General features: G+C 36.2%; 1 protein-coding gene across 1 annotated transcript; it reads right to left on the reverse strand.

Moving 5' to 3' along the window:
• Positions 1–20,238: 20,238 nt before the first annotated feature.
• LOC125840880 (twinkle homolog protein, chloroplastic/mitochondrial) lies at positions 20,239–59,988 on the reverse strand. Its single transcript, XM_049519854.1, has 21 exons — positions 59,693–59,988; positions 59,283–59,425; positions 57,576–57,631; positions 57,429–57,486; positions 57,221–57,334; positions 53,569–53,652; positions 51,253–51,333; positions 40,687–40,752; positions 40,485–40,601; positions 39,551–39,598; positions 39,374–39,459; positions 39,218–39,278; positions 38,292–38,474; positions 37,307–37,438; positions 33,651–33,712; positions 30,804–30,887; positions 28,828–28,959; positions 22,403–22,499; positions 22,173–22,307; positions 22,034–22,101; positions 20,239–20,810 (listed from the first exon to the last, which is right to left on the reverse strand). The coding sequence occupies exons 1-21, from the start codon at positions 59,922–59,924 to the stop codon at positions 20,762–20,764; spliced, it is 2,088 nt and encodes a 695-aa protein (XP_049375811.1). The 5' UTR covers positions 59,925–59,988; the 3' UTR covers positions 20,239–20,761.
• Between the last annotated feature and the right edge of the window lie 8,588 nt (positions 59,989–68,576).

Genomic DNA, 68,576 nt, shown 5'->3' on the forward strand with positions numbered 1-68,576 from the left:
AGTTCCCATAAACTCTGAAGGTTTAAACAAAATAACTAACATAATCACTGCGGAAGTTCAACCCTTAGAACTGAAAGTCATTGTACCAAAACTCGGTTTAACCAACAAGTCTAAGACAAGGGGGTGCAACCCCAGAAACTAAACATGACAATTCTAAACATATAGTCTGAGTCCGAAAAGAATGGACTAAACAAAAGCAGGATCCATGACAGCCTGAAAGAACTGGCTCACCCTTGAATCCGGTCGCGATCAATAATCTCCAACTGAGGTTTGTCAGTAGCCGCCTGAAGATACCATGTACTCAACAAAGAAAGAGCAAGTACATTATTAGTGCACAAAACCACGGTGTACTGGTAGGATCATGGTTACTCCCGTAAGCACAATATACACAAGCAATTACAACATAGTAAACACACATATACATAATGCATAATTTAGTTATCATTTTAGGAGCAACATACAATTTCCCAATTTCAATAACAATTAGATATGAACGCAATCATCACAAGTGGTCCTCTCATGGAACCCACACCCAAATTGTTAGTGTGTCGAAACGTGACACCCGATCCAATATACATGTGTCAGAACGTGACACCTGGTCCAATATATGTGTCGAAACGTGAAACCCGATTTAATATATATGTCGAAACGTGACACCCAATCCAATCAGCATAACCACAGTCACAATCATACACACAATGAACCCTGCTCATACTCATACAATCAAGTAATAGGTTCATGGCATGTAATTCTTCACACACAATCATTTCATTAGATTCGATTCACATTTCCCTATTGACATACATGCATGCATACAGTGAAGCAATTAACTGGCATATACCGCACAACAGGAAATCGAACCATCACCTACCTCGAAACCAAGCCTGAATACTCCTAAGTCACTTGAGCCTTCCCTTTCCGAAGTCTTTCAGCTTGTTCTTGGTCTATAAATAAGTAAGTAACGCAAGAATCAATATACAAGGTTTAATTTACCTGAATTATAACAAACTTAATAACCCAAGACCAAACCCATGATCCTAATGTTCAACTAGGATTTTCCGACCATTAACTTCAGGCCAAAACCCTCCCCCAACGATAATTAAGATTCTAAGGTTTAGGAATCAAAATACGGACTAGGGGAGTAATTTCCTTACCTTTAGCATAGAAGTCATGGAAATATTCAAGAATTCACCCTGGGTCGTCCCTTAGCTATCAAGAACGAAGTTTTGCACAAAATAACAAAATTGGGGTTTTTCCCCGACTTAAGTCGCGACTGGCCCACCATGGCGGACCCCATCCCGCCATAGCAGCCCTGCCTTTGCGGGATTAATCCCGCCCCGGTGGCTTTCACGGAGACAGAATCTTGGAATTTGAGTTTCAAGCTCCTATTTCACAACACACCTTCAAATCGAGACGTTCTGAAACTACCCTTTCACGCCAAGATCAGTTTCGATTGTTCTACTCGCCCGAATTCGATTTCGTAAAGCCGTACAGGCTCCTTAAAGTCTTGGCTATCCACTCATTTGATCAAATTCAGAATTAAATTCCCCATTCGTTACTAGATATCTCTAGACCTCATCTAACTCAGAATTCGTCCAAATCTGGCCTACGCTAGAAATTTCCAAGTTACTACTCAAAAGTTTTCTGGCCCAAATTCCTTCCCCATTGGCTTTTTCATAATGACGGGAACAGGTCGTTACATATTGTTTGACTATATGTTGATGATTTATTGATCTTTGGCTCTAATATGAATGTTATTGATGAAGCTAAAAATATTCTGAGAAGCAAATTTGACATGAGATCTTTGTGAGATAAATTTTATTCTTGGAATAAAAATAACAACTTGTGATGAAATTTTACTTTGCTAGTCACACTATGTTGAGAAAAATTTTAAAAAATATAAACTTTCTTGATTGCAAGCATGTAGTAACTTCCTTTGATTCAAGTGTTTACTTATTTCCTATTGAAAGTGAAAATGATGTAATAAATCAAAAGGAATATGCTAACTTAATTGGAAGTTTGAGATATGTGATTGATTGCAGTAGGCCTGATATTGCATATGTGGTAGGAATACTTAGTAGGTTTACAAACAATCCAGGTAATGAACATTGACATGCTATAACAAGAGTTATGAGATATTTAGTTGGAAAAAAAACTTGTGGTTTGTTCTATAAAAATATCATGTTGTATTTGAAGGCTTTTCTAATGCAGATTGGAACACTTTATCAGGTGATTCCTGTTCTACCATTGGTTACATTTTTACTTTGGACGTGGTGCTATTTGTTGGAAGTAAAAAAACATACAATAATTGCTAACTCTACCATGAAGACTGAACTAATTGATTTAGCTTCAATTATTGAGGAAGCGAATTGGTTGAGAGATTTATTATTTCAAATACCTTATTTTGAAAAACCAATTCCTCCTATTTTAATTCATTGTGATAGCACTGCTACATTAGGTAGAGTTCAAAATTGTTATTAAAACAGTAAAATCCAGACATGTAAGGAGGAAACACAGTAATGTAAGATTGCATTTGACAAGTGGTACCATTTATGTTGATTATTTCAAATCTTGTGATAATCTTGCAGATCCTCTTACTAAGGCCTTAACAAGAGAAGAGGTCTGGAGCAGATTGAGAGGGATGGGATTGAAGCTTATAAATCCTTGAGTTATATATGAGGAAATCCAACTTGGGGGCTAGAGATCCTATAACCAAGTTCAATGGAAAAAATGAATCATATGATGACTTCTTGTGAAAGATGCACTATTTTTTTTATTCCCTCCCTATGATGTGAGTGCATTGTTTTCTGTAGTAAATTGTGGAGGTTGAGTTTAAAAAACTCTTAATGAAAAAATTGTAGCCCGTATGGATGGAGTGTTGAACTTACAGGTTCACTCTCGACAGATTTCACCTATGTGAGTGTGGAAGTACGTCGTTTCCAATGAGAATTGAGCTTATTTTCAAAAGCACTCATGAAACCGGGATAGCACAAGGCCGTAACGTGTTGAATTTTAAAGCTCATGTCAACACCTTGATTATAGTGTGTGAGCAGTGAATTTTTATTTCCCTTAATCAGTCATAGTTCAAGTCTGAGACCAGTATGACTCTAGAGTAAAAGTTATTGTTTCACTAAATGGAGGTTCAATGTAGAGCACACCTTCATTATGCATAATATTATTCCTTCAGATGATACTCTCTTAGTTAATATTTAAAATGAGTGGGGGATTGTTGGTCCTTACATTTTAATATTAATATTTTATCTATTAATTTGTGTTACTATGGGGGTACAAAAATATTACACTTTTGGTGCTGCACTTTCCTATACGTTGGTGGGCATTCATTGTGCCTAATTCCTATCCGTTGCTTCATGGAGAATTTCCAAAGGTTTTGAGTTGTTTTAATTCTTTTTGTCCGTTGAGGCTCTAGAGCACTTCATTGCTGCTCATTACTGGTGTGTTTCAACCATCAAATGTTAGTGGCCATTGATGCATGGTTGGTTGAGAGTGGTTTTATTTTCTATTAAAACCATTGTAACTCATCTTAACCTCACCATTTATCTTCACTATTTACTACCTCATTATCTTCCTATTCATTGCTAGAAAGACATCCTTAACTATAGACAGTGGTGGTCTTCATTTGGTTTGTACACACAAGAAATATAGAGTGCATACAAGTTAGTCAAAATAGAGAATTCTTATAAGTTGAAGGGAGGTGTTCTTTTTGTGGAGCTTTGGACTCAACTCTTGTCCAGAGTTTGTTGAGGTATACTTTGTGTTTAGGCTATTGTATCCTAGAGGGGACAAGCCAAGAGGGCTATTGCTGGACCAGTGAAAACATTTATTGTAATGGACTTGAATCTCCTTAAAAAGAGCGAGATATCTGCGCCTCAGCAGATGAGATTTTCACTAACACAACCTAACAAAGGAGCCATTTTATATGTAGGACTTGCATCTTAGAATATGTTGCTCATATCTTTCAAATTTTATGTCGCAATCATGTGTCAGATCTAAAAATACATAAATTTTAAAGAATTTAACACCCGATTATAACTTTAAAATATATAAAGGTAATTATAGACATGTATTTATCTTTCGATAAAGCAAATTCCACACCATCATCAGATCTTTACTACATACTTCATTATCCAATAAAACAAATATAATTAGAAAATAGAAACACTCAAGAAAAAACACATTTATACTAAGTGAATTAGACCTCCCCCATCTCTCTCTTGTACCCAAAAACAAATCTTTAAGAGATCTCAAGTTAACTCAAGCCTTATCCATTAAAACCCACAAGCAAAATGATATATTTTTTTTATCAGTAAGCTCATAAATGTTTGCACAACTAATCCAACAACTGTCTTTATGCACCATGCCCATCTTGTATGATCAAATTCCAGTCGGGTGTGCATCAGTCGGTTCGGTTTATCGATTTTTGGTTTTTAAATACGTTAAATCAATAACCAAACCAATAAGAGATTTTTTATCGGTTTTGGTCCTAACGGTTCGATTTCCGGTTTAACCAATAAGAAAATACTTATAAAATAAATATATGACTTCTCTAATAAATTTGACGCGACAACACAATAGTATAAGTGTAACACAAAGAGAAATTAAGAGGAATATGATTCTTACTTTAGATTTTAATGTTTTGTATAATGTGAAATTGTGAACTAAAATTCACTTTGAAGTGTGAATTGAAGATAAAGGATAAAGACAGTAACTAGTAAGGTATTGGGACTAATATATAGTATTTATGTACAAGTAAATGTAGTAAATTACTAGTCTTAATGGGTTATCGGTTTACCTAATATTAAAAATCAATACTGAACCGATAACCTGATAATTTTTTTTTATAAAACCATTAAAAAATCGTTAATCCAATAACCCATAACAATAAACCAATAATAATTTTTTCGATTCGATTTTTGCACACCCTTAGATTCCACAACCAAATATAGTTCTTGAAACTTCTAATATTGGGTGTTGTCCTTGATTTTTATTCATTTTCTTCTTTGTTGAAGGCTTGTGCATGTGTAGAAGTTTTGGGAAGAAGGTAAAGCAATTGCATTGCCTTAAAGATGATATGTATGTTTGTCCTGCACTTGTGAATATGTACATTGAGTGTAATGACAAGTAAAATATTTATTTGAGGATTATGTGTTAGGATATACTATTAACCATACGTTTTGATATAGTATTATTATTGAACAATTGTTTATTCATTTATTCAATTCAATAAAGTGTTACATTAAATAGATCAATTGTCATATATGTGTCCTTAACTTATATAGTAAATGATTTGGTGTATAGAGTTTAAGCTTATACACAGAAGATTAAATCATCGGTTCTTATAAGTTAAAAGTTATAGTTCACAATCGTAGATGGAAATTTTGGACAAAACCATCAGAAAGATTGTAGCACGAGATTAAATGTAATTTATCTTGATTATGAGAATGGTATAGTTCTAACTTCTCGTGCTAGTACATTTTGTATGTATTGAACGGGACCAAGCAGAGATAAATGTTTTAGACTGACTGATAAAAACATATTCTCTAAACTGTTAAATGTACTTATATTCTTAATCTTGATATAACGATTATGATCTGTATATATTAATTATTGTTTTGATTTATTAAAAGGTGAGATTCTGAGATGGGTCAATATGCCTGGTAGATTGGATGATAATAATATATATTGGTGAAATAATTAGTTAGTTGATGGAATCCATGTCTCAGTATAGAGATTGATGATATACCTTTTTATGAGAAACTTATAAGTTTTCATGTGTAAACCCGGCTGGTAGATTTATGAATCTGGCACATGAAATAAGTTAAGTGTTGCTCTAAAGGAAATTAATCATTGAATTAAATTCGTCAGTAATTTAATTTATTGATTAGTATCTGGAATCTTAACATGGGGAATTACATAAGTGTTTAATGGTGAATTTCGAAATATAAATAGAGGAGTGCAATTACGAATTTTTAATGGAATGATTTGTAATTTATTATGGTAAGAATAATTCAAATTAATTATTTGGAATTATTTCCATAATAGGAAGCCTCAGTAATAAATTCTGTGGTCCCTCCAGTGCCCAATTTAACTAGAACTCAGAATCCTATTTTCTAGTAGAAGAAGGAAAAGTAACGTGTATATTTTCCTCCAAGAAAGAAACGTGAGTTTTGGGGTTTTCTTGAAGAATAAGGATTTATACTTTCTTCTCCTTTTTGGACTAGGAAGACATCTCTATAAGTAGGGATTCTTCTAACCTAGAAAGTCAATTCAAGATTCTATACGATACTTGCCCACCCAAGTATTGAGAGAGTTCAATTGTTATTTGGGATCACTGTAGAAGACTGTAGAGCTGGAGTTGGATTTGCTTCAAGATATCTGCACACGCTTCAAGAGGTAATCCTGAGTTAATTTTCAGCATACCTTGTATGTGATACGTATTTGTGATTGTTGTCTATACTCATGCAAGATGTATGATTCTGGAATGCTTCCGCTGTGTATGCTATTTTCTAACAATTGGCATCAAGAGCCATACTTGCATCTTTATAGATAACCTAAAATATGCGTATGTGAAATTGTATGCATGAATCGTGGTTAGTGAATTTTATTTTATCACGAAAAAGAACAAGATTGATAAAACTTGAACTGGTTTGTTTTTGTTGGGTACATACGGTAATAATGGCTTACGGATGTAATTTTTCGTGAGTGGCGGCAGTTTTGACGTGAGGAAATTTTTTATTTTTGATCTCATGTATTGTATCGCCTGGAATATTTTTCTCATAATGATACTGCTGGTTGTTTCTTATTGATTATTCAAGAGAAAAAAAAAAAAAAAAAAAAAGAATTGAATATGAGGTTGAGGCGGCAGTAAACAAGATGCACTGGAATACTGTTTATGCTATATGTCATTGTATGGTATATTTAAACAAATTGAACTGGTCATGTTTATGCTTTATTTTCTGGAAATTTTTGTATAAAATTTGAAGAAACAAAATGGTGATGAGGATTCTTTCTTTAATTACCAAGATTAAATAGTAATGAAGTATTAAATTTATGTGTTGGCTTAGACCTTCCTCCCCATCGGATGAATTTAATACAAGTCACTATGTATTTAATCGCTAGTTTTGATAATCTTTATTAACTCTCCTAAACTGAGTAATATATGATTGGATCAATGTAACTAGAGGATTTTCACTCGACTTAAACTAACAGTAGACTCTCCATCTGAGTTAGGTCTGAATAAGTTTATGGAGTGAATAATCGGTCATTATATATTTATATTGTATGAGTAGTTCTCCAATCCCATCGATTGACTATTCAAGATGCATGAATGTATATGTATATGATGAGTTTGAATGTAAATATTCAATGTTTATATGACAGTTTTGATTGATCTATTGTAAATTTTTTCTTCAATCTAAGATTCAACATGTCTCCTTTTAATCCTATTAGTACTATTTTGGGTCAGAATAAACTAGAGGGTTCTAACTATGTTGACTGGAGGAGAAATCTCGACATCGTGTTAACTGCTGAAGAATATAAGTTTGTACTTCATGAGGAATGTCCATTGAAACCAAATGAACAGTCTAGTGATGAGGATAAGCTAGCTTATCAGAAATGGCGCAAAGCTGATGAGATGGCGCGATGTTACATTATGGCTTCAATGTCAAATGTGTTGCAGCATCAACATCAAGCTATGTTGTCTGCTTTTGAAATTCTGGAGAATCTCAAACAAATGTTTGGAGACCAGGGTCGATCAGCTAAGCAGACTACCATGAGAACTCTCATGAACACTAAGATGGTTGAAGGCACTTCTGTAAGAGACCATGTTCTAAAGATGATAGGTCTTCTGAATGAACTAGAGGTCTTGGGGGCTGAAATTGACAATGACTCTCAAGTTGAGATGATATTGCAATCTCTGCCAGACAGTTTTCAACAATTTTGCCTAAATTATAATATGAATAAGATGAGTCTATCTTTGGCACAATTGTTGAATGAGCTGCAGGCGGCAGAGACACTTGTAAAAAAGGCACCATCCATGGCACTAAATGTTGAGAAAGGTTCTACTTCTAAACCGCAAGGTGGACAGAAGAAGAAAAAGGCTCACAAAGCTAAGGCATTTGCACCTCCAACTGGGGGCGTGAAAAAGTCTAAGGGCAAGTGTTTTCATTGCAAGATGTCAGGCCATTGGAAGGCACATTGTCCAGATTTCTTGGCCAAGAAGAAAAACAATCTAGGTAACTCACTTTCACTTGTCGTTGAAACATTTTTAGCGGCTGTTTCTACCACTTCATGGTGTGTAGATTCAGGAGCCACTGATCATATCTGCACGACCAGGGGTTTCAAGAAACGCGCAAGCTGATTAGAGGTGAAGTTAGTGTTTTTCAAGCAGATGGTTCAGCAGCTCCAGTTTTAGCATTAGGAAATATTACTTTTTTGTTTGATAGTGGTAGAGTTTTAATTTTAAAAGACGTTCTATATGCACCTGCTGTTAGAAGAAATTTAATTTCAGTTTCTAAAGTTTTGAGAGATGGTTATGATGTTAATTTTTCTGATAACGGTTGTGTTATTAGCTATAATAAACATCTTGTCTCTGCTGGTACATTGATTGATGGTCTTTTTATTATTAATGTCTCTCCAGAATTACAACAAACCGTAGAACTGAATAATGTTAACCTTTCAAGTAAAAGAAAGCGTTCTTCTGATTTTAATGAGACTTATCTATGGCACTTGCGTCTATGTCATATAAATCTAGATAGGATTTCAAGGTTGGTTCAAAATGGACCTTTAGGTTCATTAAAAGTGGAGGCACTACCAACATGTGAATCTTGTTTAGAAGGAAAAATGACTAAGAGACCTTTCCCCTCAAAAGGAAACAGAGTCAATGATAAACTAGAGTTAATTCATTCTGATTTGTGTGGCCCGATGAACATTCAAGCGAGAGGTGGGTATGAGTACTTCGTGACTTTCATTGATGACTACTCAAAATATGGATATATTTATTTGTTGCGCCGTAAGTCTGAATGTTTTGAGAAATTCAAAGAATTTAAGGCTGAAACGGAGAAACGACATGGAATATATATCAAGTCATTGCGATCTGATCGTGGTGGCGAATACCTCTCTAATGAGTTCATTAGTTACTTATCAGAACAAGGAATTACATCTCAAATGTCTGCACCTAGAACGCCACAACAGAATGGTGTAGCAGAAAGAAGAAACAGAACTCTTTTAGAAATGGTTAGATCAATGATGAGTTACTCTGATTTGCCTTATTCGTTTTGGGGATATGCCTTAGAAACTGCAAATTACATTCTGAACTTAGTTCCTTCTAAATCTGTTCCTTTGACACCTATTGAATTGTGGACTGGGCACAAACCTAGTTTGAAACATATTCGAGTTTGGGGATGTCCAGCACATGTGCTGAAAGGGAAGGCAGATAAATTAGAACCTAAAACAGAAGTATGTGTTTTTATTGGATACCCTAAAGGAACGAAAGGTGGTATGTTTTATAATCCTAAAGAAAAGAAGGTCATTGTGACTACCAATGCCAAGTTTCTGGAAAAGGCTTTTTTAGCAAACCATATTCCTAGAAGTAAACTAGTTTTACTGGAATTAAGCAAAGAGATAACAAATCAATCTACTGAAAATAATGGAAACCAAATTCAAACCCCATATGTTGGAGTTAACATACCATTGCATTGTAGTAGTGGGAGAGATGTTAATAAACGTATAATTCCACAAGTACAAGTTCCTGAAAATTCATTGCATCAAGGTAGTGAGAGTAATAATGAGCAGATTGTATTAGAGAAAGAAGTTGTTGATATCTCTGCACCACAAGGTGCTGAAGATAACATGAATACTCAAGATCCTACATATGATGTTGTTCCACCACAAGATCATAATAATGTAAATCTCTCTGAACCTACTCCTGCAACTGTAGTGTCTCGTCGTAGTGGGAGAGTGATAAGAAAACCACTTCGGTATGCACTCTTGGGAGAGTCTTTTGACAGAATCCCTGAAGAGTCAAATACTGAACCTGTGAATTACGACGAAGCACTACAAGATGAAGATGCAGAAAAATGGATTGTTGCTATGAAATTAGAAATGGAGTCCATGTACTCTAATAAAGTATGGGATCTTGTAGAACCACCTGTAGATGGAGTCAAACCCATTGGATGCAAGTGGATCTATAAGAAAAAGAGAGGAGTAGATGGAAAAGTGCAAACTTACAAAGCTAGACTTGTTGCAAAAGGGTTTACTCAAAAAGAAGGGATCGATTATGAGGAAACTTTTTCGCCAGTAGTCATGCTTAAGTCTATTAGAATTCTCTTATCCATTGCTGCTCATTATGATTATGAAATTTGGCAAATGGATGTCAAGACAGCTTTTCTTAATGGAAGTCTTGATGAAAGCATATTTATGCGACAACCAGATGGTTTCATAGAAAAAGGAAAAGAACACATGTTGTGCAAGCTTAAAAGATCCATTTATGGATTAAAGCAAGCTTCTAGGGCATGGAACACTTGCTTTGACAATGCAGTCAAGACTTTTGGTTTTGAGCAATGTCTTAATGAGTCTTGTGTGTACAAAAAGTGGAATGGGGATAAAGTGGTGTTTTTGGTATTATATGTAGATGATATCTTGCTCATAGGAAACAATGTGGGCTTGATGAATTCAGTTAAGGAATGGTTGTCCACTAATTTTGATATGAAAGATTTGGGAGAAGCTGCTCACATCATTGGGATTAAGGTTCTACGTGATCGCAAGAAAAGGATGTTAGGTTTATCTCAAGCTCTTTATATTGATACAATTCTTACCAGGTTTAGCATGCATGATTCCAAGAAAGGATTTCTTCCTTTCAGACATGGAATTTCTCTTTCTAAGGATCAATGTCCTAAGACAGATGAGGAAACAGAAAGCATGAAGACAATTCCTTATGCGTCAGCTGTAGGAAGTCTCATGTATGCGATGTTGTGCACTAGACCTGATATCTGTTTTGCCGTAGGCATGGTTAGCAGATATCAGTCTAATCCTGGACGAGAACACTGGACAGCAGTTAAGCATATAATCAAGTACCTGAAAAGGACTAGGGATTACATGTTAGTCTATCATTCAGATGAGTTGGTGCCCATAGGGTACACAGACTCAGATTTTCAGTCTGATATGGACTCTAGAAAGTCGACCTCAGGAAATGTGTTTACTTTGGGAGGTGGAGCCATTGTTTGGAGAAGCATCAAGCAAACCTGTGTTGCTGATTCTACCATGGAAGCCGAATATGTAGCAGCCTCTGAGGCAGCTAAGGAGGCAGTGTGGCTCAGAAACTTTCTGAAAGACTAGGCGGTTGTTCCTGCGATAGAAACGCCACTCACAATGTTTTGTGATAATAGTGGAGCGGTTGCAAATTCAAAGGAACCACAAAGTCATAAGAAGGCAAATCACATTGAGCGAAAGTACCATTTGATTCGAGACATAGTACAGAGAGGAGATGTGATGGTTGCGAAGATTGCATCAGAGAACAACCTGGCAGACCCTTTAACAAAAGCTTTACCACAAAAGTCTTTTGATAGACATGTTGAAGGAATGGGTGTTAGAGTTGTAGGTGCATGGTTATGAGTCTAAGTGGGAGATTGTTAGGATATACTATTAACCATACGTTTTGATATAGTATTATTATTGAACAATTGTTTATTCATTTATTCAATTCAATAAAGTGTTACATTAAATAGATCAATTGTCATATATGTGTCCTTAACTTATATAGTAAATGATTTGGTGTATAGAGTTTAAGCTTATACACAGAAGATTAAATCATCGGTTCTTATAAGTTAAAAGTTATAGTTCACAATCGTAGATGGAAATTTTGGACAAAACCATCAGAAAGATTGTAGCACGAGATTAAATGTAATTTATCTTGATTATGAGAATGGTATAGTTCTAACTTCTCGTGCTAGTACATTTTGTATGTATTGAACGGGACCAAGCAGAGATAGATGTTTTAGACTGACTGATAAAAACATATTCTCTAAACTGTTAAATGTACTTATATTCTTAATCTTGATATAACGATTATGATCTGTATATATTAATTATTGTTTTGATTTATTAAAAGGTGAGATTCTGAGATGGATCAATATGCCTGGTAGATTGGATGATAATAATATATATTGGTGAAATAATTAGTTAGTTGATGGAATCCATGTCTCAGTATAGAGATTGATGATACACCTTTTTATGAGAAACTTATAAGTTTTCATGTGTAAACCCGGCCGGTAGATTTATGAATCTGGCACATGAAATAAGTTAAGTGTTGCTCTAAAGAAAATTAATCATTGAATTAAATTCGTCAGTAATTTAATTTATTGATTAGTATCTGGAATCTTAACATGGGGAATTACATAAGTGTTTAATGGTGAATTTCGAAATATAAATAGAGGAGTGCAATTACGAATTTTTAATGGAATGATTTGTAATTTATTATGGTAAGAATAATTCAAATTAATTATTTGGAATTATTTCCATAATAGGAAGCCTCAGTAATAAATTTTGTGGTCCCTCCAGTGCCCAATTTAACTAGAACTCAGAATCCTATTTTCTAGTAGAAGAAGGAAAAGTAACGTGTATATTTTCCTCCAAGAAAGAAACGTGAGTTTTGGGGTTTTCTTGAAGAATAAGGATTTATACTTTCTTCTCCTTTTTGGACTAGGAAGACATCTCTATAAGTAGGGATTCTTCTAACCTAGAAAGTCAATTCAAGATTCTATACGATACTTGCCCACCCAAGTATTGAGAGAGTTCAATTGTTATTTGGGATCACTGTAGAAGACTGTAGAGCTGGAGTTGGATTTGCTTCAAGATATCTGCACACGCTTCAAGAGGTAATCCTGAGTTAATTTTCAGCATACCTTGTATGTGATACGTATTTGTGATTGTTGTCTATACTCATGCAAGATGTATGGTTCTGGAATGCTTCCGCTGTGTATGCTATTTTCTAACATTATGGACTTGAAATATATAGGAATAATGAAAATTAATTACTATAGAGTAGGAGTTATGAAAAAAATTAAATGTATTAGTTAAAAGTACGACTTAAATGGATATTATTAGAATAGAAGTTATAAAAATAAAGTGGTGTGAGTCATTATAAAAAATGATTTTTTAAATAAAATATATAAGAAAAATAAAAATAATTTTAAGTAGATTCATGAAATAGAGAGAAATATCAAAAAGGGAATAAAATGATAAATGTAATTGGAGGTCATGGAGAGGTGTTACATTATCTTGGCTACACCTAGCTTTATTGATAAGTGAACGTGTTTTGCTCGGGTATATCACAGTATTTAATACTCTATCCGGTTCATTGTATGTAGCACCGTTTTACTTGACATGATGTTTGAGAAAAAAAGGAAGACTTTTGAAACTTGTGTTCTAAAATAATTCTTAGATATTTGTGTGATTGTAAATTGTTTCATTAATGGTAAAAAAATATTTAAAAGTTGAAATTACTTTTAATTATAATACGGTGACATTCTTTTTGGGACATACTAATAAGGAAAGGGTGTCACATAAATTGGGACATAAGAAAGTAATAAATGTATATTAATTCTTATATCAATAAGAACATATTTTCAAAAATAGCAAAAATAATATTTAAAAGAATAATATAATAATTTAGAATTTTTTTTAGAATTTTTAAATTGATAAATAATTATGTTAGTTTGATCTAATCTAGTAGTTCTTCCTTCAATTCATTCTAATACTTTCATCATTGAAAAAAATGTCATAAAAACAAATTTTTATGACACTTGATCAAAGATTCTTCTATAGCAAAAACCATCTTGAAGAGGTATATATAGAAAATAACGGACAAATACACACAATAATCTTTATAACAACATACACAATCTTCTATTTTCATGAAGTAACAAATAAGATGATTTTTAAAAAAAATAGATGCTCAAATTGTCAAGAATTTTATTTAACTGTTAATTATATGTTACAGTTGTTAGTGGAGACATTTATTTTCTACATGTTTCTCACGTCTTTAGCAGGTCCTAGCTTTTAGGTTTCAATTATTGTTTGTGGTTAAGTTATTTTTTTTTTCTTTAGGAGTCCTAGAAGGTTAGTTTGTTGCTTGGTTATCTATTTAAGAATTCTACTGTAAGTTGATTTAAATCTCTCCAGCTGTATGAAGTTTTATTTTCCTTCAATATATTTCTCTATTCTACTCGTTACTTTCTTAACATTTGGTATCAGAGCCAGGTTAAGAGTTCCTCAAATCGAGTGTGACTGTTGGGCACTACTTATTGAAGTTTTTTTTTCTTTAAGTACTATTGTAGACATCTAAAAGTTTTGTTCAATCCATTATTCCATGCATGCTTCGATGGTCATTACGACCATTGGAGCATGTGGATGGAGAATTTCCTTAGATCCAAGGAGTTTTGGTCAGTTGTCAATATTGGCGTGCAAGAGCCAACTACTGGTATTGCTTTGTCGGAAGCACAAAAAGCAGAGTTGGATGGTCTAAGATTGAAAGATCTCAAAGTAAGGAATTATTGTTTCCAAGCTTTTGATCTCTCGATACTAGAAACTATTCTTTGCAAGGATACTTCTAAAATATGAGATTCCTTGAAGAAGAAGTATAAGGGAACAACAAAGACCAAAATGGCACTATTGCAAATCTTTTCGTGCTAATTTTGAGACTCTACAAATAAAGATGAGAGAATCAGTTTCAGAGTACTTTTCGAGGACGATGGCAATAGCAAATAAGATGCGGATACATGGTGAGAAGCTGGAAGATGTCACTATTATTGAAAAGATCCTTCGCTTCATGTCGTCGAAATTCAACTATGTTGTTTGTTCAATTGAGGAATCAAAAGAAACCAATGAACTTTCCATTAATGAATTGCAAAGTTCACTGTTGATTCATGAGCAGAAAATGAATCGACAAACCAGCAAGGAACAAGCTCTTCAACTCTTATCCAACTAGCACTCTTCAAAAGGTGGTGGCCGCGGAAGAGGAAGAGGGAAAGGAAACAATTTTGGTGGTGGGAGGCACTCGCAACAAAAATTTGAAAAAAATTCTTCAAATTCTCAAGGAAGGCAAAGAAGTTGTGATAACAACAATAAGCCAAAATTAGTAGACAAGTCAAAGGTTGAATGTTATAGATGTCAAAGGTATGGCCATTATAAATCAGAATGCAGAACTAACTTGAATAGAGATAGTGGAAGGCAGTCCAATTTTACAGTAAGGGAAGAAGCGATCTCTTTATTAATGGTCTATCAAGAGAAGGAACAAGTGACGGAGGAAATTCAGCAGAATATATGGTACTTAGACACTGATTGCAACAGTTATACGTGCGAAAACAAGTCAGCTTTCTCCACATTAAATGAGTCATATCGAGATTTTATGAAGTTTAGGAATGACTCAAAAGTTTCAGTCATGGAAAAGTAAAGGTAAGCATTCGAACTAAAAGGGATATTTCTCAAATAATTTCTTATGTCCTTTATGTTCCTGAGTTGAAGTCAAATCTGTTGAGACTTGGTCAATTGCGAGAGAAGAGGTGTGAAATTGTCATTACAAATGGAATTTGTCGGATTCAAAATGACAATTTAGGCTTAATTGCTCAAGTTAAAATGACTGCAAACAAAATGTTTCCTCTCAATCTCAATAATATACAAAAATTATGCTTCTTAGAAAAACAAGGAGATGATGCTTGACGGTGGCATTTTCATTCTGAGCATCTTAACTTCGTTGGATTAAAGACCTTGCAACAGAAGAATATGATGATTGGTCTTCCTCTAATTTCAGCTCAATCTGAAATTGGCGAGAGTGTGTTGTTAGCAAGCAGTCTCGCAACTCTTTTCCACAAAGGGGTACATGGAGAGAAAAGAAGGAACGAGAACTTGTCTTTTTTGATATTGTGGACCGATAACACCATCTTCTAATGGAGGTAATAGCTATATAATTACCTTATTGATAATTTTACTCGAAAAAATTGGGTATACTTTTTGCAGGTGAAATCTGAAGCTTTTAAAAGCTTCAAAGTGCTTGTTGAAAAAGAGATCAGTAGCTTAATAAAAGCTCTGTGTTCAGATCGTGGGGAAGAATATAACTCACATGAATTTGTAAATTTTTGTGACCTTCATGGTATCAAAAGGCAACTTAGAACAGTCTACTCGCCCAAGCAAAATGAAGTATGTGAGAGGAAAAATCGCACTATCATGAACATGGTGCGGAGTATTTTGACCAGCAACGGTGGTTCAAGAAGCTTTTGGCCTGAACCAGTCAATTGGACTATTCATATCTCGAATAGATGCCCCACATTTACAGTTAAAAATATGACTCTGGAGGAAGCATGGAGCGGATAACAACCAACCGTAGATCACTTCAGAATCTTTGGGTGCATTGCATATGCCCATATTCCAGATCAAAAGGAAAAAAAGTTTGACGATAAGGGAGAGAAATGTATTTTTTCGGTGTTGGTGATGATCAATCAAAATATTAGTTAGCCGAGATGTCGTCTTTGATGAAAATCATTTTTGGTCGTGGAACAAAAATGTCATGGGAGAACAAATTCCAGGATGCCTTGATGGAGAAAATGGTGAAGAAGCAATTCAGCCTTAACAACAAGTTCTAGCACTAGTAGTCCTTGAAAATGCTCAAGATAGCAATCCTAGAAGTTTTAAAACTTCACCTGTTATGAATGAGCAGAGAGAAACTGTAGCCGATTCATGTGCCCCTCATGCTCGAAGAAGGCCAACATGAATGACAGATTACAAGGTAAAAAGAATTGATCAATCTGAAGATCTTTTCACTCATTTTGCTCTATTTTCAGATTGTGATCCAACAACTTTTGAAAGTACTGTAAAAAAAGAAAAATGACAAAAGGCAATGGATGATGAAATTGCAGCCATAAAAAATGACTCATGTGAGATTGTTGATCTACCAGAAGGACACAAAATGAGTAGAGTAAAATAGGTCTATAAAACTAAACTGAAGGAGAATGAGGAGATCGACAAATACAAGGCACGGTTGGTGGTGAAAGGCTACAAGCAAGAGTTTGGAGTGAATTACAGAGAAGTGTTTTCTCCTGTTGTCAGACTTGATATGATTAGATTCGTGATTGCATTGACTAAAATTCATGGCCTATCCATCAATTGGATGTGAAGTCCGCTTTTCTACATGGAGACGTACAAGAACATGTATTTACGGAACAATATCCTGGTTATGTTAAGATTAATGAAGAGTATAAAGTTTGTAGACTAAAGAAAGCTCTTTACGAATTAAAACAAGCACCTAGAGTTTGGTATAGTCATATATATGCTTATTTTCAAAAGAAGATTTTCGGAAATGTGTGTATGAGGATACTCTGTATACAAAGTGTGAAGATGGAGGGAAAATGTCGATTGTGTGCTTATATGTAGATAATTTGATTTATACAGGAAATAATCGAGTCATGTTTGAAAAGTTTAAAGGTCTATGATGCTTGAGTTTGATATGACTGATCTTGAAAAGTGTTACTTTCTTGGCATAGAAATAGTGAAATCAGTTGATGGAATATTTATTTCTCAAAAGAAGCATGTGCGAGAAATTTTGGACAGTTTTCAAATGAGCAATTGTAATCCTGTGACTTCACCATCAGAAGTTGGCTTGAATCTTATAAAGGATGTTGGAGGAAAAAGGATCGATGAAACCTTTTTAAAACAAATTGTGAAAAGTCTGATGTATTTGACAACAACAAGGCCAGATATCACACACAACGTAGGTCTCATTAGCAGATTCATGGAGAATCCAAAAAAAAAATCTTGTTGGCTATAAAAAGAAGTTTTTGATACTTAAAAGGTACTGTAGACTTTGGATTATTCTACAGAAATGGAGAAAAGACAGAGTTCATTAGGTTTTATGATAGTGATTATGCTAGAGACTTGGATGATAGGAAGAATACTTCAGGCTATGCGTTCATGCTGAGTTCAGGTGCAGTCTCATGGCCATCAAAGAAGCAGCCAATCGTCACTTTGTCAACAACTGAAGCTGAATTTCTTGCAGCTACAACATGTGTCTCGCAAGACATTTGGCAAAGAAATATTCTTATTGAGCTAAATTTCAAACACCATAAAGCAACAATAATTTATTGTGACAACATTCAGCTATAAAGTTGTCCAAAAATCTAGTTTTACACGGGAGAAGCAAGCATATTGATGTAAGGTTTCATTTCTTAAGAAATCTTACTGAAGATGGAGTGATTGATCTTATGTATTGCATAAGTGAAGACCAGCAGGTCGCTGACATATTTACTAAATCCTTCAAATATGCACAGTTTGTGAAGCTTAGGGAATCACTTGGAGTTTGTACTTTTATGGATGCATCTTCAGGAAATTAAACTGAGAGTCTTTCACTTTAAGGGAGGGAATGTCAAGAATTTTATTTAACTGTTAATTCTTTGTTACAGTTGTTAGTTGAGACATTTACTTTCTACATGTTTCTCACGTCTTTAGCAGGTCCTAACTTTTAGGTTTCCGGTTATTGTTTGTGGTTAAGTTATTTCCTTTTCTTTAGGTGTCCTAGAAGGTATTTTGTTGTTTGGTTATCTATTTAAGAGTCCTACTGTAAGTTGGTTTAAAGCTCTCCAGCAATTAAAAGTTTTCTTTTCCTTCAATATATTTCTCTGTTCTGCTCGTTACTTTCTTTAACACAAATTTCAATTAAAGTGATTAGTTGTATTTTAATTTGTGTTAAGATATCACAACTGTGAAAGAAAAAAGGACTCCTATGTGATGATGAAAAAGGGAGTACAAGAATAACTTCTTATTATCAAAAATTCTAAAAGACACCTAAAAGAAATGAAAGAAATTAAAACGATAAAGGTGTGGGGAACACCACACTCCCCACACCTTACCCAGAAGAAACTTTTCTTTGGTAAAGTGTTGAGGGGGGAGGGGGGGGGGACCTTACAAAATTGTTTAGGCTCCCACGCCTTCTATTTCAATTCTTGTCTAGAAAAAAGTAGAAACAAATAATTTAGTATATAGGTCTAGGTGGCTTGGAAAGTAGCTTATGAAACTTGTACATTGAATCTCTTGGGATTGCTATCCTCTTCTAAGGAAATGAAAAATAATGCAAACTATTGTTTTTAATTAGTGTTGAATAAGTCTTATTTTTTTCATGGACTAATAATAATAATAATAATAGGGATGACGGTTACTTTTCTACTTAATCAATCTGAGTGTAGATCTATTTCAACTTGGTGTTAGTCTGTTTCAACTTGATTGAAGTTTGAGGATGACGGTTACTCTTCTACTTACTCCGACCTCAAGTGGTAGTTGTGTCTATTTTTTTTTATGTTGTTTTATCTTTCTTCTTTCTATACTTTGTTAGAAGCTCTTGCACCTATTTAAACTAGATTTTTAGAAATTTTGTTAAAAAAATTGTAAAGATAAATGAATTTTCTTACTTTTGTTTGTGTTAAAATAATTTCTATACAATTGAGAATGAGTAGCAAGTATTTTGTGTATCTAGTCAAAATAAAGTAGGTGCATGCACGATCCTATAAAGAAATTTAATCAACTTTAAATAAAATGGATAGTATAGTATAGAATAGAATAATAAGTGTGTTTAATGCGTAAAAACAGAACCCTGAAAAGTAACTAAATGGAAGTATCAATCTTGTGACATTTTAGGCTTTTGCTGTCTATCTACAAATTTCTTCCAGACTCCTTTTTGAAATCGTAGGGACTAGTATATCATAAATACGAAATATCAAGAGGAATTCATATTTATAATTTGAGACCGTCTAGAAGAGGTTGAGTTGAATGTCTATTACAATCCGCAGTTGAAAAGCTCCCAAGGTCAAATTTTGAAATTTAACTTGCCACACACAAATCATTTTAAGTGAATAATATAACAAAAGAATTGAAACATCGAAAAAAGCTCATATCTAATATTTGAAATTGTTTTAAGAGTTGAGCTTATCGGGATTGAAAAAAAAATCAACTCATGAGGAAGATGAACTGTTGCAATGTATAAAATTGTATAACTGTGTGGTAAATTACTAAAACATATTATGCATCATATATACACAATTATATTATATAGCTATTTATACCATATGAATACATTAGGCATGAACTTTTTTTCACCTGTGTAGTTGAGTAAGAAGCCCAAAGCAAAAAGGAGCTAACGTTTACCTACAACAACATAATTGGCTAGACTAGAAAAACAAATACAATATTAATATAGTGAATACATAGGCAAAGCCAATAATATCTGTGAGAGAAGGATGCCTACAATCAATCATTAATATTTCCTATTGGGATCAACCCAATTAATTTTACAACTTAACAGAACCAATAAGCCACCACTAAAACAAGTGTAACTTGAGAACATGACATTTGATCACCTAAGCACTATCAGACTAATTTAATCTGCCAGGAATCAAGCACACTTACTGAACAATTCAACAAGAGGTAAATTTTAAAGCTTCCAACACCGCCGCCCTAAGAAAATGGATGTTCTAAGCTTAATAGTTGCTTGTTACCTTATCTTACAAGAGCCGCTAAAGCGAAGAACTTCACTAGGCACAATGCTCCACGCCTCCACCACACATATGTATGCCAACCACTGAGATTTTTCTGCCTGATTTTCCACACAATATGGCTCCAAACTTCTTCTAGGAGCACTGTGATCAGTCATCAAAAGTCGAGTATCATTCCCCTTATGTACAAAGGAAGAATATCCAGAATTAGCTAGCTAGCCTTTCCTTGGGTGCTCATCAATGTCCATGAATTCACCAGTAACCCTGCAAAATAGAGAGAGGCAAGTATCACCATCTAACGCTTCAGCAAGTTGTTATTCTGAATAGATTTTTCTTTTATGGGTAGCTGAATTTCTAGGGCTAAGTCAAAAAATATCAAAGCAATGTTTCTTTTTATTTGAAAAAAAGGGTGTTAATGTACACCAATTCCCGCACTCTTAGAAACATCCTTATTTTGTAGTTAAAAAAAAAAAAAGGAAAAACAAAAACTCCTCAAAAGTAAATTAGCTATGAGATTAAAAATACGGAAAAGGGTCAAAATTGCCCCTGAACTATGCGAAATAGACCACTTATACCCTCTATTACATTTTGGGATCAAAAATACCCCCGCCGTTATCCCAGGAGACCATAAATACCCTCAAGAGTTAACACCCTAAATTTTTAGTGACGTGGCAAGCCACATGGGACTAATCCCTCCACCTAAGCATTGCCAGCTAAGAAAATTCTCAAAATATTGCCACTAAAGGTTATGAGTGATTTTTAGTGGCGACTAACGCTCCAACAACCATTCGCTAGTAAAACCTATTTTTTCAACAAAAAAATATGATAATTAATTTTTGATTGCAACCTAATTTTCTAAAATAAATAACTTGCAATATCAATATTAAAAACATCCAATATTATTACGAAAAATCATCAAAATTACTTCTCGATTCAAATCTCCTACTATATAATGCATCATTGTACATTTTATAAATTTACATGACATAAAAATAAAACATACAGTGTCTTCAAACTCCTACTTAATCGATATCATTTTTTGTTTTTTTAAAAACAATGAAGAAAAAAAACACAAAATTAAAATTTAAAGTTAAAAACTTTTAGTGACGATTTTCTTGGCTTTTGTGGCAATTGTTGTCGCCGCTATAGGTCTAGTTCCTTTGTAGTGAATCCTAGTTGGCAACGCTAAGTGGAAGGATTAGTCCCACATGGCTTGCCATGTCAATAAAATTTTGGGATGTTAACTCTTGAGGGTATTTGTGGTCTCTTAGGATAACAGCAGGGGCTTTTTTTATCCCAAAATGTAACGAAGGGTATAAGTGGTCTCTTTCGCATAGTTCAGGGGCAATTTTGACCCTTTTCCGTTAAAAATATAAACAGATCTAGTTTCACTATGAGTTCTGAGTACACGGCATGTTGTAAGAAGAAATAATAACATAAAGACTTCATAAAATGTTTGGGGAGTTTGCATTGAAAATATCAAGTACCTGTCATATGATAAGAAGGCATCACCAATTGTTCCACTAACTTTATTCCGTACCTTTCTTACACAAACCTAGAGTATAAAAGAACTTTTAGTAAAATATCTAAGGTAAACAACTAATGATCTTACTAAGCAAAACAAACCTGCACTTGATCCACGGGGCCAGCTGAAGGGTCTCTGTTTCGATGAATAACAATACCATTGTCACATTTGTTTATGAAGTGTGCACTTCCACTAATATCGTACAGATTTGGAGGACCTCCTACCCAATGATGCAACTGGCAAAACATATTTGATGGTCATTGATATTATCGAATTGAATAAGAACAAAGGCAACAAAACAGCAGTAACACAACAATTTAAGTCATTCAACCTGTCTCGGATGTGCAACAAACCAAACATGACAGGAATGGTGTTGTGCAAACCGTTTTATCTTCGTCAGCATCTGGCTGACATACTCTGTTTCGGTCCTGAAAAGTTAAATGAATGGTTATAAATGACCCAACTCCAACAAGTCCCAACGAAAGAGACCATGTTCCAAGAGATCCCAATATTGGAGAAAACTGAATGGTAATGAACATGGAACATTACAACTACAATTTCAATGTTTCAAGCACAAAGAGAACTCATACTAATTTCAAGAGCGAAACATAGTAAAGAAATGAAACAATAGGTAAGAGAGCAACCCAAGGATGTTATCATAATGAAGAGCTGGACAAGAACAAGCTTCACCAAGTTGAATATTTCTGTAGGTAATATCTTGAAAAGGGGATATAACCAAGAATCCTGAACTTACAAAAATTTCAGCCTTCAGGGTTGACAAGGGTAATCAATCTATGTGGAGAAAAATGAGTGCTCGAGATCTAAGGAAGTAAGAGTTTCCTCTTGAGAAGAAGATGCCGAAGAAGAAAGGCCAACCAACAACATTGTAGAAAAAACTGGTGCTTGAGATACAAGTCAAAATTCCTAAAGAGCAGGACAAATCTACAGAACAAATTTCAAAAGCAAGAATTATATAGATTGCAGGCGACACTACAACAGTTTGAAAGTGCCAAGGGGTCAGTTGATAGCCAAGTGCTGAACAGGGTCAAGGCCCAGGGTATTGAAAATTATTCTCTGTTTCTAATGAAATGAAGCAACAGGATGGGATTTGCCAACCAAATGAGGATTGTGGAATTGACGCCCAATCCAACTGGAGGGTAAGTTTCATCCCCTCCTACTCCCCAACCCTTACTTCCCTGCCACTCCCACCTATAACATTTCCTGCGAAATTCATGTTTAGAATCTTTCTCTTCATTAAGGTCAAGATTTACATATGAAGTACCAAGCTGACACAAGATAGTGCAGGACTCAACAACCTTCTACACATCATACCATCAATCTGTCATGTGATCTCTCCTAACAAACTCAAATAGTCAAACTGATCCAAGTCATCCAACCTATCCAACATACTACTATTACATTAAAAATATAAGTTATGCAAATATTTATTCTTAATTCTAGAAATATGTCTGCTTTTTCCTTCGAAGTAAGCTTTATTTCTTTGCAGCCAAATGGTCCAGAAAATGCATATGGGTATGGTCTTCCAAATTTGCTTCAGACGTCTTGAAATCCTTTGGCTTTGCCAGCATTCTAGTAAGCTCTTAATCTTCATAGGCATCACCCATACCAATAACATTTAGAAACAACACCGAATACTATCTGGAGCACCTGCAATAGAGCAATTCTCTTTGTTTTGAACAATTGAAACTGAAACCAATTGTTGAAACAGTTGACAGAAACCTTCCAATCTCAGTCAATTAGATTCCTTCTGAACTGTAATTGCCAACCAGAATTTGAATGGAAAACTCAGAGATGTAGCCATCCTTAACCATAGAGCAGCTAAAGCCTAAAAATATCTGGAAAACAGTTCTTCAAACTTGTATTACCAATCAGATGTCTGACCAAAATTTAGTTCTGGCCTCATTTCCCACTTCTGGATCAGGATGTTGTAAAAAATCTCCCCCACTCCCCACCCCACAGTACACTTAACCCTTTCCTGACTCCCCCTGTTACTCTTAATCGTGTGGGATTGTCTTCAACCATCCATCTTGCCACAGATAAAATCAATCAACCTTTCCCAGATTTCATGACCACCCTTGCATCTCCACAGTCAATTTAACCAGTAGGCTCTTCCTGTATAATTTCAGTTTTTTCTCTCCGAAACCCCCTGATTTTTACCATTAATGACCACTTCCAATTTTAAGAGATGTATTGTATATTCCTTTTAATGGCATTACCATCCAACAAGAACATATCCCTTATGAAATTCAACTTCTCTCCAATGCTGCAGTTGTAGGTAAAAAGGACATAATAATGTTGGCAGTCCAACTTTTTCTTCTTCTAGTGTTTGCTAGTGCGAAAGAAATGCTCGCACCTGTTCAGCCATCCCAAGGGGTCATTAAATAGAGTAAAACCCAACCTTGTATATCTAGGAATGATAGAACTTCCTCCAGTTTCTGATCCTGACCCTCCTGCCACAGTAGTTTTACCCTTCCAACCTCGATTATGACTGGTATATTTCAGTTGATTCAGAATTGATCTTCAAATTTGCTAAACCCTTGGTGATTGTATCCAAGTGAGCATTTATGGCTTCTTGTCTGGCTAGATTGGCTGCAGGTTTTTCTTGGAACAAGTTCACCAACTGTGCTAGTTGTCGTCGGATTTGGTTTCCCATAACTTTTTTTTATAAAATAAGTGGTATTAATAACAGCATCAAGAAGATGCAAAATTTACAAGATATGGCATTTGAGCTTACAAAAATATCTCTGGCTAACTATACAAACTATCTAAGCCAGAGCTAATGAGTTGGTAAAATCCTGAAGTTGTTCTGCATTAACAGCAGGATACAAGTTGGACCATCTAAACAAATTTTCAATGCACCTAGTCTTCAAAATGCTCAAAGCAGTTGACTCTCCATCAAAACATCTCTTGTTCCTCTCCAACCAAATACACCAAAAAATACAAGTAGGTATCATAATCCAGATCTTCTTATGGTTTTGTCAACTTTCCATAGACTCCAACTCTCATATGCATCCTTAACAGTGAGGGGTGTGGTCCAATTGATGCCAGAGAGACAAAAAAACATGCTCCATAATTCTGAGGCCACCTCACAATGAAGAAGAAGGTGTCAGGGGGTTTCAGCCTCTTTTTTGCACATATAGCATCTGTTTGGGAACTGAATTTTTTTTTTTTTTTTTTTTTTGATAACCGAGAAATCCGTCTGTGACCCGCCCTTTGGACCAATCACAGCCTTCTAAACTCGGTGGATAATGGGCCCGCCCCTCTACCCTTCTCCACTTAAATACCTGGCATCGCTTTGCATGGTGTGGGGCTTGAACATTTTGGGAACTGAATTTTTCTGTTCTTTATGTTGTTTTGGGTGAGACATGCCTCATACAGAGCTATCCAGGTAAAAAAAACTACCTTAGGTGGTAGCTTGGTCCTCCAAATGAGTTTCCAGGGCCAATTAGCTATCACGGGGTTTCTAGAGCACAATTGTTGATACCCTTCCTTGACTGTATAAACTCCTTTCTGGTGTCCCCATTTGAGCTTATCAGCTGCCTGGAGATTAATGTGACAATGTTGTAGTCTAGCAAAAAGGTCTACCAGATCATTCACTTCCCAATTGTGCATATTCCTTCTAAATCTCAGATCCCGATTGATCCCTTCTCTATTAGCAATAACAGAATTGGGATCTTGAGCAATTCTAAACAGATCCGGGAAATCCTCCTGAAGAGTGGTATTTCCAAGCCATTTGTCTGTCCAAAATTTTAGGAGTAAACCATTGCCCAATTCAAAGTAAGCGTTCTGATCAAATGTATCCCACAACATCCTAATACTCTTCCACAGTCCCACTCCGTAAGGAAGTGTAGTAATATTTGAGCACCAGTGATTCAGCCTTCCATGCTTAGCTATGATGACCTCTTTCCAGATCCCTGCGTTTTCCAAGTTGTATCTCCAAAGCCACTTCATCATCATACTTTTGTTGTGGGCTGCAAGGTTCTTAATGCCAAGACCTCCTTGGTATTTTGGTTTCCCATAACTTCCGTCTCTGATACCAAGTTGTTATGATCCCCTGATATGGATCTAGTTACAAAATGAATCTGACGTTTTCTTCCCACGACCTACGGTGCTGGTTCGTTAAAAGAGAAGTTGCAATCTCATGAGTTAAAGTACTCAAACTGGAATAAGTTTCTGCTTAGATTTCATATGATAAACATAGAGTTTAAATACAATACTGATAAGATAACTACCCCTAGAAACTAGGACACGGTTTCCTAACATCACTGGAGTCCAAAACTACAAATAACTACTTCAAGGAAATAACTACTACTGGAATGAGATGCTGCAAATAACTACTATTGTAAGCCTTTAGGAGCCAAGGAGTGCTAACATTTTGTCAATATTTTTGAACCTTCTCTAAGCCTTAGCCAGCTAATGATATTTTTTTGTGTTTCTTGTTTCCTTGTTCGATCCACAAAACTCTGGGATTTTATCAGCAATATAATTCTTCAAACTTTTCCACTTTTTCCAGTTACCTCTTGATAAAATTCCTCTCTATTTCTGCTTGTTCTTCATCAGAAAGCACCCTCTCACCTTGCTCTATCTCTTCCAGAGTAGCCAGAGACTTGTTTTTCTCATCTTCCAATAAAAATTAACCCTTTTTCCTCAATCTTCACCTCCTTTGGAATGCTGCTACTGTCTCCCTTCACTTTTAATCTTGCCCATTGAAGATGGTTTTCCGGAGATGTCTCCTCCATTTTTAACCATCCTCCACACTGCTCTCTGATGGCTTTAGATATCTATCTGACCAAAAGTGAAGAGACCCATAGCTTTGACCATAGTTCATTCTCTTTGTCATCCATTCAAACAGCATCCAGCGACTGGAGCCCACCACTCCAAGTAGATTTTTTCTTTTTTCCAGCTCCACTCCCCTTGAAGAACATGTTCCACCATGTATTTTGTTAAGAACTTAAACAAAAATTGACTGTCAGCCATTTCGTAAATGTTCACCCTGAATGCGTTCTTTCAAGTAGACACCAACCACCTTCTTATATCTGATAGTGTTGGTTTTTCATTCAAATCACTGTTAAAATGACTGACCACACATCTGCCCATGTTATCGCTCTCAGCCGATGCTTTCCCCTCAGTTATGGTGATTTTATTGTCGCTTGTACTGATCAATGTTCCGTTTGCCCCCTTCGATTGCCATTTACTGGTTCTGACAGTTTCAGCATATGGAATTTCTGGGTCTGTCTTCCGGTCGGACTTGTATCTTTTTGATGAATTTGTTGATCTTAAACGTGATATCCCTATATCAAGCCTTTAATGTCACTTCAGGGATAATAATGACAGATCTGTTGTCTCCTTGTACCGAAAAAATACTTATAAATCTGCTGAAATTGTTGTTTTCCCTTGAACAGAAAAATAGTGCATAATGCTCCTTAAGTTTTCATCTCCTCGTCTGTGCTTCTTTAACCCTTGAAGTTTCCTGTAGGAAGTAACAAATCCACTCCATGGTTTTCTTGTTGAATGTCGTTCTTCTCATCAGATTACGGCTTTGTTCCACCCAGTCGTACCAAGGTTCCGACCCCACCGCAAAATACATTCTGTTCTCCCCCATCGAATTTTGGTTGCTGTAAATGAGGGAAAAATAGGAAGAATGGTAGAAAGGATGGAAAGATATTTTCCAGTGATCAGAAGTCCACCGGATTCAGGACCCCAGCTTGAAAATCGGCTCTAAGAAATTACCTTGGGGGTAGTGCCTGGGAGCCTTCTCTCTCTACTCCTTAACACCACTGTTCCAACTAAAAGTCAATATTTCTATAAGAAACAAAATAAAGAAAAACGGGAATGCTTCACGCTTCTATCCAAGAAGCAGCTGCTTCTTCCACCTTGCCTCGCCTTAGCCATCTGAAGAGCCAAACCCTACTTCACCTAGATTTTACATGACTGCATCCAACTCCATCTAGCTCTTAAAAATTCATGAAGCAAAATCGGGAGACCAGAGAGCGGTACAAACCCCAGTCCATCAAAACCTCACAAGCAGTCCCTTCAATTTAGTTCACTCGATTCAATAACTACCAAAAGCTTAAGTGTTTTAACAATAAGACAAATAGGAGAAAAGGTTTTCTAAGAATTGCACAGTTTGATTATTCCGTCAAAGCTTGGGGTTTAAATAGTGTGTACAAGAACCCTACATCTTATATTTCTCTTAATCACAAAGTTACACAGATTAACCTTTCTAGATAATATAAGAACCTTCCGTATTTACACTTTCAACAATAGGAAAGGAAAGATTTCCCATCTTTCACTTATGGCCACATCATTCTCTCTTGCATTTAAAAATTCAAAGAACACATCTTCTGATTTTAGAAGCACAACAAAGACAAGAATCCATGAATCTTTTGGAATTTCACTTTCCTTGCTCTACTTCTTGGAATCTGCTTGCCTGTCAAGATCCTTCAGCAGAATGGACTACCAAAAGATTGCTTTTAAATGGAGCATCAGATGGCAGCAGTATGAAGAAAAGAATAGTGGTAGCAAACAAATATAAGCGAGGAGAAAATGCAAAGAGAACGTAGAAATTCACCCTATACAAGGTATCAGCACAATATATCCTCAAGCAACTACCAAGAACAGGCGGCAAGAAGCATTTTAAAATTGAGCTACACATTTTGTTATCCTGGGATCATCAGGAGACTGCGTGTTAATATGGATTCACCAACCATAAAATATGCATAAAAGGTTACTCACTGGCTTGAAGGACGTTGATGATCAAGTTCATTGTATGGGTCAATTACAAGTCCATTCACCCCATGTCTTAAAACTGCAGCTTTTGCAAGCGAGAGAACCCAGTCAATATTCGGTAGGCAATCATTCTCACACCTGTTCAATGAACCTACTTTCTGGTTAGTGAAGAAAAAAGAGATTCAACAAACAAAAAAAGAAAAGATAGCTCAAGAAGTAAACTTCTTCAGAATACGAGATTCAAATAAAAAAAGAAAAAGATGGCTCAAGGTTATGCGCTTTCCCTAGCTTAAGCGGCAAGGCATGTGCCTCATCACCCATGGGCTCTATTATTAAGTAGGTAATACTAAACAATAAATATAGTTAGTAAAATGACATATTATTTGCTAAAAAGACAGTATGAATGAATTTTTAGTAATTATGGATAATAAATAAAAAATTAGTCTAAGAAAGCTAGCCCAAAAAACATAAATTGCAAAAAAAAGACGCTAAGAAAGCTAGTTCAAAAAACTTAAAAATTAAATCTTTCCATCTGAATCAGAGATTTAAAATAGTTTTAAACTTGATTGAAATTGATTTTCACTTCATACATTTCATTTAAGTACAATATTTTCAGTTGTTTTGTCCAAATCAGTGTTGTTAGTATTTGTAGATATTTTTCCATACCACAGGCACACAATCTTTCCTCATTAGTGAATCTCTTTGTTAAAGCTCACACTTAAATTTTTCTTTGCACTTAAGACACCAATAGACTATGACGCATTTTTTTGCTTTCACCTTTACCTACTCCGTTTAGAATATACAAGAAAAGTTAATAAAGAAATCATTGAGATATTTAAAAAAGCAGAAGAGAAGTACAGTAGCAACAATATGATGACTTGCACACCATAAGAACAAGATGACTACGAAGAGATTACTGAAGATACATGGGGAATAGTCAGATAGAAAAAGGCCATATTTTCCTCTCTCTCTCTCTCTCTCTCTTTTCTAGTTTTAAAGTTTGATGCAAAGAAGAGACCATTTCTTGCTTGAGTCTTAGGACCTCACTATTTAAATGTGTTTTTCTTCCACATCGCATTGCTTCACCCATTAAGAGCAATAACACCTCGTTCACATCATTTTGTTGCTTGATCACAGTAAAAAAAGATGGACTTTGAGCCTAACTCAATCCAAAAGATAAACTCATGATGTGAGAATAGCCAAGACCATTATTTTATAAGGATTTCTCAAGATCATATAAAAAGACAGCAACTCATACACCCAAACCAATCTGGGATCTAATACCCCGTCACATTTCCAGGTTGGATATCATTACGTGGACAACATAAGCCTAACTCAACACCAAAAGCTAGCTCATGAAGGAAGGATTGTCCAAGTCCACATAAGCAGACTGTCAATCCATTCCCCAACCAATGTGGGACTTTAACCCCCCTTCACACCCAGACCCAACTGGAGCGTGGGCTAGGAGCCCAAACAAGGATGGACCTGGCTCTAATACCATGAAAAGATATGACACCTAAGCCTAACTCAACCCCAAAAGCTAGCTCATGAGGGGAGGATTGTCCAAGTCCATATAAGCACACCACCGGTCCATTCCCCAACCAATGTGGGACTTTAACCCACTCTAATAGGATCAACCATGAAATAGGAATGGGTCTCTTATACCATGTAAAAAAATGCACTTTATGCCTAACTCAACCTCATGAGGTGAGGATTGCTAAATACCAAATAAGGGACAATAGTTTATTCTCTCAACTGATGTGGGACACAAAAGATAACACTAGATTCCTAATTGGATACTACCTATTCAAAACATGGCATCCTTAATGTATATACACAATCAGTTAATCCAGGATTGTCATTAAATTGAACTACGAAACATGGAGAGTAAGCTTAGAGAACATAAGTCAGTTCCAAATAGAAGTCAGTCAGATCATTAGGCAAGCGTCAAGATTCATATTTTAGGAAACTGCCACCATCACCTTATGAGGAAAAATGTATCACTGAGCCATTGCTTTCCCTCTTCAAACTCCTGAGCGCTCATCCGTTCAACAGATTCCCCATATCTGCATTGCCAATGATCAAAACATAAACATACAAATTAACAATGAATAAAAGATAAATAATTTCAGAAGTATGAGTAAGATATTTCTCTTGTGCAACAGAAAGTCAAGTTTTGCTTACAGGAAAAAAACTGAAAGAGGAAAACAACAAAAGCTTTACAAATAAGTTGCAGGATATGACTATCCCAACTTCATAGACCAGCGCACAGAGAAGTTATAGTGGGTTGATATTCTAGAAAGATAAAAAAAAGGCTGTCGGTCCAACCAGTAAGCTATTCTTGCAAAGAATGAAAGCTTCAAACATGTGCCACACATTTGCAAGAATGGGAAGCAGCCTGTTTATGATACCTAAATTATTATTTTTTTGGAAACCGGTTACTATTGTGTGTATAAGATAAGGTGCGCAAAATAGTACATGGGTTGTACTGTAACCATATTTACAATTGTACTCCAGAAGATAAACTCACTTACCTTTATATTGACTCTAGAACATCATAATAGAATCAGTATCATCCAAGTATATCTGTTTACACCAAAAGTTGAATATAAAAAGACAGATCAATTTGATCTTCTGCATACTATTCTCTACTAAGTTGTTCGGACTCAAGTGCGGGTGTCCGATACGGGTGCAAATCTAGAGGTAGGGTCCTTCATGATCTAATTTTTAAGATTCGGGGATATGGATCCATGTATGGATACGGGGGCGGGGATTTGCCTAAAAATAATTAAAATATCTAAAAATAAAGTTATAAAACCTAAATTATGAGATATTATGTGGAGAACTTGAGGAGATTATAGGAAAAGGAGTGACATAGAATTTCTATATAAAAGGTATTCCATTTTCTTTAATTTCAGCTTAGCTTTTGTATTGGTTACAGAAATCATTAAAACTGTCCAGACTTTCCCCATCGATTTTGGTCAAAGTACCCAGAATCAGTTGACCAAATTGGACACGGATCCCACACCCACACCCATGTCGTGTCGACACGGGTGCGACACCAAAAGTGAAGAGTCCAAGCAACTTAGATTCTCTATATTTTCAAAACATATCCTTCCAGATTGTCCACCAGATGCAAGCAGGGACAATTCTCCATCTACTTTTGTTATTTGCCATAGATCCTTCTTCTTCCCAACTCTATAAAGCTTTTGTAATCTTCCGGGCATTATCCAGAATATGCCTTTCAGGTCAAATAAAATTCTCCACAGTTGTTCTGTCACTTTGCAATGAAGGCATAGATGGCGAACTCTGATTTAACTAAAGACAGAAAGCATCTGGGACACATCGTGATCTTTATTTTCATTAAATTGTTCTTGGTGAGGACAACTTTCTTAGCCAAGAGCCACACAAAATAAGCTACTTTGTGTGGGATACTAGTTCTCCAAATATGCTTCCAAGTCCAGTTATCAATCTACTGATTAGACTGATTCATCATCTTGTGTGCTACATTCACCTTGAAGTCACCACTGTTGCAACCTTGCCACCTCAATACGCTTTACCCTGCCTATAACCCACTGAAGGCTGATAGAAAACTTTTATCCTGTCCATTTCTTCATCATTGAGTGATCTTCCAATCTTGAGGTGTCCACATTTCTTCTATAGTCTTCTGTTGGTAAGCACAAGATTGAATATGCCTGGAAAGTGTGATTTTAGAGTCCCTATGCCATGTCAATAGCCTCGCAAAAGCTAGTTTTGCTAACATCATAAACTTTGATCTTTGGTTTGCTCTTCATTTCATTCCAAAAGGCCCCAGTGGATCTCCATATACTAACCCCATCTGGTGTATCAACCTCCTTAGTTGCCCATTAGTCTTCCTCCTCATCTTATACATTTATAACTTTACCCCACAATGACTGATTCTCATTGGTAAGTCTCCACACCCATTTCATATTCAAAGCTTTATTGTGAATCTTTAAATTCCTAATTCCCAGACCCCCAAATTTCTTTCCAAAAGTCGGAGCTTTCCATTTGACTAGATGAAACCCTTTCTTTTCTTTGTTACCTTACCAAAGGAATGCTATCCTAATACTGTCCAGCCTCTTAATGACATCATGTATGTATGAGGAGCATCTAAGACTGAGTAAATGAGTGTCAACCTACCACCAAGAGATAAGTACTAAATCTTTCATTTAGCCAATTTCTTCTCATAGTTTCTAATAACACGTCCCAAATTCCTTTAGATTAATTATTTCTCCCCGTGGCAATCCTAAATAAGTAGTTGGTAAAGTACAAACTTCTCCACCTAGAATTGTTGTGTTGTCTGTGTGACTTCATTGGGTGAGAAATAACAAGTTTTTCCTCCAGTTGATGAGTAAGCCAGACACCCCTTGCCTTATTCAATAGGTAGCTCATTCCTTCCCTAGCTAGTATGAAAAGAAATGGAGACAAAGAATCACCCTTCCATTTTATTTAACTACCTAACAACCAAAAGATATAAAACAACATGAGACAACATGAGAATTTTATGTTTTTCTCCTATTCCACATAAATATAGTTTGTCAAACAGCTTCTAAATATATAGATAGCACTTCAATTCTCTGTCTTCTCAACATTCTTATAAACTTAATGCCTGAATGATACTACATTCTATTATACAAATTAGAGTACAAATAGGCAACTTATCACCATCTCCATTTTCTCAATGATACCGAATATGTAATTAAAAAGGTGTAATGCAACAAGAATGTTGCAAGGCATCTTGCTTGCATGTAGAAATACTAAAAAGAAAATGACAGAGACTTAAGAAGTATAGGATGTTTCCTACTTGCCTCACATCAAAAAAAGGTTTCTTTATGTGCTTCTCCAAAAGTTTCCTAGCATGCTCCCGTACCTACAGATCAGTAAAGCAAAAAGAAAGTAAGAAAAAACCAGCAAAACAAGCAAACACAACTGGGCAAGGGTGAATGCGCTGAAGCGTACGTTGTTCCTTACTTTGGTAAAAAAGAAAAAAAAAAGTGGAATACCCTAATTTTATGAAATAATATTTAGTGAAAGGTGAAGGCTGGGCTGTAAACAGCTCTTTCTCACAGATTTTAAAAGCTCACATTTAGCACTAAAGAAAAACTAAGGTAATAGTTGACTACAGACTATGATAAAACTCAAGAAAGATAAAGTAATATGGAGAAGAAAAAATTCTTTCACGCACCGACAAAACCGAAAGCGCCCCTTCTTTCAAAGAGAGTAGGACGGGTTATTCACATTTCATTTTATGGTCAGAGGCGTGATTGGGAAACCATTCTAAACACAATTAACCTTTGAAGCATTTGGGGTGGCAACACAATAATGCAAGTACTAACATCGGTCCAAAACAAAACTACACGAGCTGAAACATTATTTAAGCAATATTTTCATCTTGTTTCACAAGAATTCAAGATGTAGGATTTACTTGGTTTGACAGCATAAATTGAATCTGATTATTCTAATAAGTGACTGTTAAATAATCTATTTGAAATTAACTAACTTCGTTGGTATACCTGTCATTATTAGCTCAAAGTTTGACTTTAACACAATCAAACACCAAAAATTAACATGAGTGATACAACATCATCTATGCCTAAATAACAATCGGGTTGGATTCGGCTATATGAATTCTCCATATCACTATGCTCCACTTTAACTTGTTCATTACTAATAAGAGATGGACTTTAGGCCTAACTTTATCCCAAAAGCTAGCTCATAAGGTGAGGAGTGTCTAAGACGATAAAAAGGAGACCAGTTTTGTATCCGACAACCAATGTGGGACTTTAACCACCTTGTTGCAAGTCTTAGACCTACCAACTAAAGTGTAAACACATAATATGGAGGCCCAACTTCGAGACCGAAATTGGAATGGCTTTGATACTAATATCATGATAAAAAAAAATAGACTTTGGGCCTAACTCAACCCTGAAAAATAGCTCATTAGGTGAGGATTTCCCAAGACAACATGAGGAGTTAAGAGATTTCTAACAATTAAAATCCTCATTCAGTGAGCAGCAAGGTTTGTTGTACCTGATTGCATATAATTAGATGTGGTTTAAGTTGCTCGGACTGGGGGTTAGACGTCCGATATGATTGCAGATGTAGAGGTTGGATCCTTCATGATCTAAATTTTAAGATTCGAGGATATGGATACAGATGCAGGATTCGGCTAAAATAATTCAAATATCAAAGTTATGAAAATATGCCTAAATTATGGTGGACAATTTGGAAGGAAAGGAATGCACGACTTTTTGAGAGCAAGTATGAATCTGTCATTATTATTAAGCACAAATGCATCTCTTACTTTTTTGTGTGAGATGACTATTCCAAATGATATAGAAGTCATGATAGACTTCTTGAGTTTATTGCGCAGTTAGCACTTAGCAGTGATGTTGACTTGTAAATATCATTAAAGCACCTTCTGGATGTTGACTTTCTAATCCAAATATTTTTGACAATAGAAAAAAACATATGCCTAAATTATGATTTCCCTAACTTATGTTTTGATGTTTCAGAAATCATTGCATGTGTCTTGAATTTCTCTATCGATTTTGGTCTAAGTACCCAAAATTGATTAACTAGATCTGGTAAGAATCCCACACCGATGTTGTGTCAACATGAGTGTGGCGCCAAAAGTAAAAAGTCTGAGCAACTTAGGATGTGGCAACAGAGGTAAGTCAAATTTCAGGAGTCAGCAAAGATGCTAAATTTCATCCGAAGACAAAGTTTCTCCTGAAACCATTCCCCTGAATGTCTCCACATTTTCTACAATATTAGCCAAACCCCTTGATGGGCACACGTTTCCCCCCATGACCTCTTGTTGTTCTTTCATGTAATTTTCAACATGTCTCCTTTGTATGTCTTGGCTTTCCACAATAATCACAATGCAAGTAATCTTGTCAGAAGTGATCGTCTTTGGTTATTCATGACTCATGAGAGACAGTTAACACACAGTTCTCAATTAAAGCCTGATACAACAGGACACCTCGTGGTCTCTCTTCATGTTGACAGACTCATGCATCCTCAACAGAAGGAAAAGGAACTTTAACAAGCACTTAAACTGTGGTCTGATCATACTATTGGTTCAACCAGTCAGAAAATATAACACCAACCAACACCAATATAAGACAAAACCCAATAGTGATCTGCTAATTTTCAACAGATTGATATTCTTGAGATAATTTTTGGGCTGGCCAGGCTCATGCGACACCGACATCAATGAGGAATGCACTTATCAAAACAAAACATGAGATAATTTCTTCCATGTGATTCGTATCTTTTAATACCTTTCATCACTGTAATGTTGTCACTTATAAACCAGTGTTTTGGGATATCAATGTAAGACATGGTCAAACCAACTCGGACAATCTTCTCTCAGTTTATCCCTGTTGGTGGTACTTGAACCTTTTGTTGGATGTAATTATTTCAAATCTTGTCTAAAGTTGCACGACTTAATATCCAAATTTACACGATATTCATCTTGTAGATATGTTGAAACATAGTGGTCAAACCCTCACCCCTTTCACCAATTCTTTTTTACTTCAACTTTACCCTTAAATACTAGCTCAATGCTAATTCTCACTCTTTGTACTTTTACATATATACCATAAGACCATGATAAATTAATTTAAAACGTCGGATTAACTTGTGTGAACTGTGAACATCAACTCTTCCCTTTCTAAGATATCCAGTAACTCTGTTGACTTCTTTATCGACAAAACTATATTCCAAGTTAGTAGCCTTTTTCTCGTCTCTTTAATGTCTTGTAGACATACAATGACCTAATATCAACTCACCTCCTCTTTTGTATCTAACACCACCCAGCAACAATATGGGGAGGATAAACTTTTTTAGGCTTCATACGATAATATTAACTCACATATGAATGTGAAACTCACACATGAATAGTTGATTAATGGAGTTGACACAATTAAAACTAATACAGCTTACACAAACCAAACAAGCTTGTAAAGACAAGTAGGACTGTAACGGTTTGACTTAAGGATTCTCTCAACACCTAGTTAGTACAATAGGACTAAAACATTACTTATGCTTATCCAAATTGCAGAATGATTTAGGGATCTAGGCAATCTTCAACCAATAAGCAAGGCATAAAAGTAAATCACTTATTTTTTATTTTTATTTTTTAGAAATACCCCATAAAACTTTAAGCAATCTAATCTTGTGCAGATTATATATCTTGGAACTTCAATTTTTTGAGTAAAATAGAAGATCCAGATAATGCAGAAATATGTTATCTTTTGCATGACATCCTGCAATGCTCTACTACCAATAAATCTTCCTAGAGGGTAACAATTAAGAATCTTCGTAGGATCCATTTATCACAAGCTTCATCTAGTTAACTGAGGTAGCAAAAACAACTCGGCAACTAATTTCTAATGAATTCAATCACTCTCATTTATCCTAGCTTGACATGATGAGAAACAGATTTATAAGTGCCTACCCTGTTTTCCATAGAACAAAGTGCAAATTTCCAGCCAACACTGTGATTGAGATTGCATAAAAGAGCATCAATCCACTCACTCTTCCCCGAGTTTGGGACTCCTGTAACAATAGTCAACTCTCCAGGCACAACCTGTACAGAATCAACAAGAAAGAAACAAAAATCAGCCAGGCTGTAGAACTTCATGTCTTGGTTTCATGCTGGTATGCCAATAATAAGTCTCAATCTAGAGTAATAATACGTTTTCAGAATGTTATGCTGAAGAATAGGATTATGTATCATTTCTCGGGGACAGTTCAGTCGTTTTGGTTCTTTACTTCAGTACCTTGTCTTTAGGTAATATACTAGTGTCACAAGGCCAGTTAACACTGTACCATCCCTCTCCATTCCCCAGAATCTCTCATCTTTTTTTTGTTCACTATGTTACTTTTTTTCCTTGTAATTTAAGTAACTATTTTATTTGGATAACACTGGTGCTCAAGTTAGCTTGTGCACACCTCCACTAATCTCCACCAGGTACCTACTACTTCCCACCAACAGGAGTACTAGGTAATTCAGCCCACCAAGATTAGGCAGATGGGAAGAAACAACCTTGTGTTTGCTCTGTTGGTTTCGAACTTTGATTGCCAAGGTTGCCACTCCAACTTTTCAACTGCTAGACCACCTCCGTGGGGACTTGATTAAGTAAATAACCTTATTGAAGTGATACACAAAATCCTCTAATATAAAGTGTACAAAAAATGAAGAGAATCTAATACAAAGAAGATTATCTATGTTAACTGGGATATCACATATGCTCCAAAAGTATACCCAAAAAGAAAACCTTCCATTAAACTTTCTTTACATAATTGTCAAATCTAATTGGTATATCACAAACCCCTACAACATAGCTGGCATCCCTGGCATGAATACACATATATCCCTATCCTATTTAAGTACTGGGAGACTAGAGACACACTTAGTTCCCAAATAAGAACCCACTCACATTGTATAGTTGATTTAAGGACCTCCATCCAGTTGGAACCCCAAGCTCGTAGCCAATTGTTTGGTGATAATATGCATCAATCTCAGTAAAGTAATTTTTAAAGTCGAATAATCCTTGTATCGGGTACAGCTCTGCACCTTCAATAACCTCCCTCAGAGCACCCGGCCCCAGACACATAAGTACCTATTAATGCCCAAATGAAGAAGGATAAACTTGAGGTTACTGAGAGTCATAAAGAAAACAGGTGAAATGAGTATCTTTGATGCTAAAATGAGTAAGACAACTAGAAAAGTATTATCAGTTGGTAAATCGAAACTCATAATGGCTAGAAATAGGTTACAAAGGATCTAGCATACAAAAATTTGCGCATGTCAAATCATGAGCATAGTTTACCTCCTGTCCATATTTATCAAAAAGGAGGTTTTCGTTTTGCCCCAGGAAGAACGTTATTGTGGAGACATGATATAAACCGACTATAGAATTACATAACTGTGTGTCAGTAACAGATGGAGTAATTTCATTGAGAGAACTACAAAGCGGTTATGCAACCAATATTTGCAAACAGATGCTACTTTGAGAAACAAGAGAAATGTCATTCAAAACAACTCTCAATTTTAAATTTTCAAAAAAAAAAAAAAAACTCTCAATTTTAATTTAAAAAAAAAAAGAACAACTCTCAGTTTTACTAGTGCTTGAAATTAAAGTAGACTTAACAAGACTGCTATTAACTATAAACTTGCATTCCATATCAAAAATCAAAACATAAAATTGAACAGAACAAATTCCAACCAAGGGGCTTGGAGAAAGTACACAACTGTCAATCAAAAATCAGAAAGCTCGTGGAGTATGAAAAAAGATCTGATTCAAGAAATTCTTTTTTTCTTCTCCTATAAACAAATAGGTAAGAAAATTCCATGCATGAAGACCTCATTTGCATCTTTGAAGTGGTCTATAGTGCTCTTTTTTGGCCATGTAATTCGCCAGCACCTACATTGTCAAAGAGAAAAAGTTGAGAGCACTCATTATTAAGGTATAATATATCAAAACTACCATCAGTGTCACTGGAATAAAGTACACTAGACCTTTCTCTCCCTAACCGGCGGGCAAGCTCTTCAGCTAATGCTTGACCAGGTGGATCCCCATCAGTTGCCAGTATTATGCGAGATGCCTATAAATGGTGAAAGAACAAAAACTTTCTTGTTACATGACTGATACATAATAACATAGGAAACATCAACAGCAAAGAGGGGTCTTCAAACCTTTTCCAAATATTCTTTGCAGTTCCAAAGATACTGATACTTTGTGTCCTAGCTTCACAAAATGCACCAAAAGGAGCATTAGTTCCACAATATGTTAAGATGACAGCTAAATTATACAAATATAAGGAGCAGAGCTCTTCTCTGCACTCCTATAAAGGATGGAGCAAAAGCAGCAGAATGTGGATGAGGATACACAGTAAATACATGCATGAATCGAAAAAGGTACACATGGCCACAATGCAATAAGGGGTCGTTTGGTAGGATGCATTAGAAAAAATAATACATGCATTAGCTTTGTGTACTACTAATACTTTGTTTGGTACATCTTTTCAACCTATGTATAATAATACAAGATTCTATTTGGTATTATGATATGTATAACTAAATACATGGGAAAACCATGGTATTAGCAATGCAAGGGGTTTTAATGCATGCATTAGCATGGTTAAAGTAACAATTACCCCTCAAAGCCTTTCCACATCCTTTCCACCATATTTGTAAACAAATGCAATGTTTTATTTTAAATACACCAAACCAAACACTGCATAAGAAATACTCTCACATAACTAATACAATCATTACTATACACCATATTCTGCACTATTCTTATACAACTTACCAAGCAATCCCTAAGAGGATGAACTGGTCAAGATAATGGGCATACTGCAATTAGGGAGGGGGAGGGGGAGTGGGGGGGGGGGGGGGGGCACAAAAGAAGAAGGAGAAAATTAGAATTTATAACTCTAGAGTCTAGCCTGAAACCATAAAAGGCTGATTAAAAACTAAGAAACTGAATGCATGAGAATTGAGCTGATATAAGACATCCTTCTCAAAGATAAACAAAAGTTGGTTACAAGATCCATAAACACAAAAGTTTTCATGATAAAGCATTTACTTAAAAATTCATAGTTAAGACAAACTATAGAAGAAAAACCTTATCTACAGGCGGCAAATCTTTATCTGAAATAGATGGAGGAGCGCCATCTGGAACGCTCACACAATTCCGAAAGCCTGCTTCTTCCATAGCAAGCTTGTCCATCTCACCCTCAACCTAACATAAGAGAAGTAGGCAATAGATATTACCAGAAGTGAAAAAGCCTTTTCAAAAACGAAATGATGAGTGAATCAGAAGTTACAATGATGATATCACTTGCTCCCTTTATATCGTCGAGACCATAGAATATTTTTAAAGTATCAGCTTCCTGCAAATGAACAACATATTAATGAGGTCCAACTAATAACAATTTATGTATCAGTTTTCCACATCCAACAATATAATAATAACAACAACATACCCAGTGTATCCCACAAGCGGGGCTGGGGAGGGTAGAGTGTACGCAGACCTTACCCCTACCTGGGAGGTAGAGAGGTTGTTTCTGATAGATCATTGACTCAAGAGTAAGCATTTCAAAGCAGTCCAAAAAAAGAAATAAGAAGCGAAGAAGCCATGGGGCATTTTCATGGACTGGACGAGAGAGTCATTTTGAACTCCTTCTGCCCTTGGGGCGAAAAAAATAAATTAAAAAGCATGACAGTTTGCTGAAAAGAAATGAATAATCACTACAACAAAATAGTAAGGCAATCGAAATACGAGAAAAAATTAACAGATAGTAACAAAAATTAAGGGACAAGAGCAGTGTATATACTACTAGAAAAGCTAGGCAACACACAACTATCTACTAACCTTCTACCCTAATTTGTGCCCTTCATAACCTTCCATTTAATGTCATGTCCTTAGTAAGCTAAAGTTGTGTCATGCCTTGTCTAATCACCTCTCTCCAATAATTCTTCTGCCTATCTCTACTTCTCCTAAAACTCACCAAAGTTAACATCTCACACCTTCACATAGGGCATCCATGAGTCTCATCTTCACATGCATGAACAACCTTAGCCTTGCCTCCCTCATCTTGTTCTCTTGCAAAGCCACTCTCACCTTGTCCCAAATATCTTCATTTCTAATTTTGTCTCTCCTAGTATGCCGACACATCCGTCTCAACATTTTCATTTCCACAACTTTCAATTCTGAACATGTGAGTTTTGACAAGCCCATACTCAATCCCATACAACATTGTTGGTCCAACCACCACTTCGTAGAACTTACCTTTAACTCTTGGTGGCACCTTCTTATCACACAAGACACCGAATGCAAGCCTCTATTTCATCCACCCTGCACTAATTAAGTCAGTGATAACCTTGTCAATTTCTTGATTAACTTGAATTATAGACTCAAGATACTTGAAACTTCATCTCTTATGGATAGCCTGTGCGTCAAGCCTCTCTTCCACGCTAGCCTCATGGGACGCATCCTTGAACCTGCACTTTAAGTACTATATCTTGGTTCTGCTCAACCTAAACCCTTTAGACTCATTTGTCTCTAAACCTCACGTCTAGCATTAACTCCATTGTGAGTCTCATCAATCAGAACTATGTCATCTGCAAATAACATACACTAGGAACCTCACCTTGGATATGCCGCATTAATTGTCCTTCATCATACATGTCCTTCATCATACACCTCTAGCCTCCAAACATCTCCATAGAACCTTCCTCGAGACTTGTCATATGCTTTTTATAAGTCAATGAACACCAAGTGTAAGTCCCTTTTTCTCTCCTTATATTGATCCACCAGTCTCCTTACAAGATGAATGACCTACATAGTTGATCACTCCAACATGAATCTGAACTAGTTCTCAATAATATATATGCCCCTCATAACTTTCATCTCCACCACCCTCTCCAAAACTTCCATCGTGTGGGTTAATACCTGACACTTCTATAGTTATTACAATTATGAATGCCACCCTTGTTCTTGTACAAGGGTACCAGTATACTCAACCTCCATTCTTCAGGCACTTTTGTTGTCTTAAAAATGACATTAAACAACCAGCCAGTCACTCCAAGTATGCCCAGTCTGCATTCTTCCAAAATTCCACTAGAATCTCGTCTGGCCCAATTGCCTTTCCCCTACTCATCTTATGAATATCACTGTTAGGATTCTTAGAGAAGGATCGAGTCACAGGACGATGAATAGGGAAATCAAATTCAACTGCCTTTGATTTTCACTTGCTTTTGTTCGAATTCCTAGATCGACCTATTTTTGAATATGAATTCAGCTCATCAAAGGGAAGCTGAAACCTTAGAGTTCAATGGAAGAGAGAACTCCTATCTCTTATTTTTTATTAAAGTCTGCGTACTTCTTATTCCTCAAATCCTCCTTTAAATAGGAGTCTTCTTATAGTAATAGGAAGTCTTATGGAACTAGGAAACATAAATCCTATTCTAAACTAATAAGAAAACTACTAACAATATAATTAAATTCTTCCTATTCTAGAATAATAATAAACTACTAGCGTTATAATTAAATCAAGTTATTTGGCTCTCTGTCGCACATATGTCTTGCCCACAAATGCGTCCACAACATTACCCCCCTCATGCTGAAAGAGCTTGTCCTCAAGCTCGAACGATGGATAAGCATGCTTAAAACAGTCTACATCCTCCTAGGTCGCTTCATCCTCTGTCATACCCAACCATTGTATAAGAATCTCCTTTGTACCACGATTTAAACGAGCTCGAATGACAGCAGCAGGCAAAGGAACTACTCGGTCGTCCTCTAGTGCTGGTAGCTCTATAATAGGTGGGAGTTGGTCGCCTTTGAATGCCTTCAAAAGGGAAACATGAAAAACGTTATGAAGTCGACTGTCATTTGGCAAATCCAACTCATATGCAACCTGTCCAATTCGCCGTAAGATTGAAAATGGACCATAAAATTTGGGGGACAGTTTATTGTGAATACTCAGCCGCATGGAGCGCTGCCTGTAAGGATGTAAACGAAGCCATACAAGTGACCCTGGAGAAAATTCGACGTCACGATGGCCCTTATCATAATACTCCTTCATTCGTTGTTGTGCTGCTTGCAATCGAAATCGGATATCACCCAAGATGTGATCACGTTCCAGCAATGCCTGTTCAACAACTTCTACCAGAGTGGTCCCAGGCACATATGAAAGCAAACGAGGTGGGTCACGACCATAAACAACCTTGAAGGGTGTGGTTTGCAATGCCGAATGAAAAGATGTGTTATAACAAAATTTTGCCCATGGGACTCAAGCAACCCACTTTCGAGGACAAGTACCAACAAAGCAGCGAAGATACATTTCAACAGTACGGTTAACGACCTCTGTTTGCCCATCTGTTTGTGGGTGGTAAGCAGATGAGAATTGTAGTTTAGTACCATTCAAGCGAAAAAGTTCCTTCCAAAAAGTGCTAGTAAAAACCACATCTCTATCACAAGTAATAGTTTCAGGTATCCCATGCAAGCGAACAATCTGCTCAAAAAATACCTGAGCCACACGAGTTGCTGTGTATGGGTGAGCCAATGGTATGAAATGAGCATATTTTGAGAACTGATCCACTACTAAAAACAAGACTGACTTCCCCCAAGACTTGGCCAAGCCAACAATAAAATCCATGGAGATGTCTGACCAGATCTGAATTGGAAGCTGGAGAGGTTGTAACAATCCTGCGGGACTTAAATGTTCAGATTTATTGCGTTGACACACCGGGCAGGCAGCGACATATGCAACAATGTTCTTTTTTATACCTTTCCAGTAGAAATCTTCACGAATTCGGTGCAACGTTTTTTGTATTCCTTCATGGGCACTATCATGATAAGCAGAAAGTATAGTAGGTAGCAAAGGAGAATTCGGTAAAAGGTAGATGCGACCTTTAAACAAAAGCAACCCATCCTGAATTTGCCAGTCCGAATCCAAATCTCCTAGCTTGACTTTATCATACAACCCTAACAATTCTGATGATCCTGTAAGCTCCTCCCGGATGGTGTCCAGTAATGTGCTACGAGGGGAACTAATAGCATTCAAAGAAGGGTCCTCATGTGTCATTCTAGATAAAGCATCCGCAGCTTTATTGAGACAACCAGCCCGATACTCCACTGTAAAATCGTAACCCATGAGTTTACTCAACCAAAGTTGTTGAGGTGGTGTAGTTAGCCGTTGTTCTAGCAAGTATTTTAGGCTGTAATGATCTGTTCGGATAAGAAAAGGGCGTCCCCACAAGTATGGCCGCCAATGTTGTACTGCCTTTGCAAGGCCAATCAACTCCCTTTCATATGCAGCTAATTTTTGGTGATGAGCTGCTAACTGTCGGCTAAAAAAGGCTACGGGCTGACCTTCCTATTGCAAAACAGCCCCGATACCACCTCCTGAAGCATCACATTCTATAATGAAATTCATAGTAAAATCGGGCAACCTGAGTACGGGAGCAGAGGATAAGGCTTGCTGAAGCTTCTGGAATGCATCTAGGGTCAAATCGCTCCACTGGAAGGAGTTTTTCTTGAGTAGACTAGTTAGAGGTGCTGCCAGTTGCCCATAGTCACGAATAAATTTGCGGTAGTAACCTGTCAATCCCAAGAACCCACGAAGAGGTGTAATTGATTGCGATTGAGGCCAATCTAAAATTGCTTGTACTTTGTTCTTATCTACCTCCACACCTGTAACTGAAATAATATGCCCCAAATATGCGACTTGAGTTGTACCAAAGCAACATTTGGATTGTTTCAAGTATAATCGGTGTGCGCGCAATAACAAAAATACCTTTCGCACGTGAACCAAATGGTCCTCCCAACAACTGCTATAAATTAGGATATCATCAAAGAAAACCAACACAAAGTGGCGTAAGAACTCATGAAAGACCTCAATCATCAAAGCTTGGAAAGTAGATGGGGCATTAGTGAGTCCAAACGGCATGACAAGGAACTCAAAGTGCCCGTGATGAGTTGAAAAGGTTGTCTTTTCCACATCTACAGGAGACATGCAGACTTGATGGTATCCAGATCGCAAATCTAGTTTAGTAAAGTACTTGGCCCCATGTAACTTATCTAGTAACTCGTCCACTACTGGAATTGGGAACTTGTCCTTGACTGTTTTGGCATTCAGTTCACGATAATCAATACAAAGGCGCCAAGACCCATCTTTCTTAGATACTAATAACACAGGTGAAGAAAAAGGGGACTTGCTTGGTCGTATCAATCCTTGTTGCAACATCAGATTACATTGCTTCTCAATCTCATCCTTTTGTTGATGAGGGTATCGATAAGGACGAACAACTACAGGAGTTGTTCCGGGCAGCAAACTAATGCGGTGGTCACATTGTCTCAATGGTGGTAAACTCTTAGGTGCCTGGAACAGATCATCAAACTCGGTCAAAAGGCATTCCAGTCGCTGCTCATCAATAATTGCCTTTCCTAGCAGATGCAAAGCCTTTCCACAATACCCTTGTTGTCCCTGAAACAAAATTAATTTCCCTTCCACCGAAAAATTCATAGTAAGTGCCGCAAAGTCCCAAAGTATAGGACCCAAAGACTGTAACCACTTCACTCCCAAAACAATATCAAATCCACCCAAGGGAATAACATAAAGGTCTACAATAAAGCAATGTTCACCAATAGAAATTGTTACCCGTGTGTAGAGTCCCAAGCATTGAACTTTCTCTCCATTAGCAATGGAGATTCTGATGTTGTGCAAGGAAAAAACATCAAGGAGTAATCGACTAGCAGCTGTAGAACTTATAAAATTGTGGGTACTTCCAGAATCAATAAGACTAAGCATATGATGTCTGTTAATGAGTGCAAGCAATTGCATAGTTTATGCATGCCTTTGACCTGTCATTGCATGTAAAGAAATTTTCGGGCAGTCATCCGGCACTTCTGGAATTGCATCATCAACTGAACCATCCAATTCCAACCAGAAAAGCCGTTTACACTGGTGAGTGACTGAATATTGTTCATCACAATTATAGCATAATCCCTTAGCTCTTCCCTCCGCCATTTCTACCCGAGTTAATCGCTTGAAAAAAGGGGTTTGGTTGCTAGTCTGGATATTCGTCGAGGTAGATGAGCCAACTAGACCAGTATTAGACTTTGTTGAGTTCACTGTGCTGCCATGACTTGTCCGAGACTGCTGCCATGCAGCTTTGCCAGTGTTACTGACTCTTTGCAATTGCTGTTTTTTCTCTAAAGCCCTGGCTATTCTCATAGTCGTCGATAAGTCAGGTGGTTTGAGCAATTGTACGTCCAATTTAATTGAATCATCCAACCCTGCCATAAATATACCCACGTGCAAGTGTTCTGGAATAAGCTCATCAGCCCTAGCCAACTTTTCTTGAAACTGACGTTGATAAATTTCAGTTGTACCAGTTTGTCCAAGCGTGACTAGTTCACCCACTGGGTTGCAGCTTTCAGGAGGTCCAAATCGCTGGAAACATCGTTTCTGAAAATCTTCCCAACTCATTGGGCCCTTCACTCGTTTAAGCTGATAATACCATAATTGTGCTTCTCCTAACAAGTGAAACCCAGTGACTCCAACCTTTTCTGCATCTGTTGTATGTTGATTTTCAAAAAATTGTTCACAACGATGTGCCCAAATTAATGGGTCTTTGGTGCCATCATAAGTAGGAAAATCCATCCTTGCATACCTTGGTATTGTCGAATTGGAATTTCCACTAGTTTGATGATTCTGATCAGCCGGTTGAATATGCAGCGTATTACCTCTAGGAGCCGGATTTGTTGATCTACCTGTTGTCGGAGCACTACTGGTCTCTGCCCCATGGACTGTTAGTTTTGTAGAGCCAATTCCCAAGCTAGAAAATTGTTCTTGAATAGCTTGGACAATTTTTTCACCGAGACGTTCCATCGCTGCAAGTTTAGAGTCCATTAGTGTTTCTGTTAGCACCCGTTCTTCTTGAAACCTAGAATTGATCTCATCGTCCATTGTGTTAGGCTCTGGTACCAAATTGTTAGGATTCTTAGAGAAGGATCGAGTCACAGGACGATGAACAGGGAAATCAAATTCAACTGCTTTTGATATTCCCTTGCTTTTGTTCGAATTCCTAGATCAACCTATTTTTGAATATGAATTCAGCTCATCAAAGGGAAGCTGAAACCTTAGAGTTCAATGGAAGAGAGAACTCCTATCTCTTGTTTCTGATTAAAGTCTGCGTACTTCTTATTCCTCAAATCCTCCTTTAAATAGGAGTCTTCTTACAGTAATAGGAAGTCTTATGGAACTAGGAAACATAAATCCTATTCTAAACTAATAAGAAAACTACTAATAATATAATTAAATTCTTCCTATTCTAGAATAATAATAAACTACTAGCGTTATAATTAAATCAAGTTATTTGGTTCTCTGTCGCACATATGTCTTGCCCACAAATGCGTCCACAACAATCACCCTTAATCTCCACAACCGATATACCCCTACAATACCCAAAATCACAACGACGCGAAGAGCTTTAATTTTCCAACACAATGTTTATGTCTCCCTCTTTGTTCAAGAGTTTATGGACGTATGACTGCCATCTCGGCCTAATGAGTGCCTCCTCCACCAGTAATGAGCTTATCGATGTCAAGTTTTAGATGACCCACTTCGTCGGACTTGTCAACGCCATTTGGCGATCTCCCTCTTTCCGTACAACCCTTATCGCCCTTCAACTTCACACCAACATCAAATTTCGACACCCCAAGAGGTGGGTAGTCACATAGAAGTTGTCGGACAGTAGCAGGGGTCATAGACGCAAGCAAAGAACCTCGACGATGTTCTCCATAATTGAGATGCCTTCTGTTATGGTCAAAACATCGACTCTATGGGTTGGTCCAGCATAATAGTGAACTGAAACTCACTTTGGTAAGCTTAGATTTGTCCTATGCTTGCACGGAACCAAAGAATCCCTGAAAAATTGTCGAAAAAAGGTACCCTTATTGGAAAAAGTTGTTGGAGCAATAGTTTACGACTAGGTGGGGTCGAAAAAGAAAGGAAAAAGAAAAGAGGTGGTTTCTGGTGATCAAAAGATCACTGGACTAGAAATCTAAGTTCAAAAAAGGTTTACCACATTACTGTTACCTTCGTAAAAAAAAAAAAAAAAAAGGTTTACCACATTGCCTTTGTAATAGTGCTCGGAAAACACAAAAATGAAACTTAAAAGCAAGGTTACTAATGTGAAAAAAGAAATAAGACAATGCGCTAAGAGATTGAAAATGGCCTTGTAAATAGTGAAATAAGGAAAGAAGAAGAAGGGAAGAAAGGGACTGCAATTTTAAAAATAAATGACATGGTGTAATCAAAAGAAAAAAAAATTGTTAATATTTGACACGTCATCTGCTTGGCACGGGTGTGTGTATCACTTCCAACTATGAAATTGATATTATATGTCTTAAGGTAGTATTCCATTTTACACAAGATTAGGGGTGTAAAAGGTAAATTGTAAAATAAGAGTTTGTACTGACTTATTCAGACACGTTTAGGGGGTATTGTATGTATTTTCCAAATTTAAATTTAGACTTAAAAGATAAATAACTACCTATCTTGGAGAAAAAAAACCCAGTTGGAATTGTCTATGAGACATTGAAAGATAATAAAAATAAATAAATTGAAAAAATACATAGAATGATTAAGATATTATAATATTTTCATTATATTGTCATATGGGTAATAATTAATACTCCTTTTGTCTTAATTTATACGATTCACTTTCCTTTTTAGTCAGTCCCAAAAAGGATGAAACATTTCTATACTAAGTAACATGTTAACTCAAAAATACCCATTTTACCCATAATGAAATTATTTATAGCCACAAAACATCAACTTATTTTAGACCACAAATTTTAAAAATCTTTCTTTCTTAAACTTTGTGCTAAGTCAAACTACAACACATAAATTGGGATGGAGAGAGTACACAGATAATGACCAAAGTTGATTATGATAACTTTTACAAACATTTTCTGAGATATAAAGTTTGTCCAAGAAAAAAATTGAACTGACAATAGCCAATAGGTGATAAATAGTTGGCAAACAGAATTGATAAAATTAAAACTACTTTTTCTTGCACTACAATAACATAATCATATTATGGATAATACCAAGTAACTAAAACCGAAATAGATAATAGAAAACCAAATTGCACCCAAGGGTGTAGCATAATGGTTAATGAAATGAGTTGACAACCACGACGTCCAGGTTCAAATATCCCAGCAGAGACAAAAACCATGATGATTTCGTCTCATCAATCCCAGCCTTGGTGGATAAAGTTACCCCATATTGTGGAAGGTCGTAGGTAGATCGTAGAATTAGTAAAGGTGTCACAAATTGGCACAGACACTATGATTATAAAACATAAAAAAAATCCAAGAAAATATTTTCCTGCACAATTGCTCCAACGCTTTTACCATTAAATTAAGTAAAAACCTATTTCATCCTTCACTCTCCCGACTCCATTAATATAGTATTTTTTGTCTTGTAAAACTCAACACTTCCAAATGTTAGTGTTCCAGGTGCAAGTGATTAGTCCTAAATTACTTCAAAGAATGGTGGTTCTTAACCTTCGTTCCTTGATCTCCTTAATATTGATTATTTTTAATTAATTAGTTCGCTTCTTTTATTTGAATCCCTCTACGCAACTTTTAAATGTTTAACAGTTGAATATCTATTATATAAGTATAAATATTGATCCATTAAAATAGTAGTTGTCATGGTGGTGTAAACAATGGCAATGGTGGAGGGGAAGAAAATGCTAGTACTAGATTGTGGAAGAATAAGTGTAATATTGATTAGGCACTGAGGTGGCATTCCACCTCATAAAATGTCAGCGTCCCATGGAATTGGGTGTTCACCTTGGACATCCTTAACCGAGAGAGGTATATTTGAACCATTTATGTGAGGTATTTTTGAACGAATAGTATAACAAAGGGTAAAAACGATATTTTCCACATATTAAAGGGACAAATTTGACCCTTTTCCCAAAATACTAAATAGTGGATAAAGTAACAAAGATAAATAAGGAACAAAAAGATTATGATAACTATAAGGTTCATTTTCTTTAATTTCATAGAAATTCTATTATTGAATACTTTGCACTAAGAAACAAAGTGACATAGTAATAAAGATAAATAAGGAACAAAAAGATTACAATAACTATATGGTTCGTTTTCTTTAATTTCATAGAATTTATTATTGAATACTTTGCACTAAGAAATAGAGTGACATAGTAATATATTTAAGAATGAACACAGAGGTCCAAACATTGAGATGACAGTCATAGCAAAAGTTTTAAAATTTGTAGTAATGAATAATTTCGAAAGCAGACCAGCATACTTAGCCAAGTACTGATTGATGATTTCAAGTAAACATTGCTTGAAGTTGGTCATATGGAAATTAAACACATACAATAAAGAGAACAAGGTTGCTGACAACTTGACAACTGACAAGCATGACTGCTGCAATCTGAACTTTATCAATAACTTGGTATTGTATTTGATCCACTGTTAGTTTAATCAAGTAAAAGATTTCATTGTTAATAACAAGGACATCTTGGCCATATACAAGGAGAAACCTACAAAATATGGTTCTCTCCAAAGATACCCAATCAAGAATACTGATTAAGAACCTCAGGCTTTTCATTTTGGATTGAAATTTCGCGCACTCTTTCTTACCGCAGAGATTTACACAAGATTCTTGGTTTCACCTCTGTCAAGCACGAGTATTAAACATGAGACTGTAGTCTCAACTAAAATGATTTGGAAGTACTCTATAGTGTCTTCACATTCTCAAAAAAATACATATATACGTCATAGTATCTTTACATTTAACTGAAATAAATATGTTAAGTAGCAAATGAAGAACACTGACACTAACCTGCCAAAACTTTTTGGTCATGTTCCGGTACTTACAGCTCACAAGTGCTCCATCCCTCCGATACGTAAATGCAATAACAACCTGGAAAAAAAATTACACCAATGATTGAATAGTCAAAAAGTGACTCAGCTACAGTAAGGAAATGAGTCTCCCTTGAGCAGAGAAAAGAACAATAATTGCTTCATTTGGCTCTCTTTACCCCGTGTTTTGTCCAAAAATCCCTAGGAGGTCTTCTTCCAATAGCAATTTCCCAGAGAAGTCTATTTATTCTGGTGTGGATAGCAGGAAGACTTATATTTCTTGGTTTTTAGATGTCAAGAAAGTCAAGAGAAGATATATTTCAAACAGAAGTGATGCTAAATAAACCAGAAAAAGAAAACATTTTCTTCGGATTGTATTTTAATGACAAAGGAAAATTTAAATGAGAAAAGTGGATGGTCACAGCTCTCCTTGGAAAATCTAACAAGTTTAGCTGATTTTAATGGAAAATCCTCCTGGTGAGAAAGTCTTTAGTGAATTTCATAGGGAAAAGGTTATTCTCTTGCTTTAAAGTTTAGGAATTACAGTTAGGGTGAGAATAGATCTCAACCTTCCTGAATATGGGAGCTAACCGGAAAATGATAAGCAACCAACAGATAACAACGGAACAGATTTGATTTTTTTCTGATTTGTGCTATGAAATCGGGGTGATTCCTGAAGCTAAAAGCCGTAAGGGTACCCAATTTATGCCATTTGGCTTATTTTGGTGTCAAAGCGCTTGGTTACCAAACACCAAAATAAGCCAAGAAGTGATTAAGGGGCCGTTTGGTACTAAGATCAATAGTGCAAGAATTAGTAATGCAGGGATTAGTAATACAGGGATTGGTAATGCTTGGATTAGTAATACAGGGATTATTTTTATCAAGTGTTTGGTTCGTTGCTTCCTACCTAATTTTGTGTGGGGTTTAAAACTCTACAAAAAAAACTTCTTTCCAATTATACCCTTGAGTTATTATGAGATTTTTTATTACATGTAATTGGGTCAAGGTAGATAATTGACGAACAATATTTTTTTTTTATAGCCTTTATCACCATGTTTACTATTTTCTCACTTAAATTATTTGAGGGTAAATAATTGTCATCTTAATAAATTGAAGTTAATATCTCAAAAGGTCAACCAACTATAAGAATTTATAGAAAAAAGGTATTGAACATTGTTTTACATCAATAAAATCATTCAACTTAGGACTTTTATCATACAGAATCGCTCTTTACCATAAAAAATAAAAATAGCAAAATAAATTAAACTATTTTTATACTCAAGATGTTTTTAAATAGCAAAAATAGCTCTTAAATTCATACAGCAACATTAGCATATTAGTATGATTATAATATTTTATATTAATAATAATTAGATTAAATAACTCATATTTTAGCTACAAATAACTCTATTTAAATAATAAAGTTTGTAAGCTAATCGATTTAAATAAATTTATTAGTACAAATATAAAACATAAAACCAAGAAAATAAACAAAATGAAAGGATTTGAGGGGGTATTTTTGTCTTTACATATATTAATCCATGGTATTAGATCCATGTATTACTAATACCATCAAATGGAAGGTATTAGTTATACACCCTATAATACCATGGAGGGTGTATAACTAACCCATGGATTAGTTATACATGGGCCCAAAATTCCTACCAAACATAGTACAACTTAATACCACACATAATACAAGGACTATTTCTCCTAATACTCCCTACTAAACGACCCCTAAAAGTGGTTCAAATTTGACTAGCTTTTAACCTCATCCAAACTTTCTAAAACATCAAGTAATACTGAAATTCATCTTCAAAATTATAAATCAAAATGCACAACATTTTGGACAAAAATAATGAGGTTCTATTTTATGTTTTTTTTTTTTAAATGAGGTTCTATTTTATGTTAACCAAGCACAAGATACAATTATGACAAGTGGAGGAATTTTCCAAATGTTGAATCCATTTAACCAAGCAGAATATTGAATCTCATTATACTTCTGTTATTCAAGGAATAGCTCTAGATGTATCATCCTAAGATACTCCATAGTAAATCAAATGCAAGGGCAGGGATTGAATCGATTTCTGTACTACCAAGTGGGATCACATAAACTCATCTGGTCAACCAGTATGTCACCACTGATAGAACACTTAACTGAATAACTAATTTAGAGGTATATCTTTCTCTTACGGATCCTAGCATGCAGGCAAAAGGCAATCAGGTCTATGGGCCTATGGTAGCCGCCAACAGAAACTGATCAAGCAGTATGTAAGAAAATGACAAGATATCAGACCTGATCACCATGTCTTTGTTGCATAACAGCATTTCTCCGCAATGTTTCTCTTGATATCATTCGCTCAGAAAAGTATGTGAGTAACTGAAGAGCACAAGAAGAAAATCAACTAATAAAAAGCTCATTAATTCACGTCCAAATAAAACATAATGAAGAAGCAATATATTGAGTAACAAAGAAGACAACCACATAAGATATCGGCAATTTACTTTGGAGGTTGGAGAGTTACTAAAAATCACAGACAGGGCCTTACAATGGCATTTTCCATCTATTTCGGAAAATGTAGCAATAACATCACGGAGGCACGATTCTACTGTTTGTACTGATGGGCCAATGGTTTATCGATACAAGAAGGAAGTTTTGTAAAAGTAACATGAATAATAGGAAAAGAAATTCCAAGTATCAAATAGATCAGGGAAAGTAGGGTTCCCCGACAATTTTTCTTAGTTTCTCTGGTTTCTGGTCTAGATGCTACTACATTATAAACTTGTGCATTGCAAATAAGTTGACTCTATGTTGCTGCTCAACATAGTGAAGGTACAACAGTTCTGCCTTAGAAACTGGAGGTATATGCAGAAGGAAAATATGGGCTACAAAAAGTTTGAAATGCAGCACCACCACAGGGAGGGCAACAAAGTGGAGGATAGTCTTCCAACTGGAGACAAAGACACCAAAAGGGAGTCTTCTGAACACTACAAAGCTTGCTTAAACAGACTGTTAAATTAGGTCTTAGGCCTAACTCACACCCCAAAAGCTAGCTCAAAGGGAGGAGGATTGCCCAAGCCTTATAAGGAGTCCACCCATCTCATTAACCACCGATGTGGGACTTTTGTCATTCTTTAACACCCCACCTCACGCCAAGTGCTTAGCATTTGGTGCGTGGGCAATTTTGATTTTGGGGGCCCCAACATCGGGTGAGACAAGCCCTGCTCTGATACCATGTTAAATTAGGTCTTAGGCCTAACTCACACCCCAAAAGCTAGCTCAAAGGGAGGAGGATTGTCCAAGCCTTATAAGGAGTCCACCCATCTCATTAACCACTGATGTGGGACTTTTGTCATTCTTTAACACAGACAAGATCACTGCTAATACGGGCATCCTACAGATTTCAACCAAAAGAAAAAAATAACAAGACCCAAATGATGAAGAAACAGAATACACCAAGTCTTTTGAGTCTATTTTGTTAATATTTAAAACTTGTACGAGGTAGTAGGAGCCCTCCTATCTACCTTAGAGTCCATGACAACTGCAGAGGCCTTTTAGGAAATTCATAAAATCAGCTATAAATGTAAAGCCCCGAAAAACCGAAGCAGGCATTCAAGAAAGGAACTTCAAAAACAAAATCGAATATTTGTTTAAACTAGATAAGAAGTTACAGTGGGTGCCCAGTGACATTAGAATACAAGCAGGCTTAGATTTAAACATTGAAACCACATTCCAAAGTGATAAGAAATATAAACTATGTAAACAAAATATTCACAAATTTTAAAATAACAAATAATTTTTATGTATAAACTAGAAAAATTATACATATAGTCAGTGTGTCGGTCTTGCTTCAGCTCCGTATGGTTAATGCTTAATATAACACCAAGCAAACACTGTTAGTCTTTTAGATTTAACACCAAGCTGCACCAAATCAAACCATATGTCAGTTTGTTTGTTTGTTGATCAAGTAAAAGATTTCATTGATAATAACAAGGCCAATTTGGCCGTACACAAGTGGTATACCAAAAAGAGGACAGACCTACAAGATATGATTCTCTCCAAAAGACACTCAATCCTCTATACGAACAGGAACTACATGGGTGCACCAAAAGAAAATAAGGGATCGGAGACTACTCCTCAATTGAGCAAAGCTCATCTCCAACCATTCAAAAGCTTTCATATTTCTCTCATTCCAAACAACCCACATTAAAGCAAGAGGAGCAACATTCTAAGTTGTGTGCCTTCTTCTCCTAGCTCCAGTTCCAGCAAAACATCAACTTCTTCACGGATCTTGGCATTGCTCAAGAAACGCCAAACCATCTAAGCATATTCTCCCATAACCTTGTGGTTACTTGCAATGTGACAGAATGTAGTCCATGTCCCCACCTATCTCCTTACAAAGGAAACACCAACTCATGCAGACAACCTTTCGTTTTCTAAGACTCTACCGTCAAAATCACCCCTCTAGTAGCTAACCACGTGAAGAAACACACCTTCCTCGGCACCTTACTATCCATACCGAGCTACATGAAAAACTATCTTCTTAAGGGTCATCTTTTTTTTTTTTATGACAAGGGAAACCCGCAACCGCTACCCTTTGGGTGCGCACAGGGTAAAACCCCCACTCCTATGCAATAGCTCGCAAACCACAGGAGAGGTAACCCGCACTAGGCAAGCCCGGCACGACGAGCTCGACCCAAAAGGCAAACCCCTTGCTTTTGTTGGCAAGGGGTTTCGAACTTGAGACCTCCAACATGGAAGTCCCAAGCCCAAACCACTTGGCCACCCTGAAGGGTAATTCCTAAGGGTCATCTTTATGGATTAGGTGCTTGTTCGGAACCATTAATTGAAGGTTTTGGTTTCTTAACCATTATTGTCTAATTTCCTACTTGTGTTTATCTTTCTATCCTTTATCTTTAATGTGTTCTTAGAGTTGGGTTTTACTTTTAAAATTTTGATATTAAATCACCTTACTACCACCTCATAACTATCCACCAACCTTCCACTCTATCCTTGAAATCATTCACACGTAACCACATGTTCTCAAGTCTGAAAGGAATTCTTGACCGTCTTCCTCTACCACCATCCAACAAGATAGCTGAATGGTCTGCTAACAGCCGCAGAAGAGGAACCAGAATCACATTAGGAGACAACTTCTCCCAAGAAGTGGACACTAAGAATCTGTCTAACCTCGATCTAGAAGATGATTCTTCGATCTGGACCAGCGGATTCCTCTAAACTGAAGTGGACACTAAGAATCTGTCTAACTGCAATCTAGAAGACAATTCCTCCGATCTGGACAGAACAAAAACAATTCCATTTGATTCAATTTTTCTGTTCGTTTGGTTTTCAGTTTATCTTGAAAACCCCTAAACTGAAATGGAAATCTAGTGGATTGAATTATGTGCAATGTAGAACACTTTGGTTGGGCTAGACCGAGAATAGGCTCAGGACATTAGTACCGTCTCAAATGAAACACTCATCATAAAAATAAAAAAAGGAGGGTAGAGTGTAGGACTATTCACTGATAGCAGCAATGCTAGCAAAGATGAAGAGGAATAGCAAACAGCAGCAGAGAGGAAGCAAAATAGCAGTAGAGGTAGAAAATAAAGAAAGAGAAAAAGAAGAACAAAGAGAGTGACACTTCACATGAGTTAAGGACTCGAAAGATATTTATCTATATTTCGTTCAAGAAAGTTATGCACAACTCAAACGTGGTAAAGGTAAAATCAAGTATCTTAAGGATACATGAAGGAATAATAAATGACTTGTAGTAATCGAGAATAAGGATTGACCACAACTTAACTCAATACAACCCATGCCCAACAGCTTGTAAAATGATGCAGACTCGCATGTCATAAGCAAATAACTACTACATACACATACAAATATTATTGGATTTCACTTAGCCTAATGTAAAGTTGCATAAAAAGAAAGATCAGCATACCACATCACATAAAGGTTCCAGCCCCAAACTCTCCTCAGTTATCTGTCTGTACTTCTTATTCACTTTTCCAATCCTTTTCATATCCGCAAAAGCTGTCCTCACATCTGCAAAGGCCTTAAAGTGCACGAAAAAAGCAAAACAATTTAAAAAGCTGCCAAAGAAAATGCTACATAAAAGTATTAATGAGCTCATCTAAACCATGTTATACCCGTGTACCACCTCTCCATCCACATTTAGCTCGAAAGCATGTCCATGTAGCTGCATGCCTATATATCACTCACATGCTTTAGCAATATATTGCTGGGGAGGAAGAAAGCATACCTCAAAAGCAAGGTGCAAAGTAAAAGTTAGTTACCCATCCAGAGTAATAAAGAGAGATAAGCTCTTTTCGTTTGAGGCCCCACCTTTGCACTACAAAGAAAAAACATTGCATTATATGTCAATATAGGACATTCTAAGCGCCTTACAGATGCAATAATACTAAACAATTTTTAAGAGTTTAAGCTCATAACACCTATTAGTACCATGTTTAATTTATTTCTCATCCCCAGGTACTCCACATGTTGAAGATATAAATCACAATTTTCTTTCTCAGAAATATATTCAACTACCAGAAGGGGCATCTATAATTATGATTACTTTCATTTCTTCTATTTCGTACAGCAAGTGTTTTTCCTTTTTTTCTTTTTTTAACTTTATTTTTATCATTCTACTTGACAAAGCAATAGCTCCATTCGCTTTTAATCATTGAAAGCATTGTAAGAAGTTATAATTTACATCCAAATCGTTCACCTCCCTAACTCTATTTCAGTTTCAAATCAAATCAGGAATAATTTGTTACACCGACAAGGTGATCATTCATGCATTGAAATCTCTTTTTTTTCTACATAGTCAACCTGTTATAAGAAATTCAAGTCATCATAGCTCGAATTGCAATCGACAACATAGTCATAGAAAATATAGTAAAGGCAACAACACCTACTGCAAGGATACCTAATGTACCTTAAACAAATGACAGATATTTATCAATCAATTGATCAATTATGCATCGATCCTAAACTAGTTGGTTTAGTTGTATGGATTCTCTCGGACCAATCCGCCCTATCCAGTCTCATTTCATTCTGTCCTATTCCAGTCTCATTGCAAATGTCCTCTAAAATTGATGCAACATGAGTACACGACTCCTTCAAGCCTTACTGAACCTGTGGGGTTTAAACATAGTAAATGAACACCCGTGGGGTTAATTTTCAGGGTAACGGGCAACTATTTTTTTTTGTATTTGAAAAATGTGAAATCATTAAATGAAATTTTCAAATCAAGCTTTTTGAAGAATTTGGGATTTCATCTAATGATTTGAAATCAGGAGATGAAATTGCATGTCCAAATGCCGATTTTATCTCCTGATTTCAAATCACGAGATGAAATTGCATGTCCAAACGCCTAGTAAGTTCATCTAACACTTGATCCTCTTGAATGGATACATCTAGCAAGTTTTCAGTCAGATCCTACAATGATAGGTTTTCAGTTAGATCCTACAATGATATCAGATACCATAGAGTTGCCCTCATTAAGTCTATAAAAATCTAGAATTGAAGTCAATAATGCACTTTGGGTTAATCTAAATAGAATATGAGTAAAATTAACTAATGATATGTATAATCATTGTAAAGTTGCATAAGAATCCCACACCGCTCCTTATTCATCTTATTTTTCCATTTCTAAACGATATGTTGATGTGATTCTTCTAATCAGGTGCAATAGCAACAACCACATTACACTTATGTCTACATGAACTTAGTTCTTACTTTTTCTTGTTTACTATAAGAGCGCGGATGATACAAATCAATATGATTTCAATATTTTGTCATCACAGAAGACCAAAACCAGAAAAATTCTAGCAGATAAGTTTTCCAGCGCAGTTTGCTGATCAAAGTAACATTCTCATCTCAATAGAGAGATTGTTCTTCTAATAAACAATAACTACCATCCCTCTTGAACACTCTTTCTTTCGTACAAAATATTCTTTTTTAAAAAGATAGCAGAAGACCTGTTAGGAACTCACCATTGGACAAAGCAACCCATTGTACTGGCCTGGTCCACAAGAACCAATATCTATTCCAACCTGGCTCAATTTCTGCTTCAGTGCCTTCTCGTGGTCTGACTCTGCAATTTCCTCCTTTGGGTCTTCCAGCATTACTCCAGAAACTGAAATTATATAAGCAATAATTTAAACTAACAAAGGCGGAATTTTTTCATGGAAATTTTTTGAAACCTTCCAACAAAAAATCCAAATATGTTTGTTTAAGTTTATTCAGGAAGCTTTTTGCGAAAATATCCAAACACATCTCTTTTTTTTAACATAAGGCTTTTTATTTATAGCTATTGTGCAGACGGCAACTAAATAACAGATTGAAGAACATTGCAAAGTTAACAAATGAATGCCTCAACAAATAAAATTAAACAAAAAGGTACCTGGTGGAGGAATTCGTTGAGGCCTGTATGAGAAGCTTGAAGTTCCGCGATTTGGGGATATGGGTTTTGAAGCAAATGCTGAAAAGATGAGTCTTTGAGTTTGAAAAAGTACAGGAATCGACTTGTATATTGTTGGTAAAGTAATGGATGGCTTGTGGAGAAAATATTTGGAGCCCATCACAAAGTTGTTAGAGTTATTCACTACAATTCTGCGATAAGGAAGAAATTTCATTCCTGCTACTGCTACTGCTAATTTTCAACAACACAAAACTGCACTCATCCGTTAGGGGGTTAAGGAAGGGTTTTATGGTTTCTCAATTACCAAGGACAAAATGTTCAAATTGGTATTTAATGTATTGGAAATGGACTAATTTGGTCCTCCATATTTGCCCCCTTCACAAAAATAGTTCCTCATAAGTTTATTTTATATATATATATATATATATATATACTAGGAAAATTATCCGCGCTTCGCGCGGAAATTTAATATCATGAAATTTATAAAATAATACTAAAAACATATCAGTCATTAAAACTAAAACATTATATTGTCTTACATACAAGACTACATAGTAACACACATTAATAATGTATTTATTATATATATATATATACTAGGAAAATTATCCGCGCTTCGCGCGGAAATTTAATATCATGAAATTTATAAAATAATACTAAAAACATATCAATCATTAAAATTAAAACATTATATTGTCTTACATACAAGATTACATAGTAACAAACATTAATAATGTAAAGGAAATGAAAATTATAACATCTTATCATTTATCCTTAATAATATAAGTATAAATTAATGATTGTAAAAATACATACCATGATTTGTAATATAAGCAATGATGTCAATGAGCCACTCAATAGGAGCAAAGTACACAAATATTTAATTGTGAAGAAGAGGAAGAGGAGGTTCAGAAGTTTCGTTGTTTTAAAATTAGAGGAAATCCCTCTATTTATAGACAACAAAGGATAGTGTGGACAAATGGTAATTGTGCCTTATCGGAAAGGTTATAACTATTTGGAAAAGTTGCAACCATTCGGAAAGGTCACAACCTTTCATAAAAGTCACAATTTTTCATAAAAGCCGCAACTCTTCATTAAAGTCACAACTCTTCATAAAAGTCGCAACTTTTCATAAAGTCGCAACTTTTCATAAAAGTAGCAACTTTTCATGAAAAGGGAAGGTTAGTTTTGGAAATAAACAAATTAAAAGGGAATTCTGGTTTGTGGTGGCACCACGAAGGCGGGCCTAAGGTTCTCTTTTATATACAAGTTCCATCCTCCTCTCCATGTGCAATTGTGGTCAACGGTTTTTTTAGGTGTTCCCAGATATATTTCTTTGTCAATGAATTATGTCATATTTTTTTTCCACATTCTTGCTCTTCGCACTCCATGAAAAGTTCATTTTTAAACGAATTACAAAGATATGAGTTTTGAATTCTTCAAAATTTTCTCACGTTTGTTAATTTCATTCTTCGATTGTTGTGGGTTTAGCTTGATAGTGACTAAGATTTAGGGTTTAGTGCCTAATTAGAAGGAAGAAACATTTGGGTGTTTGCTTATTTTTTTTATTTCTTTTGTATTGTGTTGTTGTGGATTAAATTAGTCTTATATAAGAAGAAATATAGTATCAGAGCTATGGATGAAAAGAAATATAAGAAGAAACATACTAGTAGAAAGTTAAGAAAAATAAGAAGAAAATTAATAAAATTATACCCGGAATATAAACAACTCAATATCACAAAAACTGATAACGACAAATTATATCAATTAATAGATAATATATCTAAAATAGAATATAAATATATTCAATATTTAAAAACACAATGAATAACGAGAATAACGAATATAGACAAAAACTTACTGAAATAATTACAGCAAAAAGACAAGAATTAAGACACATGCAAGACAGACTTAACAATATTATGTTTGCAGGAACTTGTCACAAATCTATAATAGCACAAAGAAAGACTATTTTATATCTAAAAATACAAATAAATAACTTAGAATATAAACTACAACATAATTTATAAATGAATAAAGAAGAATATGCAATAGATGAAAAAACATACGAAAACTATGACAGATTAAAAATAAAGATAATATTTTCTAATCTAGGAAGAAGATACAAGAAAATAGGTGACAATATAAGTTTAATGTTAGAAAAAGAAACGGTAAAACTAGAAGATAGTTTAACTGCTATGATAAGAATAACAAAAGAAAATAAAGAAATAGATAGAAAAACGGAAATTGAAAAAATAAAACAACAAGCAAAAAAAAAAGTACAACAATTAGAAGAAGTAAAAAATACTAAAATAATAGAACTAGAAAAAAAGCTGGCAATGTTAAAAGAAATGTATGAAATAAAACAAAAAGAAAAAGAACAAAAAACAAAATTAGCAAATGAGATAATTAAATTTAAAGAAAAATTGCAATTAGAAGAGGAATTAGAAGAAAAAGAAGAAAATAACCAAGATAATCTACCTGAAATAAGAATTGATGAAATAAATAATGATGATCTAGATGAACAACATTCGGAAACAAGCGAAACATATACAGAACTTTTAGCAAACATAGATAATACAAAGAATTTAGAAGTAAATACAGGAGACGTAGACGATGAAAAACCTAGCACATCAGGAATAAAAAACCCAAAAAATTTAAATCCAAAATATTATAATGAAAACTATGGACAATATGATAGAGAAAAAAACTATATGGGATAAAAGATTAAATAAAAAATGGATGCCTAAACCAATAATTGAACAACATAATTTTTTAGATTTAGACTGTGTAGCAGATATAAATAAAACAATCCAATTATGGATGAGATATATATCAAAACAATTAATAGATAACAAAATAGTAATAACAGAAACACCAGGATATATAGAAAGAACACTTATAGGAACAGTAAAATTATGGCTACAAAATTTATCAGATGAAAGTAAGAGACATGGCAATCCTACGTCCCACCAATGTGACATCATGCATTCAGAAACCTGAAGCTGGTGGAAGGTTCGAATTGAAGCAGAGTATGGTGCAACTATTGCACACTAATGGGCAATTCACTGGTCTGTCGCACGAGGATTTAACGGTTCACATTTAGAATTTCCTTAAGATCAGTGATACTTACACTCCAGCTGGAGTGAATGTGGATTATGTGAGGCTCACTTTATTCCCCTTTTCTCTGCTAGAGGAAGCAAAAAGATGGTTAAACTCAGAGCCCGCGACTCAATTACCACTTGGAATGGTCTAGCACAGAAGTTCCTCATCTGATTTTTTCCATCTAGAAAAATAGCTAAGTTGAGGAGTGACATTTTGAGCTTTACGCAGAACGTGGGAGAAAACTTGTACCAAGTTTGGGAAAGGTTTAAATCGATGTTGATGAGCTGCCCACATCATTATCAGTCTAATGAGGTGTTAGTCCATGCCTTCATTAAAGGATTGGAGTCTAACACCAAAATTTCTACTTGATTCAACTGTAGGTGGTCAGGCTTTGGAGAAGACATATGCTGAACTATTCACCTTGTTGAATAGGATCTCGCAGGGCAACCTTGAATGGAACGGAGGAGGGGTGAAACCTGTGATTCAGAAAACTGTAAGTATGCTAGAGGTAGATGTTGTGATTGCCTTAACTGCACAGATTGCGACTATGCAGAATATGATGATTATTCACTTCAACAATCTAGCATTGGGTCAACAGCCCGCACAGGTAAATGTAGTTCAACAACCACCATTTTGATGTGAGACCATAGCGTAGAGGTATGTGGTGCAAACCCAGATTTTGTTAATTTTGTAGGAAATGCCCAACGAGGAGGAGGCCAGCAAAATTATAGGAACTCTTATAACCCAAGTTGGCGCAACCACCCGAACTTTTCTTGGGGTGAAAATCAAAATTAGGGTCAAGGCCAAAATCAATATAGACCCCAATGAAATGCACAAGGGTACTAACCACAGGCCTAATAGGAGCAACTGAATAAGCAATCTGGCAACATGAGGGACATGCTGAAAAAGATCATGGCTAATCAAGCCCAGTTAGTTACTGATGTAAGGAATAACCAGTTGGCTACACAAATCTGGAGAGGAAATTCGGGCAGTTTGCTAGTACCCAAAACTCATGACCACAAGGAGGTTTGCCGGGAAATACTGATCCAAATCCTAAGCAGGTAAATGCGGTAGGTACACGCAATGGTTTACAATTGGAGGAGTTGGCTCCTAAGAAAAGAAACACTGACGCTATGAGTAAAGAGAATGAACCTAAGGAGAGTGAAGTTGTTGCACAAGAAGAAAGAGTGCAACCAATTGTGAAACCACCTCCTCCATTCCCTCAAAAGTTCAAGAAACAGAAGGAGGATGAATGTTTTGGTAAGTTTCTCTCTGTTTTGAAACAAATTCACATTAACTTTCCATTGGTTGATGTTTTTGTAAAGTATACCCAGGTATGCAAAATATGTGAAGGAGATTGTGGTGAATAAAATGAGGCTGACAAAATATGAGACTGTTGCACTTACTGAAGAGTGCAGCTCCAGAATCCAAAATAAGTTGCCCACTAAATTGAAAGATTCGGGTAGCTTTACGGTTCTGATTACTGTAGAGCAGAACATTCATGCGCGAGGATTGTGTGATTTATGAGCTAGCATAAATTTGATGCCAACTACTTTGTACAAAAAGTTGGAGTTGGGTAGTCCTAAACCTACTACCATCATCTTACAATTGGCTGATAGATCTGTAGCTAGGCCTGAGGGTGTTGTGGAAGATGTTTTAGTGCAAGTGGGGTCATTGATATTCCAGTAGATTTTGTTGTGCTGAATTTTGAGCCAGATCCTGAGGTCCCATTCATCTTAGGAAGACTGTTCTTAGCGACTGGGAGGGCCATGATAGATGTAGCAGCTGGGAAACTTACTATGCGAACACATGATAAAATGGAGGTGTTCGACGTCTATAAAGCATTAAAGCTGCCAGCTGTGTATGAGGAGTTGTTTGCCATAACTGTGATAGATCTTGAGGCAGAGGCTTGCTACATTGCATCTAAGGACCCTTTAGAGCAACTGTTAGTAGGGGATGATATTTATGGGGATGCTGAGGCACAAGAAATTGTGCAATTTCTTGATGTGGCACTTGTAGGTACATCTGGAGATCGATGTGAGCCTCTAAATAGGGTGTTGGGTCCTCTACCCAAGCCCTCTATTGAAGAAGCACCTCAGCTAGAATTAAAAGCATTGCCAGCTCACCTCAGGTATGCGTTTTTGGGTGAAGATAAAACTTTACTGGTTATTTTGTCTGCATCATTGTCTGATGAACAGGTGAAAGCAACATTAATCATCTTGAAGAAAAGGAAAGCAACTTTGGGGTGGCAAATGTTCGACATCCATGGAATTAGTCTCGCGTTGTGCTTGCATAAGATCTATATGGAGGAAGGGCATAAGCCGAGTGCACAACATCAGCGGAGATTGAACCCATTGATGAAGGATGTGGTAAGAAAAAAGGTAATCAAGTGGTTGGATGCAGGAATTGTGTACCCAATATCAAACAACAAATGGGTAAGTCCAATACATTTTGTGCCCAAGAAGGACGGAATGACGGTGGTAACGAATGAGAAGAATGAGTTAATCCCTACAAGGACAGTGACTGGGTGGCGGATCTGCATGGACTACAGGAAGTTGAATGACGCTACCAGAAAGGACCATTATCCAGTACCTTTCATTGATCAAATGTTGGATAGGTTGGCTGGCTAGGAATACTACTATTTTCTTGATGGCCACTCAAGGTACAAACAGATTGTCATTGCACCTTAGGATCAGGAGAAGACTACATTCACTTTCCTGTATGGCATGTATGCATTCAAGTGCATGCCATTCGGCTTGTACAATGCCCCGGCCACATTTCAGAGATGTATGATGGCTATCTTCCATGATATGGTGGAGGATTTTGTTGAAGTATTCATGGACGATTTCTCGATGTTTGGTGAGTCTTTTGAACTTTGTTTGACTAATCTGGACAGAGTTCTTGCTAAGTGTGAAGAGACAAATCTGGTGCTAAACTGGGAGAAATGTCACTTTCTAGTTAGAGAGGGAATTGTGTTGGGGCGCAAGATCTCCAAAAGTGGGCTGGAAGTTGACTAAGCTAAAGTGGAAGTTATTGAGAAGTTGCCACCCCCATCACAATGAAGGGAATTAGAAGCTTCCTGGGAAATGTTGGTTTCTATAGAAGGTTCATCAAGGACTTCTCTAAGACTGCAAGACCTATGTGCAGCCTATTAGAGAAAGAGATGAAGTTTGTTTTTGATGAAAAGTGTTTGCAGGCATTTGAGCTGCTGAAGAAGAAGTTGATTGAAGCTCCTATTCTAATTGCTTCAAATTGGGAGCTTCCATTTGAGCTTATGTGTGATGCCAGTGACATAGCGGTTGGGGCAGTACTTGGGCAGAGAAAAGAGAAGATGTTCCATTCCATCTACTATGCGAGCAAGACACTTGATGCAACTCAATTGAATTGCACTGTGACTGAAAAAGAGATGCTAACATTGGTGTTCGCGTTTGATAAGTTCATATCATATTTGGTGGGAACATAGGTTATAGTCTCTACTGATCATGCTGCAATCAGGTATTTGTTCAATAAGAAGGATGCCAAGTCTAGGCTGATTAGGTGGATTCTGCTACTACAAGAGTTTGATCTAGAGATAAGGGATGGGAATGGAATTGAGAACCAGATAGCTGATCATCTGTCCAGTCCGGAGGATTCATCTTACGTGAAGAATGAGGGGCAAATTCGTGAAGAGTTTCCTGATGAGCAATTACTTGCTTTGGACATTGCTCAAGTACCTTGGTATGCTGATATTGTGAATTTTTTGGTGAGTGGTTTATTTCCACATGGGGCCTCAACACATCAAAATCAGAGGCAGAAGTATGATGCACGCTTCTATATATGTGATGAACCTTTCTTATTCAAGCAGGGACCTGATCAGATGATGCGAATGTGTATAATTGAGCAGGAGGCGACACAATTGTTGGAGAGTTGTCACTCTTCACCATATGGTGGACACCACAGAGGCGAACGAACTTCGCATAAGGTATTTCAATCTAGTTTCTTTTGGCCTACTTTGTTTAAAGATGTTGCTTTGTTTGTGAAAGGTTGCGATCAGTGCCAAATGATGGGCACCATTTCAAGAAGGCATAAGATGCCATTGAGCAATATACTGGAGGTGGAAATCTTTGACGTCTGGGGAATAAACTTTATGGGACCATTCCTATCGTCCTGTGGTAATCAATACATCCTAGTCGCAGTGGACTATGTGTCTAAGTGGGTGGAGGCAGTTGCACTACCATCCAATGATGCAAAAGTGGTTGTGAAGTTCATCCGGAAACACATCTTCACCAGGTTCGGAACTCCAAGGGCTATGATCAGTGATGGAGGTACGCATTTTATTAAAAATTCAGTGCATAATCTGTTAGCCAATTATGGGGTGAGACACAAAGTGGCTACATCATATCATCCCCAAACTAGTGGGCAGGTGGAAGTGTCTAATAGAGAGGTCAAACAGATCCTCCAGAAGACTGTGAATGCCCAAAGAAAAGACTGGGCTGACAAGCTAGATGATGTCTCGTGGGCATATCAGACTGCATACAAACACCGATAGAGACTTCTCCTTATCGAATGGTGTTTGGAAAAGCTTGTCACCTACCAGCTGAATTGGAGCATAAGGCATATTAGGCGATCAAAAAGCTGAATCTTGATGCTGAGTTAGCCAGAAGGAAGAGAATAATGTAGTTGTACGAATTAGAAGAGTTCAGGCTTCACGCCTATGAGAACGCTAAGCTGTACAAAGAGAAGACCAAGAGGTGGCATGATAAGCATATTGTGTCATGCACCTTTAAGCGTGGTCAACTAGTGCTGTTGTTTAACTCGAGATTGAAGTTGTTCCCCGAAAAGCTTCGGTCTAAATGGAGTGGTCCTTTTGAAGTGGTGAGGATGACCCAACATGGTGCTGTGGAACTACAGAAAAATGATAATAGCTCCACTTTCCTTGTGAATGGTCAGAGGGTCAAGCACTATTTCGGGAATGATATGGATCGTGAGCTTGAAACGCTCTCATTGAATGACGAATGAGTCATGAGATGGGTCATGCCGTGACGTTAAATCAGGCGCTACACAGGAGGCAACCCGTGAACCCTTGTAATAGTTAGGATTTACTTTATTTTGTTTTTTTTTTATTTTAGTTCTTAGGAATTAGAAAAAAAGAGAGTATATATTCAGAAAATACAAAAAGATGAGTCGTGCCACGACTAAAATTACGGCGCTGGATGGGAGGCAACCCATCGTGTTTTGACTAACGAGTTTTCAGGAATGATATGGATCGTGAGCTTGAAGCGCTCACATTGAATGACGAATGAGTCATGAGATGGGTCGTGCCGCGACTTTAAATCAGGCGCTACACGGGAGGCAACCCGTGAACCCTTGTAATAGTTAGGATTTATTTTATTTTGTTTTGTTATTTTAGTTCTTAGGAATTAGAAAAAAAAGAGAGTATATATTCAGAAAATACAAAAAGATGAGTCGTGCCACGACCAAAACTACGGCGCTGGATGGGAGGCAACCCATCGTGTTTTGACTAACGAGTTTTTGAGCTTTAAATTTGTAGGAATCAGAAATTTTGGTCCAAGGCTTCTCCGTGAAGGAGACGCGTCGCGGAGGGGGCATTAATTTTGCCTCGCATTGAATTAATTTACCAAGTCGAGGTAGAACCGTCGCGGAGGGGCCCTGGAATTTTGATTTCGACGGTAAGTCCCTTTTATGTAAAAATAAGGTAGGTCCGTGTAGGGATCGCATCGTGGAGGCACTAAGGTAGGTTCGTGTAGTTAGCGCGTCGTGG

This window comes from Solanum verrucosum, unplaced genomic scaffold (assembly GCF_900185275.1).
Source record: "Solanum verrucosum unplaced genomic scaffold, falcon-dt-bn FXZP01000194.1, whole genome shotgun sequence".
In the NCBI taxonomy this organism is placed as follows: Eukaryota; Viridiplantae; Streptophyta; class Magnoliopsida; order Solanales; family Solanaceae; genus Solanum; species Solanum verrucosum.

Excerpts from the sequence above, each read along its gene's own strand:
- LOC125840880 (XM_049519854.1), bottom strand. The coding sequence starts at position 59,924 with ATGAAATTTCTTCCTTATCGCAGAATTGTAGTGAATAACTCTAACAAC. Across the intron at positions 39,279-39,373 it reads CGCCGGTTAGGGAGAGAAAG|GTGCTGGCGAATTACATGGC; the intron begins GTCTAGTGTACT and ends TTGACAATGTAG. Across the intron at positions 22,500-28,827 it reads CATCAACGTCCTTCAAGCCA|GACCGAAACAGAGTATGTCA; the intron begins GTGAGTAACCTT and ends TTAACTTTTCAG.